Below are 54,114 nucleotides of genomic sequence, written 5' to 3'. Positions count from 1 at the left end.
AGGGCTAATATTACTCTCTTCAAACTTAACTCTAACTTCCTCAAGACGTTACTAAAACACACCTTACACACTCTTGACATGTTAGCGAGTTATAACATTTAAATTACTATTTTTATCATCAATAAAGTACCTGAAAACAGGGGAGAAATAATCACGACAGTGATACGGTGTTGTATTCTCAATTCAACGTATAGTTCAATGAGAAAAGACCCCAGGAATATGGGTGGAGACCAGAGCAATCGATCTCCGGCTCATAGATTAAGAACATTTCGTAGATCACAGATTAACACTTTTAGGCACTACAAAATAAAGTAATCAATATAACGTTTACACATTACTCTCACAATTCGTACCCTTTGACATATTTTAACTTTGACACAATTATATGAATGTTATCAATAACACTGCAATAACAGCCTCAAAAAGTACATTATTATAACCAGGAGTTAGGGTTAGGGTAAGGGTTAAGCTAGAGTTGAACGTAAAGCTAGGGTTAGGGTTATGCCAAGATTAGGATTAGTACTTTTATTCAACTTTCTATCCTACAGATGTCAGATCTTAATTTGACTGGTATTGTTGTGGCAAAATAATCCTGCAGCAACAGTATTTTAATGTTTAGTCCATAGTGTAGCTCGATCGGTGGTTAGGCTATTAGCTGTACAGAAGCAGACTACATGAAAAGTACAGTTCTGTTAATATAACTGTGTAACGGTTTTCCTCCTCTTCTGAGGAGGAGTAGGAAGGATCGGACCAATATGCAGCGTGATACGTGTCCATGTTAATATTTATTTAAACTGAACACAAAACAAAATAACAAGAGGACGAACGAAAATGAAACAGTTCTGTCTGGTGCAGACACAGAGACAGAAAACAACTACCCACCAATCATAGTGGGAACACAGGCTGCCTAAGTATGGTTCTCAAACGATTGACAGCTGCCTCTGATTGGGAACCATACCAGGCCAAAAGAAGAAATACAAAACATAGAACAAAAACATAGAATGCCCACCCCAACTCACGCCCTGACCAAACTGAATAAGAGACATAAAAAGGTCAGGACGTGACAGTACCCCCCCCAGCCGCTAAACCTAAACCCATAGGGAAGGGTCTGGGTGGGCATGTCTGGGTGGGCATCTGTCCGCGGTGGCGGCTCTGCAACAAAAGAGAGATCAAATTAACTCCTCTCTATCTCTGGCTCAATTTAACCACTGTTTCTAACCCTCAGTAATGTCACATATACATCCCTGGGCTCATTTAAAACACTAAGCTTAACAAGCAACCTCAGCACTTCTCCCAAAATTGTTAACATACAGTATCAGCATATTTTCACCACACATCTTTCTTTCCTTCCCATTCTTTCCTCTGCTCTGAGAGGGGGTTGTGCCAGAGTTTACAGCGAGTGACGCTGCTTGTGGTCTTGACAGGCCCGCCAGGCCTTCCTGATGCCCAGGGGTGTCTGACAGGATGCTCAACAGAGGAGGTCAAATGATCACAGAGCGGCTGAGGATGAGGAACGAGATGAACCAGTGTCCTCAGTCTGGAGAGGTCTTTCATCAGGGTGGTGATATGTCACTGTCACCACCAGAGAGCCAAGGAAGTATAGGTTGCATCCAAAATGCCACCATGTTCCCTATATAGTGCAATAATTTTGACCAGGGCCCATAGGACATTGGTCGAAAGTAGTGCACTATGTAGGGAATAGGGTGGCATTTGCAATGCAGACATAGTGATCAGGTAAGGGTGTGAGGAGGTGCGGAGAGGCAAGCCAAGCAGGGTCTGAAGAAAGAGCTGAGTATTCTGTTTGCGTGTTTTCCTTTATAGTCTGTCCTTGTGGGCTCTGTTGTTGTTGGGCAATATGGAGATTAATTAGTGCACTACAGTGCTATAACAACACATTTACATTGGAAAGCAACAGAGTATTTGAAGGTGCAGCTAGGTCTAGCTCTCTCCACGTGTCTAGTATCTGGTATGTACAGTATATGACCCATCCAACCGCATCGGAGTATCAGCAGATAAAAGGTATAGAGACCTTATTATGTGACATCCCTGGTCCATTGAAAAAAGGGATACTGCACGTGGTGGCTCTACACTGTAGGGTGGCGCTGGTCGCTGGGCAGGCTGCCTCAGGAAGCATTTGGAGGATAATTATATCTGCATCCCAAATGGTACCCTATTCCCTATATAGTGTACTACTTTTGACCAGGGCCAAAATGACTTTGGTTAAAAGTAGTGCACTGTATAGGGAATAAGGTGCCATTTTGGAAACAGCCTACTGGAGGTGTCTGGAGAAGGCGTCTCTTGCTGCCATACAACAGCATGGCCAATGAGCTCATATTAAACTCAGCCTGCGCCTATGCCAGCAGCCTTGGCAGGAGGCTTTAATAAGAGTTTACAGTGTGTCCAGTGTCAGCCCTGCTACTGCTCCCCAAACAGACTGCTCAATTAAAACACAACAACACTCAAACAGTAGAACTACATTCCGTATGCATTCTGTTTAGGGGTCAAGAGGTCCAGTGGTTAGTGTTCAAACCCTTGGCTCCTTGCCAGCTCGCTGAGATGGTGTTGGGCTGTTAGACATAACACATACTGCATGCTCACTCACTACAGTCTGTAGAACCCTATTAGTGTGTGTGTGTGTGTGTGTGTGTGTGTGTGTGTGTGTGTGTGTGTGTGTGTGTGTGTGTGTGTGTGTGTGTGTGTGTGTGTGTGTGTGTGTGTGTGTGTGTGTGTGTGTGTGTGTGTGTGTGTGTGTGTGTGTGTGTGTGTGTGTGTGTGTGTGTGTGTGTGTGTGTGTGTGTGAGCGAGAGAGAGAGAGAAACAGAATTCAATAGTCCCCTGGATGTGCGTATGCCTCGCTGTGTGTCCCACTGTGTGTTGAGCGAGATGAGTGTGTTGTTCAGAGCCTTGCCCCAACCAGGGGCCCCTGCAGGCAGGAAATCCTAGGCCACATGCAGGAAGTGTGTAAACCGATCTGGGACAGCAGGAGCAGGAAGTGAGTGATGGATTACAGGTTGTCTGCGATGGAAAGGGGGTGTTTGCATCCAAAATGGCACTCTATTCCATATATAGTCCACTACTTTTGACCAGAGCCCTCATCAAAAGTAGCGTACTATATGTGAAATAGGGTGTCATGTTGAATACAGTGCAGACAAGGTGTATACTGCATCCCTCACTCAATCCCAGCAGTTATGCACTGTGGATGGGGTGAGACAGGAAGAAGAGTTGCTGTGGCCACACTGGGTCAGTCAGTTCATCTAGCTTTTTTAACTAGTTTGGAGAGTCACCAAGCATTGTGTGGCTTGGAATGAATCTCTGAGGCATTTGTAATTTCAAAAATGTTTCCAAATTAAATGTGCAAGATTTCCTTTTGTTGTTTGCCAGTAGTAATTTGGCATATTGATATTCTGAATTGTCAAGGAAATAATTGTCTCAGTGTACAATCGAAAGTTTTTTGTTCAATAGCTTTAAGCCCTTTTAATTTGAATTAGTCAAATACTAACTTTAATTTTCATCTAGCGGATTATTCCAGAATGTTCTGTTCTCATTAAATTGACGTATATTTATTCTTTATTCTTAGTCTATTGAATTCTTTACTCAATGTGACACCCCACATTGCTTGCGGAAAAAAACATTGATCTGTCTGTACTGCATGTCTGTAGGCATTTTTCTAGTCAACAAGATCAACCCCTCTATAGCCCATTACATGTTAGATGTGTGCACTAGTAAGCGCCTAAATTGGAACGCACTGGCTTTACAGTAACATGCTGTGCGTGAAGTCAGAGTTCTGTTTCTGCTCTTCACAGCGCTGTATGGGTTTTGACTAACAGTCATTCTGAATTTGAGCACCGCTCGCAACAAGAAGTTGCCCGGTAAGTGGGCAACTTGTGCACGTTTTTTTGGTCTTAGTGAGTGAAATTCTTTAAATTAAGATGACTCAGTCTAGTTTGAAAGATTAGATGTTGATGATTCTAATAAATACTGCTTTGATATCATACAAGCAAGCCAAACACCTGTGAGTCCAAATGTGCACTTCACATTTCCACATCATAAAACTCACGTCATTATACAATGTCAACATTTCTGTTTCTCTGAATTGCCTTGTGAAAGCCTAACACTGTAAAATTGGATTGTATAACTTAGCTAGTCATTTTAGCAATAGAACAGGCTTTCAAATCATGCCCACCTGACCCAGCTTGCGATTTCTAAAGGAACATTTTGGGATTGTGTAAACAATAGTAGTAATTGTGTGATTATGGGGAAGCAGAGTTGTGTTCCAATCGGGAAAAAATGACCGGTGTCCTTGCTCTCGTTCCTCAACAGCATAACCAGGAGAGCTCAAAAAAGTACCTTATAGTTGAAGACTCTTCTTTGAGTCATACAAGTGAATTAAAATGGCTTAGGAACTGTGTACACTGGAGAAGTGTGTGGCCACTTGGAGACACCAGTTAGTCCTCTCACTCAAACCCTTATAATTTGTTTGTCTTATGTTGCACCTACTCCACATTTTACAGGAATAGTCTTATGTTGCACCTACCCCACATTTTACAGGAATAGTCTTATGTTGCACCTACCCCACATTTTACAGGAATAGTCTTATGTTGCACCTACCCCACATTTTACAGAAATAGTCTTATGTTGCACCTACTCCACATTTTACAGGAATAGTCTTATGTTGCACCTACTCCACATTTTACAGGAATAGTCTTATGTTGCACCTACCCATTTTACAGGAATAGTCATTTTACAGGAATAGTCTTATGTTGCACCTACCCCACATTTTACAGAAATAGTCTTATGTTGCACCTACTCCACATTTTACAGGAATAGTCTTATGTTGCACCTACTCCACATTTTACAGGAATAGTCTTATGTTGCACCTACCCCACATTTTACAGGAATAGTCTTATGTTGCACCTACCCCACATTTTACAGGAATAGTCTTATGTTGCACCTACCCCACATTTTACAGGAATAGTCTTATGTTGCACCTACTCCACATTTTACAGGAATAGTCTTATGTTGCACCTACCCCACATTTTACAGGAATAGTCTTATGTTGCACCTACCCCACATTTTACAGGAATAGTCTTATGTTGCACCTACTCCACATTTTACAGGAATAGTCTTATGTTGCACCTACTCCACATTTTACAGGAATAGTCTTATGTTGCACCTACTCCACATTTTACAGGAATAGTCTTATGTTGCACCTACTCCACATTTTACAGGAATAGTCTTATGTTGCACCTACTCCACATTTTACAGGAATAGTCTTATGTTACTGAATGTATCCAGAGTATTTTAAGATTTAGTTATCAACAAACAAGGCAAAAAGTACAGTACAAATGTAAAATACACATAAAATCATGTTTGGATTCAGTCTTGTGTCAAATTAACTGTTGTGCATTCACCTTTGGTCTAATCATTTTCCAATTATCTCCAAACTGTTCCCTTTCAAATGTTACCATGCGTATGCATATGATTTTCATATTTCTTCTGTAAAAAACATTAGGCCAATTCCCAGGAGTGTAAAAGGTTAATGGAGTTGTTGTTTTGAGTGGCAGCTTCAGAGAGTTTGACTGGCCTTGGTGTGATGTGGTTCATTGGTCAAGACAGGTAATCCTAACTCAATGAAACCTGCCTGAGGTCAGGGCAATAAAAGTTTCCCAGACCATGGTGGTCTGATGCCTAGGTCCTTGCTACTGGTGCTGCTGCTGTCCGCTATATTTATTTAAAGACACTGCACCTGCTGCTGACAGGACAGGAGACTTAGCAGGCCGTTTCAGTCATTTGCCTCATAAAGACCCAGTCTTGTCCCAAAATGCACCTTATTCCCTATATAGTGTACTAAATAGTACACTATGTAGGGAATAGGGTGCAATTTAATTAACACTGACTAGAGAGATTCCACACAGGAAGTGAGTGATGGATTACAGGTTATTCCACACTCACAGGGGTCTGTCTCCATGGCAAGAAGATCCTGGCCTAACATACCCTCATGGACAATCAATTCCTCAATGTCAAAAAGTGCCTATTACAGTAATGAACACGTGTGATGCAGTGCTTCTTCAACGGGATGCTCTGAAACACAGACTGTACGCTTCAGGCTGTAGTCATAAAAGCGGTGTTGTAAAATACTGTTTACTCCATTTTGAAGTGTTATGTGTTTCTTGCTGGTATAACATTACTGTGTTTGGTCCTACCAGTAAAACATAAACTCTATGATAGTTTAACAATTGTTTCTAAGACCTACTGTAGGGACATAGAACACAGGAACAATGCTTAGAATCTGAAATATCATGAATCCTCACATTGAATACTGATAAACAAGAAAAGGTTTAAATAGCCCCCAGGTAATTTGCATTAACAATTTAGCCATAATCCTCTCTGTACACATGGAGTAACACCACTGAAACACGCTCATTAAATGTGTCATAAACAGGCAGTATTCTAATTTGACCCATGACATCAACCACTCAGTTGGCAAATGAGCCACCTTACCACCCAGCTGGGTTTTGGTTAAAAAGGAAAATAAAATGTGCATGTTCAGAAGATGTACACCAATTTCGTGCCAAGTTGCCCCCCTCCGACTGCAGAGAATGAATTGTTCATTATTAATTTGGGAGTTAATTAAATATGATTAGGGCGGGTCTGGGAGGGAGGAAGGGAGAGGTACAGTGGGTGTAAGCGGCATGGTGCCGGTCGCTAGCTGTGCTATGCTGTGCTTTCTGGCAGCAAGTGGAGGTCTTAATGAGCTCTCTGCTTTAGGGGAGATAAGCCTGTTACAATTACCTCAATTAACCAGTCAGTCCATATCTGCTGATGGGACTAATACACCAGAGACTGAGCTGGCAGACTGACTGGCTGAGCTGATTGGCTGGCTTGCTGTATCAGGTATGAAGGTAAGACCCAGATGCAGACAACGTCGAATTAACAATGGTTTAATAATCCAACAGGGGAAAGCAATAGACAGGTCAAGGCAGGCAGGGGTCAGTAAACCAGAGGTGGGGCAACAGTACAGGACGGCAGGCGGGCTCAGAGTCAGGCAGAGTGGTCAGGCAGGCGGGCTCAGAGTCAGGACAGGGTCAAAACCAGGAGAGCAAGAAAAAGAGAGACTGGGAAAAGCAGGAGCTGACACACAAAAACACGGGTTGACTTGACAAACAAGATGAACTGGCAACAGACAAACCGAAAACACAGGTATAAATACACAGGGGATAATGGGGAAGTCAGGCGACTGCTGGAGGGGGGTGGAGACAATCACAAAGTCAGGTGAAACCAATCAGGGTGTGACATGCTGACTGGTAGGCTGGCGGATTGGCCAATAGTTTATCTATGAGTACTGTACCTCCTTCATGCAAAAATATCTCGCAATAAGTTACACACACATTTCCAACACTGCAGATCATGCAGATCTCTGTTTTCTTCAGTCTTATAACTGCATTAACACACATGTAAGAGGTCACATATTAACAGTATTACCACACCAGTAGGACTTCAGTTGATTCACCATCTGATGTTGAAAATACACAATCAGTTTCACAAAGCCATCTGATGGAGTACCGTGCACAACAACTATCCTTTAAACCATTGCAATTGTTAAAGACACACTGCCAAAAGAAACCATGGTAAAATGGTTGATTAAGTGTACTGATATACTCCTCAGGCTGTCTTCTAACATGCCTTTGTGTGTATGTGGCTGGGGCTCCTAACCATCACGGATTACAAAAACAAAGCCAGCCACATAGCGGTCACCAATGCCACGCTACCGGACAAGCTAAACATATTTTTCTCACGATTCGAGCACAATGACCCTGAGCTCCCGAGGAGAACCCCCGATGACAGCGTGGCTACACACTCACAGTCTTTACTGAGGATGTAAGTCATGCAAATGTGTTAACCCTCGCTAGGCTGCCGGCCCAGACAGCATCCCTAGCCACGTCCTCAGAGCATGTGCAGACCAGCTGGCTGTTAAATTCTCTGACATTTTCAATCTCTCTCTAGCTCAGGACGCTATACCCACCTACTTCAAGATATCCACTAACATCCCTGTGCCCCAGAAAGGGAAAGTAACTGAACTAAATGACTACCGACCAGTAGCACTCACTTCCTTCATAATGAAGCGCTTTGAGAGGCTAGTCAAAGGCCATATCACCTCCTCCCTTCCCAACACACTCAATCCTCTCCAATTCGCCTAACGCCCTGACAGATCCATGGACGACGCAATCGCCATTGCACTGCACACTGCCCTTACCCACCTGGATAAAAGGAATGCATCGTGAATACATCGACTACAGCTCGGCCTTCAATACCATAGTGCCCTATAAGCTCATTACAAAGCTTATGGCCCTGGGTCTGAACTCCTCCCTATACAACTGGGTCATGGACTACCTGACGGGCTGCCCCCAGGTAGTGAAGCTAGGCAACATTACCTCCTCCACACTGATTCTCAACACGGGGGCCCCACAAGGGTGCATCCTCAGTCCCCTCATGTATTCTCTGTATACCCACGAGTGTGTGGCCTCACACAGTTCCAACTCCATCATCAAGTTCGCTGACGACACGACAGTAGTGGGCTTGATTACCAACAATGATGAGACAGCCCACAGAGAGAAAGTAGATACTCTGACTGTTTGGTGCCAGGTAAACAACCTCTCCCTCAATGTTAACAAAACAAAAGAGCTGATTCTGGACATCAGGAGGAACCAGGCTGGACAAGCCCTAATCTTCATCAATGGGGCCACCGTGGAGACAGTTAATAACTACAGATTCCTCAGAGTACACATCTCAGAGAAGTTCAACCTCAGGATGCTCCCCCTATGGACATTCCCCTCCACCCCCTCAACATTCTTTACTCAGCCTCCACCCCTTCAACATTCTTTACTCAGCCTCCACCCCCTCAACATTCTTTACTCTGCCTCCACCCCCTCAAAAGTCTTTATTCTGTCCCCACCCCCTCAACAGTCTTTTCTCTGCCTCCACCCCCTCAACATTCTTTACTCTGCCTCCACCCCCTCAAAAGTCTTTATTCTGTCCCCACCCCCTCAACATTCTTTTCTCTGCCTCCACCCCTCAACAGTCTTTTCTCTGCCTCCACCCCCTCAACATTCTTTACTCTGCCTCCACCCCCTCAAAAGTCTTTATTCTGTCCCCACCCCCTCAACAGTCTTTTCTCTGCCTCCACCCCCTCAACAGTCTTTTCTTTGTCTTTACTACTCAACAGTCTTTTCTCTGCCTCCACCCCCTCAACAGTCTTTTCTTTGTCTTTACCCCTCAACAGTCTTTACTCTGTCTCCACCCCCTCAACAGTCTTTACTCTGTCTCCACCCCCTCAACAATCTTTACTCTGTCTCCACCCCTTCAACAGTCTTTATTCTGTCTTCACCCCCTCAACAGTCTTTATTCTGCCTCTACCCCCTCAACAGTCTTTATTCTGTCTTCACCCCCTCAACCGTCTTTATTCTGTCTTCACCCCCTCAACAGTCTTTATTCCACGCCAATGGACATGTATTTATTCATTACTGCTACAGTTGTTATGATGTATATAGTGCTATTTCTATTGTTGTTGTTTTTATGACCATTTTCATTATTTTATTTTTAACTTAGTCTCTCTCTCTCTCTCTCTCTCTCTCTCTCTCTCTCTCTCTCTCTCTCTCTCTCTCTCTCTCTCTCTCTCTCTCTCTCTCTCTCTCTCTCTCTCTCTCTCTCTCTCTCTCTCTCTCTCTCTCTCTCTCTCTCTGCAGACGCAGCTGTGGTGGCTCTAAAACAGTGGTCCCACTCACTGCCGACACATTAACGCCACTGGGAGAATTCTGTCCCTGTGACCCTTCACACCTTCCAGATTCCATTTCTCTGGCACAGGAAAAACACAAGTAGTGCACTCTATAGGGAATTCTCTGACACAGGAAAAACACAAGTAGTGCACTCTATAGGGAATTCTCTGGCACAGGAAAAACACAAGTAGTGCACTCTATAGGGAATTCTCTGGCACAGGAAAAACACAAGTAGTGCACTCTATAGGGAATTCTCTGGCACAGGAAAAACACGAGTAGTGCACTCTATAGGGAATTCTCTGACACAGGAAAAACACGAGTAGTGCACTCTATAGGGAATTCTCTGACACAGGAAAAACACAAGTAGTGCACTCTATAGGGAATTCTCTGACACAGGAAAAACACAAGTAGTGCACTCTATAGGGAATTCTCTGGCACAGGAAAAACACAAGTAGTGCACTCTATAGGGAATTCTCTGACACAGGAAAAACACAAGTAGTGCACTCTATAGGGAATTCTCTGGCACAGGAAAAACACAAGTAGTGCACTCTATAGGGAATTCTCTGACACAGGAAAAACACAAGTAGTGCACTCTATAGGGAATAGGCTCCATTCAATGATGTGGCTGAGTAATTCGTTTCAGACATTTATGTCACCCTATATTATTCCAGTTCATTATAAAATAATGAAACATTCTAGAATCAAGGAAGCAGCAGGAAAATACTGACCTGAGTTTCTAAGGCTATACCAGCTTATTACCAATAGGGTCCACAGAATGAGAAAAACTTCACACTAAGCCTGAGAGTCTAAGCCTGGAAATCCCATTACACTAGGTGACATAACAGTTTCTTTGGCATGTCACTGTCCTATGGGCAAACACACCAACAGTCACACACCTACAGGGCAGGCAAACACACAAGGCTGTAACACATAACAGGGTACATACATCTGCATGCCTCTCCTGTCTCCCTGTAATCAGTGTCCTGACTACTAGAGAAACGGCCTGGCTGGTACTCCAGTCTGGGAGGCAGTGAGTGGCAGGCTCCTGTGTCTGTCACCTCTTGGCTGCTCCCTGCTATTTGTAAAATATATTTTACCCTTATTTTACCAGGTAAGTTGACTGAGAACACATTCTAATTTACAGCTATTGTACTGAAGTAGAGACAAGCCTGGTGGAGAGGAAAGAACTAACCCTTACACAATTTGTAATACAATATTGTTACTAAACTAATTACAATGTTACTACACAGGTATAAGAGCACCAATATAAAGTGAAGGAGTTAAAGTCATATTTCAGTGCACAGCCTAAGAGTCAATTCATTTCTAACTGTGTTTGGAATGTTTACCCAAAGTCAGCTCTATTTTAGTTAGGAAGCCCCTCTCCTCTCATTCCTATACTAGACAATACATTTGAACTGAGTCAGTTCAGTCAGGAGAATCAAACCCATGTGTTAGTGATGTATTGCATAAGCCAAGTGAAAAAGCCCAGGCCATTGAAACGTGCAGTGATGACCCTGTGTGGCTCTGTGACTGAGGGTTCTCCGTCCCAAATGGCCACATATCCCCTACATGGTGCACTACTTTTGAACCAGATCTGGTCCAAAGTAGTGCACTTTATAGAGCATATGATGCCATTAGGGCAGGGGCTGGATGTTCTGCAGCCAGGCAGTGTTCCGTCTTTATGGGCCGTCAGACACAATCACACTGGAACATGTGTTTCTGATCTGCTCATGTTCGAGGCTGCAGCCAGTTAAAGCCCCAATACACAATGATTATTCTCTCCACTGTGTGCCACGGCAACCACAACCACATGCCTCTCTCTGTCTGTCTCAACCCAAACGCCCCAACCAACCCCCAGCAGTTCCTGCCTGCTCTGTTTACGATCCTGTCCCAAATTAATCCTGATCCTACACTCAATGCCTTCTTATTCATTACATTCTAAAGCAGTTATGGGCCTGCCTGGTTCATTGTCATATTTGATGTTATGTCCCTTGAGAGGGTTTTACAGGTTACTAGCCCTCACTGCAGTTCGTATAGAGAGAATGCTTTTACATTGTTCATCTGTTAGAGAGGATACTGTCATATTTCAGGGTGTGTGTGTTTTCCCACCCTCTCCCTAGGCAGATATTGTTGGTCTGCAGAAGGAGAATAAAAGGGGATTATTTGTTGCGCTTGGCTGTGTCGATATTTTACGCTGTCAGATATGGAGTGCGAGACTGGGCATGTTGAATCCAAATCTGTTCAGGCTTCGCAACCTCCTCCTCACGCAGCAAACATGGCTCTCTTTTTCCCCCGCTCATCTGTTTATCCCCATATTCTTTCCTCTCTCATAGATGCTCTGATTTCATCAGCACTAGTTCAGTACACACCCTTTTCTCTCTTATCATTCTGTTCAAATCTCCACACAAATTATTATTATTTTCAATTATCTTCAATGATGTTGATCATAAATCGCTGATAGCGCAGGCTTATCCAACCTTATTGTCAGTTCCCCTATGATCTGCTTGAATCTGTGAAGTCACCCCTCTCCCCTCTCTCTCCCTGTCTGGACTGAGACATCTGAGTCAGGGACGACAGCATGTCAGCCGTAATGGTCTGCCAGCGCATTGATCAGCATTGGGATTGAGGTGCTCTAATTTAGTGCTGGGCTCATTGACCACCACTAACAGTCTGTTAATAGTACTCTGTGTACTCTAGTAAACAGTCAGATAGGGAATGTCCCCCCCACCTCCACCCTCGGAGCTTCCTAATCTCCTCCACTTTCCCAGGATGCCCTCCACACACCTACACTGAGCCCACTGTTGACACACACTACATGGAGAGTAGTGCTGAGCGATTAGCGCTTTTTCAGGTCGGTTCGGTTTCTGTCTGATTATTTAAAAAATAATTGAGGTTTTCAATTTCGGTTTTGATCATTTTTTGTGTTTTGCTCTAACAACACAGAATAAAGCAATTATCAAAAGCAATTATCAAAAGTCCCATGAGGGTAGTGACTGCCCAATACTGCTGATCACTTATTAAGTAATATTTATTCACATTACCTTAATTTAATTAAATATTTGTTTATTTTATGACTTTATTATTTCATTCCAAGTCATCATCTCATCTCTTTAGAGCTGCTGCCTGTGCTGTCTGCCAAAATCACTATTTTAGTAGTTCTTCAAAGTAATTAAAGCATACATTTATGACTGCTGAATATCAACTATCAATCATTTAGATTATGTATTTTCAGGCTTGCGAAGCAACTGCTTTCTATCCCTCTCGATTGTATGTTCTCTCTTCTTTGTCTCCCTCCTCTGTTTCCATGTCTGCTCCGCACAGACAGGACCAGTTTAAACTGACGCACAATGGATTATGGTCATTGTTGTTAATTACCACGTTTTCTGCACTAAACTATGTAGAATATTGTCTGTTGGAAACTACAACACCCTACTACATCGCACAGTTCAGGCTTGATCTTACTTTTCTCTACAGAAACTGCACATTGAGCTAAAAATGTATTTATTTGTTAAATGGAATTCTAATAATTGAACCGACCTTGGTCAATTAATTGATTAAAAAACCAAAAATAACTGACGTTTCGGTTAATCGCTCAGCACTAATGGAGAGTGCTGTGCCTGTGTTCCCTTGCTAGTGTTGCACATTTCTGCTGAGTGGTAGAAAGTGATAGGGTGGACAGGTCATGACCCTTAACTAGTGGTCAGTGGGAAGATGGGAGAGAGATGAGGCCTGTTCCTGTCAGCCTCACACTTTGTGTGAGAGTCTGTATGTGTACCAAATGGCACCCTATTCCATTCATAGTGCAATACTTTGGACAAGAGCCCATAGAGCCATAGTGCACTATATAGGGAATAGGGTACCTTTGGCAGACAGACTATGTGAACTGTGCCAACTCTAATCTGCGGTTACATTCCAGCTCTGACCCTGAGCTTTCATTGCTCACTTCTACTCCTCAACACTCTATATACTCACTTCAGAAGAGCATATGGCCACTAAGAATACGTTCTCTCTAGTGACAGGTCGCATTCCACCAGAGGGAAAACCTGGGTGATGACATGACTGACATTTATCTCTGCTTGTTGTCACAAGTCATCATTGTTGTTTTTTGCAAGGCTAGACACATTTTCAAATGAGGACATTTAGCACCAATCTTTTATATCGTAAATAAATAAAAGGGCATGACATTAAGGGGGCTTCAAACATCCTCCCAGGCTTTGTTCAGGGGGTAATTTGTGCTATCAAGTGACATACACAACTGTTCAAAAGTTTGGGGTCACTTAGAAAGGTCCTTGTTTTTGAAAGAAAAGCAAATGTTTTGTTAAAATAACATCAAATTGGGCATCCCAGGTGGCGCAGTGGTTAAGGGCGCTGTACTGCAGCGCCAGCTGTGCCACCAGAGACTCTGGGTTTGAGCCCAGGCTCTGTCGTAACCAGCCGCGACCGTGAAGTCCGTGGGGCGACACACAATTGGCCTAGCGTCGTCCGGGTAAGGGAGGGTTTGGCCACTAGGGATATCCTTGTCTCATTGCACACCAGCGACTCCTGTGGCGGGCCGGGCGCAGTGCGTGCTAACCAAGGTTGCCAGGTGCACAGTGTTTCCTCTGACACATTGGTGCGGCTGGCTTCTGGGTTGGATGCGTGCTGTGTTAAGAAGCAGTGTGGCTTGGTTGGGTTGTGTATCGGAGGATGCATGACTTTCAACCTTCGTCTCGATGACTTTCAACCTTAGTCTCGATGTATCGTTGAGACAAGATAGTAGCTACTAACAATTGGATACCACGAAATTGGGGGGGAATAAAAATAAATAAAAAATAACATAAAATTGATAAGAAATACAGTGTAGACATGGTTAATGTTGTAAATGACTGGAAACGGCAGATTTTTTATGGAATGTGCACCTATCTAAATAGGTGCCCATTATTAGCAACCATCACTCCTGTGTTCCAATGGCACGTTGTGTTAGCAAATCTAAGTTAATCCTTTTAAAAGGCTAATTGATCATTCAAAAACCCTTTTGCAATTATGTTAGCACAGCTGAAAACTGTTGTACTGATTAAAACTTGTACTGATTCTTATGGCTGAAATCCCGTTAATGGGATCGATTTGACAACAGCCAGTGAAAGTGCAGGGCGCTAAATTCAAACAACAGAAATCTCATAATTAAAATTACTCAAACATACAAGTATTATACACCATTTTAAAGATACACTTGTTGCTACAGTAATCCCACCACAGTGTCCGATTTCAAAAAGGCTTTACGATGAAAGCATACCATGCGATTATGTTAGGTCAGCGCCTAGTCACAAAAACACAGCCATTTTTCCAGCCAAAGAGAGGAGTCACAAAAAGCAGAAATAGAGTTAACATTAATCACTAACCTTTGATGATCTTCATCAGATGGCACTCATAGGACTTCATGTTACACAATACATGTATGTTTTGTTCGATAAAGTTCATATTTATATCCAAAATCTCAGTTTACATTGGCGAGTTATGTTCAGTAATATTTTGCTTCCAAAACATCCGGTGATTTTGCAGAGAGCCACATCAATTTACAGACATACTCATCATAAATGTTGATGAAAATACAAGTGTTATGCATGGAATTAAAGATATACTTCTCCTTAATGCAACCGCTGTGTCAGATTTCAAAAAAGCTTTACAGCGAAAGCACACCATGGAATAATCTGAGTACAGCGCTCAGAGACCAAAACAAGCCATACAGATAACCACCATGTTGTGGAGTCAACAGAAGTCAGAAATAGCATTATAAATATTCACTTACCTTTGATGATCTTCATTGGAATGCACTCACAGGAATCCCAGTTCCACAATGTTTGTTTTGTTCGATAAAGTCCATCATTTATGTCCAAATATCTCCTTTTAGTTTGCGTGTTTAGTTCACAAATCAAAATTCACAATGCGCGAGCATTAGGTCCAGACGAAAAGTCAAAAAAGTTATATTACAGTTCGTAGAAAAATGTCAAACCATGTATATAATCAATCTTTAGGATGTTTTAATGCTTTGATGTTGGAACATTATTATCTTCAATAATGTTCCAACCGGACAATTCCTTTGTCTTTAGAAATGAAAGGGAACGCAGCTCGCTCTCACGGCCGTGCGAGACTTAGCTCATGGCATTCTGCCAGACACCTGGTTCAAACAGCTCTTATTTGCTCCCCCTTCACAGTAGAAGCCTAAAACAAGGTTCTAAAGACTGTTGACATCTACTGGGCGCCTTAGGAAGTGCAATCGGACCACATTTTACACTGTATATTGGATAGGCAAAGACTTGAATACCTACACACCTCAGATTTCGCACTTCCTGGTTGGATTTGTTCTTCAGTTTTTGCCTGCCATATGAGTTCTGTTATACTCACAGACATCATTCAAACAGTTTTAGAAACTTCAGAGTGTTATCTATCCAAATCTGAAAATAAAGGCATATCTTAGCTTCTGGGCCTGAGTAGTAGGCAGTTTACTCTGGGCACCTTATTCATCCAAGCTACTCAATACTGCCCCCCAGCCATAAGAAGTTAAAGAAGCAATAAAACTGGACTTCTTTAGATGAGTTGAGTATCTGGAGCATCAAATCAAATTGTATTAGTCACATGCGCCGAATACCTTACAGTTTAAATGCTTACTTATGAGCCCCTAACCAACAGTGCAGTTTCAAGAAATACGGATAAGAATAAGAGATAAGTAACAAGTAATTAAAGTGCAGCAGTAAAAAGTTAAATAACAATATATACAGGGGGCTGCCAGTACAGAGTCAATGTGCCTTGGGAAACTGATTAGTTGATGTAGTATGTACATGTAGGTAGAGTTAATTAAAGTGACTATGCATAGATGACAACAGAGAGTGGCAGTGGTGGGGGGGTGACTAGTCTGGGTAGCCATTTGACTAGATGGCTTGGGGGTAGAAGCTGTTAAGAAGCCTCTTGGACCTAGACTTGGCGCTCCGGTACCACTTGCCATGTGGTAACAGAGAGAACAGTCTATGACTAGGGTGGCTGGAGTCTTTGACCATTTTTAGGCCTTCCTCTGACACCACCTGGTATAGAGGTCCAGGATGGCAGGAAGCTTGGCCCCAGTGATGTACTGAGTTGTTCGCAATACCCTCTGTAGTGCCTTGCGTCGAGGCTGAGCAGTTGCCATACCAGGCAGTGAATCAACAAGTCAGGATGCTCTCAAAGGTGCAGCTGTAGAAACCTTTGAGGATCTGAGGACCCATGCCAAATCTTTGTCTTGATCACATTGAGGGAGAGGTTGTTGTTCTGGCACCACACAGCCAGGTCTCTGACCTCCTCCCTATAGGCTGTCTCATTGTTCTCTGTGATCAGGCCTACCACTGATGTGTCATCGGCAAATTTAATGATGGTGTTGGAGTCTGGCCGTGCAGTCATGAGTGAACAGGAAGTACAGGAGGGGGCTGAGCACGCACCCCTGAGGGAGCCCTGTGTTGAGGATCAGCGTGGATGATGGTGTTGATGTGAGCCATGACCAGCCTTTCGAAGCACTTCACTTCACTTCATGGCTACAGCTATCAGCATTTGTGGGTTCGATTACAGGCTCAAAATGGCCAGAAACAAATAACTTTCTTCTGAAACTCGTCAGTCTAAATGAAGGCCATGTGATACATTTCCAAGAAACTGAAGATCTCGTACAACGCTGTATACTACGCCCTTCACAGAATAGTGCAAACTGGCTCTAACCAGAATAGAAAGAGGAATGGGAGGCCGCGGTGCACAACTGAGCAAGAGGACAAATGTCGAGACTGTCTAGTTCGAGAAACAGACACCTCACAAGTCCTCAAATGGCAGCTTCATTAAATAGTTCCCGCAAAACACCAGTCTCAATGTCAACAGTGAAGAGCTGACTCTGGGATGCTGGCCTTCTAGGCAGAGTTGCAAAGAAAAAGCTATATCAGACTGGCCAATAAAAAGAAAAAATGGGCAAAAGAACACAGACACTGGACAGAGGAAGATTGGAAAAAAGTGTTATGGACAGACAAATCTAAGTTTAAGGCGTTCGGATCACAAAGAAGAACATTCGTGAGACGCAGAACAAATGAAAAGATGCTGAAGGAGTGCTTGACACCATCTGTCAAACACGGTGGATGCAATGTGATGGTCTGGGGGTGCTTTGGTGGTGGGAGATTTGTACAGCGTAAAAGGGATCATGGAAGAAGAAGGAAGGCTAGCACTCAATTTTGCAATGCCATGCCATACCCTGTGGATGCCACTTAATTGGAGCCAATTTCCTCCTGGAACAGGACAATGACACAAAGCACATCTCCAAACTACGCAAGAACTATTTAGGGAAGAAGCAGTCAGCTGGTATTCTGTCTATAATGGAGTGGCCAGCACAGTCACCGTATCTCAACCCTATTGAGCTGTTGTGGGAGCAGCTTGAACTGTAGGGTATGTAAGAAGTGCCCATCAAGCCAATCCAATTTGTGGGAGGTGCTTCAGGAAGCATGAGGTGAAATATTGGGGTGAAATTGACAACTAGAATGCCAAAAGTCTGCATGGCTGTAATTGCTGCGAATGGAGGATTCTTTGACAAAAGCTAAGTTTGAAGGACACAATTATTATTTCAATTAAAAATCATTATTTATAACTTGATCAACATTTTGACTATATTTCCTATTCATTTTGCAACTCATCTCATGTATATTTTCATGGAAAACAAGGACAATTCTATGTGACCCCAAATGTTTTAACGGTAGTGTATGTCAAGTAAGTAAAGTGCCTTGTCACATTCCACTACAGCCATAACCTCAGGCAGGGCATAAAGTTCTCTACTCAGTGCAACAGTTTATCCCTATTCATAACTTTTACATTGCCCCAAATGTGTTAGAGAGCGTGCTGAGACCCGGGATGCGTAACAAATGGTACCCTATTCCCTTTATAGTGCACTACTTTTGACCAGGGCTGTGGTCAAGACTAGTGCACTATAAGAGAATAGGGTGTCATTTGGGACATACCCCCAGAGAGGCTCAATGGGCTGGTGTGACCAGGCTGTATGTGGTGTCTCGTTCTCCCCAGGGCGGCAGTGGAGTGGGGTGGAGAGCAGGATTGTGGGAGCGATCAGGTTCTCCTCTACTGATGTGCTCTGACAGTGTTGTGGCGGAGCCGCTCTGCTGTGAGAGGTACAGATAAAACAGCAGGGCCATTCACACCGGGTGCTCTCTGTCTCTGCGGCAGTTGTAGCTTAACCTCCGTGGGGTGGACGGTGTGTGTTTGTGCACAAGCGAAAGGGATTTCCTCATTCCAGAAATGCACATTATCCACCAGTCCCCTATAGACTCTCTTCACATTTGTCTCTTTCTCTCCCTCTCTCTCTATCTCCCTCACTGTTGTGTTTGAGTTAACACTGTGGCTCATTGGATGCAGCCCCGTGGCATTCCCGTCTCCTGGGCAGAGGCCCGATACGTGTTTTCTCAGAGCTTGTGTGTGTGGAGGTGCTCACCTCGTGGGAAATGCGTACATTCCACACCCACTTGTTGACCTTCCTGAACTCTCACTGCACTCGTGATTCAACATATGCTAGAGAGACCCCCCCCCCCCACCCACACACAAAATAAAGCCTACAACACATCGGTTTTGGAGCCCATAGGTTAAGTTGGCTCGCTGTGGATATAACTTCCTGATATAACAATGCCTGCAGTAATGTTACACTGTCTGTGGGCGTAGGAGGTTGACGGAGGACAGATCCCTAATGATATTAACATTGCACTGTGGTAGTTATGCCTCAAGGAACCTCAGCAGCAATCTTTTATATCGTAAATGAATAAAAGGGCATGGCATTAAGGGGGCTTCAAACATCCTCCCAGGCTTTGTTCAGGGGGTAATTTGTGCTATCAAGTGACATATGTCAGTAACTCAAGTGCTCATTAGACTATTAAGCACATCCCACACCCTCAGCAGCAGGAAATACTCAATGTCAGAATACCAGGATATTGACAGGAAGTTGAGATGAAAGCAAAAAAATAAAACAGGAAGGTAGACCCCAGTAGAGACTCACTATTTTTGGACCTAAACATCAGGGTTGTACTAACAAAGAATCGCAGAGGAGTGCTGATCTAGGATCAGTTTAGCCTCTATATCAGCACTCCTAATCTCACATACGCTGCAGGCAGTTTATTTTCCTCTGGTTACAGATGAATCATGTAAAAAAAACATTACTAGCGTCACTTTGAGACCCTGTGTATTGCGTGACTGAGAGTTGCTCCTGAGAGGTGCTCCTGAGAGGTGCTCCTGAGAGGTGCTCCTGAGAGTTGCTCCTGAGAGGTGCTCCTGAGAGGTGCTCCTGAGAGTTGCTCCTGAGAGGTGCTCCTGAGAGGTGCTCCTGAGAGTTGCTCCTGAGAGGTGCTCCTGAGAGGTGCTCCTGAGAGTTGCTCCTGAGAGGTGCTCCTGAGAGTTGCTCCTGAGAGGTGCTCCTGAGAGGTGCTCCTGAGAGGTGCTCCTGAGAGTTGCTCCTGAGAGGTGCTCCTGAGAGTTGCTCCTGAGAGGTGCTCCTGAGAGGTGCTCCTGAGAGGTGCTCCTGAGAGTTGCTCCTGAGAGGTGCTCCTGAGAGGTGCTCCTGAGAGGTGCTCCTGAGAGGTGCTCCTGAGAGGTGCTCCTGAGAGTTGCTCCTGAGAAGTGCTCCTGAGAGTTGCTCCTGAGAGGTGCTCCTGAGAGGTGCTCCTGAGAGGTGCTCCTGAGAGGTGCTCCTGAGAGTTGCTCCTGAGAGGTGCTCCTGAGAGGTGCTCCTGAGAGGTGCTCCTGAGAGTTGCTCCTGAGAGGTGCTCCTGATAGTTGCTCCTGAGAGGTGCTCCTGAGAGGTGCTCCTGAGAGGTGCTCCTGAGAGTTGCTCCTGAGAGTTGCTCCTGCGAGTTGCTCCTGAGAGGTGCTCCTGAGAGTTGCTCCTGAGAGTTTCTCCTGAGAGTTGCTCCTGAGAGGTGCTCCTGAGAGTTGCTCCTGAGAGTTGCTCCTGAGAGTTGCTCCTGAGAGTTGCTCCTGAGAGGTGCTCCTGAGAGGTGCTCCTGAGAGGTGCTCCTGAGAGTTGCTCCTGAGAGTTGCTCCTGAGAGTTGCTCCTGAGAGGTGCTCCTGAGAGGTGCTCCTGAGAGGTGCTCCTGAGAGTTGCTCCTCTCTGCCATGTCCTGGGTCACTGTTGGAATGTCAGCCTCTTTCCATGCCGTTTTAACGAGGTTTGTTTTGGAACAGCTAAGATTTAGACGTGATTAATATGGAAAGCGTCCAAAATGGCACCCTATTCTATTATAGTGCACTACTTTTAACCAGGGCCCATGGTCAAAAGTAGTGCACTGTCTAGGGGATAGGGTGCAATTTGGGAGGCATCCATGGCCATTAGGAAATACTCTCCTCTTGTTTTAATAAACCACATGGTAGGTCAATGCATCGGTTCAAAGGTCAGCTGATGTTCAACCTTTGCGGGGGGGTCTTTATGTGTATCCTTAATTTAACTAGGCAAGCCAGTTAAGAACAAATTCTTATTTACAATGACAGCCTACCCTGGCCAACCCCAGACAACGCTGGACCAATTGTGCGCCGCCCTATGGGAATGTCCTTGAGTGGCCCAATGCAGGGCTAAATGTAGGGCTTTCATTAAGACAACTAGTTAGCGGAGAACAGTGAGACACATTTTCTTTGTAACAGGTACTGATTTACATTGGGAGTTTCACATACAGTCATTAAAGACTACTATTAAATTCCCCCCCAAAATCTTTGTGGCTCTGGAGCCCAGCCATCAGATCAGCTTGGGGTCATACCATGCATACTTCCGTCTCTTCCTCCACCCAGTCCCTCCCCCAGCCCCGAGAAATCACCACCAGAGAGTAATGCAGAATCCCTATTCGTGTTCATTTTCCCCAAGCCATGTCTGACATAATACTATTACCCCTGTTAATTTATCTTTATTTATGGTGCATTGGAAAAGTATTCAGACCCCTTCACTTTTTCCACATTTTGTTACATTACAGCCTTATTCTAAAATGTCCTCATCAATCTACCCACAATACCCCATAATGACAAAGCGACAACAGGGTTTTACAAATTTTTGAAAAATATATTTACATAATTATTCAGAGCCTTTACCACAACAAATGCCTTTACTCAGTACTTTGTTGAAGCATCTTTGGCAGCGATTACAGCCTCTTGGGTATGACGCTACAAGCTTGGCGCACTTTTATTTGGGGAGTTTCTCCCATTCTTTGCAGATCCTCTCAATCTCTGTCGCTGCACAGCTATTTTCAGGTCTCTCCAGAGAAGTTTCATCGGGTTAACATCTGGGCTCTGGCTGGGCCACTCAATGACATTCAGAGACTTGCCACTCCTGCGTTGTCTTGGCTGTGTGCTTAGAGTCGTTGTCCTGTTGAAAGGTGAACCTTGTCCCCAGTCTGAGGTCCTGAGCACTCTGGAGCAGGTTTTCATCAAAGATCTGTACTTTGCTCCGTTCATCTTACCCTCGGATCCTGACTAGTCTCCCAGTCCCTGCCACTGAAAAACATCCCCATGATGCTGCCACCACAACGCTTCACCGTAGAGATGGTGCCACGTTTCCTACAGATGTGACGCTTGGCATTCAGGCCAAAGAGTTCAATGTTGGTTTCATCAGACCAGAGAATCTTGTTTCTCATGGTCTGAGAGTCCTTTAGGTGCCTTTTGGCAAACTCCAAGTGGGCTGTCATGTGCCTTTTACCGAGGAGTGGCTTCTGTCTGGCCACTTTACCATAAAGGCCTGGTTGGTGGAGTGCTGCAGAGATGGTTGTCCTTCTGAAAGGTTCTTCTATCTCCACAGAGGAACTCTGGAGCTCTGTCAGAGTGACCTTCTGGTTCTTGGTCACCTCCCTGACTAAGGCCCTTCTCCTCCAGTAACTAATTTTGGCCGGTTGGCATGCTCTAGAAACAGTCTTGGTGGTTCCAAACTTCTTACATTTAAGAATGATGGAGGCCACTATGTTCTTGGGTACCTTCAATGCTGCAGAAATGTTTTGGTATCCTTCCCCAGATCTGTGCCTTGACACAATCCTGTCTCAGAGCTCTACGGACAATTCCTTCAACCTCATGGCTTGGTTTTTGCTCTGACTTTCACTGTCAACTGTGGGACCTTATAAAGAGTGTGTGACTTTACAAATCAAGTCCAATCAATTGATTTTACCACGAGTGGATTCCAGTCAAGTTGTAGAAACATCTCAAGGATGATCAATGCAAACGGGATGAACCTGAGCTCAATTTCAAGTCTCATAGCAAAGGGTCTGAATCCTAATATAAATAAGGTATTTATATATTTTTTCTTCACTTTGTCATTATGGGGTATTGTGTGTAGATTGATGAGCAAAATTGTATATTGAATCAATTTTAGAATAAGGCTGTAACGTAACAAAATGTGGAAAAAGTCAAGTGGTCTGAATACTTTCAGAATGCACTGTAACTCTTTAATCATTATCAACATATGAATGATGTATTAGGAGTCAGATAGATGTAGGGGTTTTCACAACGAGCTATATGTCTCAGGTGAAACTGATAAAAATGCATGGAAACAAATGTGGAAACAAACACCCTCTGACACTGTTGCTTAGAGGTAGAGAGAGAGCGAGAGAGAGAGAGATACCCCTCTCCTCCCTGCATGCAGTTCATTAAGCAGCAGCTGTGTGTTAATTAGAGTGAATGGGCAGGTATATTAATTAATCAGAGGTGAAAGCAGCCTTTACAGGGTGATTACGCATTTACTGACAACATATAATTTGCTTAATCCTAAATTAAAGAAATGAGGACAAAAATGGTTTTGGGGATAGCCTTACTGTTTCACCCATTAAACACAGGATACAGCATTTTGTGTTTGTAAACAGAGATGAGGGATCCATCTTTTTGGCCACAGGGGTCATTTTGATCCTATCAACCCCTCCTCTTAGGATTGGTAACAGGCTCTAATGTCTGTTAAACTGGTCTGATTGGCAGATGCCGTACTGATCAGAGCCCCAGAATTAGCTCTAGCTTCAGTCCCTCTCTGCCTGACTGGTAGCATTAATGCAGTAGTGAGGTCATAACGCCGTGCCATGCTCATCATCATTAAGGGTCTGCTCTGCTGTGAGGAACCGCTAAAGCAGAAAAGGCTAATGGACCAGACATGAGATAATGAGATCATTGTTATTTCTATCCATAATCCTTGGGATGTCCCTACCCTAAACCCTAAAACCTGCTCTAACCTTAACCATAACCGTAACTCTAACCATAAGCCTTCACTTAACCGTAACCCTTACCGTAACCATTTGAAATGTCAACTTCAATGGGATAGTGACGTCCCAAGGATACCAGATAGCAAGGACCATGAGATCATGGCAATGGGAAAGACTGTTAATGATTGAACACATCATCCCTCTCTCTCCTCTGAATCGATATAAAACATTATCATACATACAGAACTTGTTTCAGGTCCTTAGCAGATTTCAGTGTTGTGCTGTACACACTTCAAATATGTTTTCAGGACACTTGGTTTTGATCTTCTATTTGTAGTTTTTTTCAGAAAATGTCCCTAATGAAGCTCCATATCCAATCTCTCATTTGGAGGGTAATGACAATGACATCACCCAGGTGTCTTTTGCTTCCATCCCTGTCCTAAAGCTTCAACTCCAATTCAAAGTGTATGCACCTATCCATTCCGTTTTAGCCCACTTTACTTTTTTAAAGGACTTAATCTTGTTACAGGACATCTCCATGAGAGTGACGCTTTAAATATGTATTTTGCTCTGAGGAGAGGCTCTGGGGCGTGTGGCAGATGCCCTCCTTTCTTCACGGGGCCCTCATTTAAATCACAGCAGCTGGAGACTGCAGGGTTGAGGGGGGGTGGAGATGGTAGGGAGGGATGGTGAGTGGGGGAGTGATGGAGGAGGAGAATGGGGAGTAGGGGGCATCTGTTTGGCTAGTGCATAATCTGGCACACTTCTATACACAGGAACCCCAAGGCTTTGCGTCCTTTGATCCACAAAGGCCGGGGCAGGGGCAGGGGTGGGCATAGTCTGTCGTGCCTTTCCCTAGGGCTCAGATGCAGGGGTTGGGAGCCACAGGGTAAAACAGGGTAAAGGCGGAGGCCATGGATGGAGAGATGGCAGGTTGTCTGCCAACAGACAGTGATGCTGCAGTGGGGGCCGTATAGAAGCACACGTCTGTGTGATGCTTACTTTATTCCCTTTGTTAGCCTCCCACGTGGATAATGGATGCAGCCCATGCTCTAGATGTGATTTTATTTATTTTCATGCTCTCCTGAGGCAGATAGTGGGCTGGACTACATGTAAGGTTCCTGCAGTTTAAATTTGATGTTTGTCCATTGTAGCAGCATTTGAACAGGCCTTGAATAATGCAGGCATCTCACAGGCAGTTGCATGAGTTCCAGTGTGCAAGAGTAACACTTCAGGATTACAGAGACATTGTAAACAATTTGCCCCTTTTTAATTTAAGTATGCTCTCTAAAAGTTATTTAGTCTGTCACTGAATGATAAATTGTCCCCACAAGAGGAGAGTAAAAAAAATGTTGTATGTAGTTCAGTGCTCTCTGAGATAACTGGTGCACCATCAAAAAATGACTGGTGCAGGATCATCACCTCGTGGTAAGAGAGAGTATGGCCTGAAAAAAGAGCAGGATCTAGCAGGCTCTGTGGTCTCACACTCCTAGTATTTACATTCTTTGTTTTTGAATTATAAAGCCACTGTCACGATCGCCATATGAATTGGACCAAGGCGCAGCGTGGTATCGTCGCTGGAGACCCCGGACTGGGGAACGTCGCTGGAGGCCCCCGAACTGGGGATCGTCGCTGGAGGCTCCCGGACTGGGGATCGTCGCTTGGAGGCTCCCGGACTGGGGATCGTCGCTTGGAGGCTCCGGACTGGGGATCATCGCTGGAGGCTACGGACTGGGGATCGCCGCTGGTGGCTCCGGACTGGGGACCATCGTTGGAGGCTCTGGACTGGGGATCGTCGCTGGAGGCTCTGGACTGGGGATCGTCGTTGGAGGCTCTGGACTGGGGATCGTCGCTGGAGGCTCCGGACTGTGGACCATCGTTGGAGGTTCAGGACTGGGAACCATCGCCGGAAGCTCTGGACTGGGAACTGTCGCCGGAAGTTCCGGACTGGGAACTGTCGCCGGAAGCTCTGGACTGTGGAGGCGCACTGGAGACCTGATGCGTGGGACTGGTACAGGTGACACCAGGCAGATGACACGCACCTCAGCACGCACGCTCTGCAGCACTCTCAATGCTAGCACCTCTCTCTGGAATCTTGTGTCGAACTCCTCATCCGACTCCCTGACTGGCTCTGGTTCGCTCCTCGGCTCCGCCGACTGCTCCATGTGCCCCCCCGGCCTACCACGTTGGTATAATTCCTCGTACCGTCGCCGTTCCGCTTTCGCTGCCTTTATTTCCTCCTTCAGAAGGCAATACTCCCCAGCCAGGGTCCTGCTCTATCCAGGATCTCCTCCCAGGTCCATTCCTCCTGAACACGCTGCTTGGTCCATCTTTGGTGGGTTCTTCGGTCACGATCGTCGTATAAATCGGACCAAGGCGCAGCGTTGTATGCGTACATTCTTTATTATATTAAGAATGAACACTGAACTAACTAACCAAAATAACAAAACGACACGTGAAGCTATACAATTGAGTGCTGACAGGCAACTACACATAGACAAGAACCCACAAACACCAAAGGGAAATGGCTACCTAAATATGATCCCCAATTAGAGACAACGATAAACAGCTGCCTCTGATTGGGAACCATGTCAGGCCACCATAAACATATAAATACCTAGACCTACAAATATCTAGACATACAAAACCCCTAGATAATACAAAAACTAGCGTATTCACCGTAGTCACACCCTGACTACGGTTTCACCTATTACTACCTGTCAGGGCAAGGAGATTGAGGTTGTAACATATAAATATCTTGGAATTTTAATTGATGACGGCCTCTCTTTTAAATTGCATATTCAACCATTTACAAAAAATTGAGGCTGAAATTGGGATTTTATTTTAGGAATAAGGCCTGTTTTTCTTTTGAAGCCAGAAGGAGGCTAGTATCAGCTACATTTATGCCTTTACTAGACTATGGGGATATTTTATATGTGAATGCTTACACTCAGTGTTTGAGATCAATTGACACCCTTTACCATGGCACTTTGAGATTTATTTTAAACTGAAAAACCCTTACGCACCACTGCACTTTGTATACCAGGGTTGGCTGGCCTTCTCTAGTCACTCGTAGGCTCAGTCACTTGTATACTTGTATTTACAAAGCCATTTTGGGTTTACTACATATTTATTGTTTTCCGAAATGTGGTGGATACTCTCTTCGTTCGCTGAACTTTATCCTGCTAACTGTTCCAAATGTCTGAACTGAATTTGGTAAAAGGGCTTTTATGTACTCTGCGCGATCGTCTTGGAACGCCTTGCAAAATACTTTTAAACTGGAAGAACTTGTCCCGATTAGTATTTTAAATCACTGATTAATGATTTTGAGACTGATTCCCTGACCTGTCAATATTTTTAATTAGCTGTTTTTGATTTTGTTATACTCTTGTTAATTCTATGGTTTTTACTAGATTACTTGTAGTTTTTCATGTTGTTCGTCTGTAATTTTTGTAATGACTTGGTGCTGCCTATCTTGGCCAGGACGCTCTTGAAAAAGAGATTTTAAATCTTAATGAGCCCTTCCTGGTTAAATAAAGGTTAAATAAAAAATCTATAAAATTCATATGACCAACCAATACTGGTTCATGCACGTGACAGACCAATAGCTCACGAGGCTTCTTCTCTCTAAGCTGAGACCTTAAAACTGAGATATCTATCACACAAAACAAGTCTAGGCATACTGCCAAATTGTAGATACTGACGGTGAGGATTTGTTCAATCAGTCACTTGCATGAACACAGAAATTCGTTATTAGAAAAGCACAAACATAACATTTTCCATCACACATGTAACAAACAGTTACATGACCTACTTCATGGTCAAGAAAGTTAATATTACCGCGAGTCACAAAGAAAACAGTAGCTGCCTCCACTATTCCAGCACCATTTCAACTTGGACATATTATCAGCATTAAATCACCTATGCTTAGTCTACTACAGTGACAACTAAAAGATACCAAAATAATTTTGTCCAGTCAATGTAAGCAAAATATGATGTTGCTGTCCATGTTTCTAATGTCTGGCTGTGTGTTTGTGCAAGTGTGCAAGTAAAAAAAACATGGTGACTCAACCGACTTGTATAGACACGCCAATGCCATCCGCCTCTCTTTCATGTTGACAAAGTGTAGCGCTTAAAAATAGTCTGTCCTCAGTTGCAACACTCACTACCAAGTTCCAAACTGCCTCTGGAAGCAACGTCAGCACAATAACTGTTTGTTGGAAGCATCATGAAATCGGTTTCCATGGCAGAGCAGCTGCACACAAGTCTAAGAACACCATGTACAATGCCAACCTCGGCCGGAGTGGTGTAAAGCTGGCCGCCATTGGACTCTGGAGCACTGGAAACGTGTTCTCTGGAGTGATGAATCCCACTTCAACATCTGGCAGTCCAACGGACAAATCTGGGTTTGGTGGATGCCAGGAGAATGCTACCTGCCCGAATGCATAGTGTCGACTGGCAAGTTTGGTGGAGGAAGAATAATGGTCTGGGGGCTGTTTTCATGGTTCAGGCTAGGCCCCTTAGTTCCAGTTAAGGGAAATCTTAACGCTACAGCATACAATGACATTCTAGATGATCTTTGCTTCCAATTTTGCAGCAACAGTTTGGGGAAGGCCCTTCCCTGTTTCAGCATGACAATTCCCCCATGCACAAAATGAGGTCCATACAGAAATGCGTTAGGGTTAGATCTGTGTGGAGGAACTTGACTGGCCTGCACAGAGCACTGACCTCAACTCCATCAAAAACCTTTGCGATGAATTGGAACTCCGACTGCGAGCCAGGTCTTATCGCCGAACATCAGTGACTGATCTCACTAATGATCTTGTGGCTGAATGGAAGCAAGTCCCCGCAGCAATGTTCCAGTGGATCTAGTGGAAAGCCTCCCAGAAGAGTGGAAGCTGTTATATCAGCAAAGAGGGGTTAGGGTTAGGGTTAATGCCCATGTTTTTGGAAAGAGGTGTTCGACGAGCAGGTACATACATGTAGTGTACATACATTTGCCAAGGACATGTAACATAGACACAGGGAGTCGGGAAACAAGCGCAGTGTGAGTTTAATGATAACGAATATGGAACGAATACAAAAGAAGAGAAGCGTTTAACTAGGAAACATAAACAATACTACCTGACGACTGATAGAACAGAGTGCTAGATGAATAGTAAGGAATCAAGCTAGTAATGAAGTCCGGGTGTGACTGATGATGGGGCACAGGTGTGTGTAATGATGGGTTGCCAGGTGTGCGTAATGATGGGTTGTCAGGACCGGTGGTTAGTAAACCGGTGAAGTCTAGCACTGGAGCTGGCAGTGGGAGTAGACGTGACAGGAGGAAGGCCGGTCAGGGCTGAATGATGCACCCTATGATGGCTTACCGTGTATTGATTGGAGGACCAAGATCAAAAAAATGTGTGGTCCTGCCTTGTGGCATTTCGGAAGGCTCTATGTTATACTGTCACTATAAGTTGTTGTGGATGTAGATATGGTTGTCCTTGTTCGATAGAGCCATTAGACATCTTCCAGCAATGTTTCTATTGGCGGATTCATTGCTAAATATACAAGCAGACATTTTTGTTCAGTCTCTGAAAGACTGAAAGACAGCTCAGCGCTCAACACCATAGTGCCCTCAAAGCTCATCACTAAACTAAGGAACCTGAGACTAAACACCTCCCTCTGCAGCTGGATCCTGGAATTCCTTACGGGCCGCCCCCAGGTGGTAAGGGTAGGTAACAACACCTCGGCCACGCTGATCCTCAACATGGGGGTGCCTCAGGGGTGCGTGTTCAGTCCCCTCCTGTACTCCCTTTTCACTCATGACTGCACGGCCAGCCACGACTCCAATACCTTGGTATCCACATCACCAACAAACTAACATGCTCCAAGCACACCAAGACAGTCGTGAAGAGTGCAACACTGCAGAGTGCATATTTAGTCTTATAAACATCTTTCAACAAGCCCATATTTGGAAAGAGCTTTTGCAGTGAGTAATCTAATTACATAACCATGTGTGCATGATAAGTATCTGTTCCTGTTCTTATGTACAGTTGAAGTTGGAAAATTACTTACACTTAGGTTGGAGTCATTAAAACTAGTTTTTTAACCACTCCACAAATGTACTGTTAACAAACTATAGTTTTGGCAAGTTGGTTAGGACATCTACTTTGTGACACAAGTCATTTTTCCAACAATTGTTTACAGACAGATTATTTCACTTATAATTCACTGTATCACAATTCCAGTGGGTCAGAAGTTTACATATACTAAGTTGACTGTGCCTTTAAACAGCTTGGAAAATTACAGAAAATTATGTCATGGCTTTAGAAGCACCTGATAGGCTAATTGACATAATTTGAGTCAATTGGAGGTGTACCTGTGAATGTATTTCAAGGCCTACCTTCAAACTCAGTGCCTCTTTGCTTGACATCATGGGAAAATTTAAAGAAATCAGCCAAGACCTCTGGTAAGTGTGCAGCATTTAGGATTAGTCAAGTAATATACTGTATGTAGCTTAGCAATGCATTGTCATTAGCTTTGAAGCTGGCCAGAGTACAAATAACTAAAGCAAACCTGCTACGTCTGGTTGCATGTCTTGGTAGATGTGGAGCCCTCATGACTGATCAAGCATTAGTATGAAGAACCAAACATTGTGGATGAGGACAAACAGGATCGGGAGGAGGAAAGCGTTAAAGTGGCGTGATATTGCCTGAGCATCAGCATAACTGAACACAGACAGCAAGATGTTCATCAGCAAAGAAAGAGGGTCAGGAATGGGTGATTGTCACAACAGCGTGCTAAGTATTGATGTCTCACAAGACATCACGTTAAACGTTTGACCATAACATACACATACTGTAACCGTACTATTTTATTTGCTTCCTGTTCCTGTGTTGTTTAAATGTATTGTACAGTTTGTAACGTTCCTGCATATAATTATAAAACAACTATTTGAAGTTAAGTTAATGTCAGTGTGGGCCTAGAGTACCACTTCAGGGGGAAAGGAGGGGAGCCTCTCACTCTAGATTTGGGCCTTTATTTTGTGTGTGATGGTGTTGGGCTGTTAGACATCACATACTGCATACTCACTCACTACAGTCTGTAGAACCCTATTCGTGTGTGTGTGACCACCACTGTGCTGTGCCATTTTCTCATTTGACTTCAGGAGTGGTATGAGATCCTCACCTTGTGGCGAGAAGAAGAATGGTCACAGAAGGACAGACAAGTAGTTTACCATCAAGGTTGGAGTTGGAGTTATGTATGTTAACTTGTTTGTTTCTCATGCCTTCAACAAATACTACTCTGATAAACCGCATCAATTCAAATGAAATAATGAATGATGATCAGCAAAATGTCAATGGTTCCACAGTGCTCTCCTGGTCTCACAATCCTAGTGTCAATACAAGCTAGCTTTATTAAATAAAAATTCTGTTTGTTTCTCAATAATGATGATTATGGTGGTTCACTTCTGAACAATGTTCCATTTCCTCTTGCAACATAACTAGCTGCAGCTTTGACTCAGCCATGAGACAAATGGAAACTAGGCACCACCGCACAGAGCTGTCAATTTTATGAAACCAGAACATATGTTTGGCATGAGTTAAATAGTGCAATGAGTAATAATGCAGTCATTTACATATCCCATAAGTGTCTTCCTCTTATCTATCATTGGAGGACACTCCTTCAAGCGAAACAGGTTTTAGTTGGAAGAAGACTTTTTCAAAAGCTCCCAGACATAGCATATACAGCCTTATTTGACTCTGGAATAGGACAATGAACAACATTTGGCACAGTAAGTAACTTACTCAAGGATTCATGTCAACAAGACTTTAAGTTTGGATTAGAGAACCACCCCAAGGTAAGGAAGCTGATGAATTGTATGGTTTCAATCAGTTAAAGTTAAATATTCAAAAGACAGAACTGTCTTAAAAATATATACGGTTTGTTACATAGTTACTAAATACTAAGAGTTAAGGTTAAGGAAACTATGCACAGTGACGCCAAACGTACAGTCAACGTACTGACGTAGGTTTGTGGGAAATCCCTTTCCACATTCACACTGAATACAAAACATGGGGAATACATGCATGCTGATTTTTGTCTAGGAGGTCAACAGTATGTTGTTTGTGTTATGCTACTCAACAAGTGCAAGCTAATAACGAAACCGTATAGCATGTTTGCTATAAATCCACAATATTTGGTCATTTTGCACAATAGTGTAGACGGGAGGTTTAACAAAACTGCAGGCTATAGCGAACATTCATCCCTCAGGGCATAGCACAGGGAAGAGCCTATGTGTAACGCTTGTCTTCGTCCTCCTCTAACGAGGAGTAAGAAATGTCAAACCAATGCACAGCGTGGTAAGTGTCCATATTGTATTCAATACGATTACTGAACACTTGAACAAAAACAATAAAACGACAAACGAACAGTCCTGAACGGTGAAGCAAAACACAGAACAGAAAATAATCACCCACAACTCAAAGGTGAAACCAGGCTACCTAAGTATGGTTCTCAATCAGGGACAACGATTGATAGCTGCCTCTGAGAACCATACCAGGCCAAACACAGAATTTCCAAATTATAGAAAAAAGACAATAGACTGCCCACCCCAACTCACGCCCTGACCATACCAAAACAAAGGAACTAAGGTCAGAACGTGACACTGAGACGACAGCTGAAATCAGTTTTGGCCAAGGTAGCCAACACACCCAAAACTGCTACAAAGTTCATTGAGTTGAGTAAATTGACCCAAGCTTGTTTGAGACTTAGTTTTCACTTCCATTATGTTTTATTCTGTACAGAGGATATTAAAGTTATGAATGCATTTTGTGATGTTGCAGACCCAGAGTGAGGAACAGCATGAGAAGAATCAAGATGCTGGCCCCTCTGAGAGTCAGAATCATAACAATTGCCATCCTCACCAACCTCTAACGGTATTGGTTTCAACTACTAAACTACTGAACAGTCCAACTACTCATCACTGAATTTCAAATGTTACAATAACATATTAAATTAATGTGTAACTCAATTAGCTTATATTTGCTGTAACATCAAAACAATTCTAGATGCCACAACAATGTAAAGAAGACCAATCTGGCACCAAGACAGAGGTGTATTATGAAAAACATTTTCTTCCTTGGAAATGGAACATTACAGCCTTGTGAGTTGTCTGTGTATTTGTTTTAGTGATTGGAATTGTGATGGTAAGGAACCTTAAGATGTCTTGAAAAATGAACCAATCTTTTATACCTAGGTCTACTTTTTTTATTTTTGGAATTCAGAACAACCACGTGGAATCAACTGTGCCTGTAAATAGCAGTAAGTAAAGCTCGTGGAATTAAAAGGGCCTACTAGAAAGTATTCAGTCTACTAGTTTGTCTTAAAGTTTTGAGATTTCAAAATCATACTAATTGCCTCCTGTGAACATTGTATGATATCATGTCATATTGTTATCACTTTACCTTCAATATATTCTAATCTCCTCACAACAGCGGTGGTCCCGTTTCAGGCTGGGGTGGCGGGTGTGGATATACATCCTCGTCTAGGCTTCATCTCAATAGGATCATCTCCAGACTGTGTTCAGGCAGCTCTACCTCATACCGATGGCTCTTCCTCACAGCATTCACCTCAACACCAGCTTCTTCAATGATGGTAGGGTTTCACGATAGTGAGGGAACAAAAGCACAACCATACCTTCAATCAAGCAAGGTATCTAGTTATAGCTCAAACAGAATGGAGGCACACAGAGCAGCAACATTAGTAAACATATTTATATTACATAACGTACACAAGAATCCCCAAGTGTGAATTCACAGCCACCGATAAATGAAATGATACCATGCAGAAAGCACACCATCATTTTACGACTGATCTATCATAGATCTAAAACTGAGATTAAACTGTGGTGGTGTTTACCAAATGAGTCACTCTCAGTCAGATATAATCATCTGTCATTTCATGAGTGCTTCTAACCTGTTCTGTCCTGTTGTTGCAGCAGTCATAACATCAGGTATGAAAAGCTCCAGTAGCCTTGGAAGAAGAGAGAAAGTGAAGGAAGAGGCTGCTTTTGAAAACTTTTCTGCTGCTTTTAAGATGTGTGTGTGTGTGTGTGTGTGTGTGGTAGCTAGGAAATGTATGTTTTTGTATTTAAGTAAATATTTGCTATTACTTATGCAGTGAGATGGCCTTTTCATGTTCCAGTCAAAATCATAACACCAAGAGTGCTTTGGTGATTCCACTCTGATTGCAGATCATATTTTTTTCTGATAGATTAGTTAGCCTTCAAAATTCTTTACATATGAGCATGAACTAGCCATAATATTATCGCCTTGATCACACTGACAGCATCATTGTGCATTGTCTAGATATGTGTGCAACAAAAGTTCACCTTCTGCTACCATTTTTGTCAAGCCGTCTACACATACAGTTTGACTCATACGTACGTATGCACCACACAGAACGCACTGCAACTGCCTCTGCAACGCAATGCTGTAAGTCAAATACAACATTCCATTGGAAATGAATGTACTTCTGGTGTACTAAAACGCAATGAAGCTGTTGGTGTGACTGAGGCATTTTAAGTTGGATTTATCGAAGATATGCGTCAAACTGTATGCATAGAGGGCTTGACAGAAAGGGTAGCAGAAGGTGAATGTTGAAGTTTTGTAGCACACATTTCAAGATGATGCTGCGTACCATTTTGCTCAATAACACTGCAGGTGTGATCAAGGCATTATCCATCGAACTAGCTTACTGCTCAGCTCGTCTCACTACTTTAGCTAATTAACATAGATACATAGCTAGCTAATGTTAGCTAACTGGGTCAATCTTACAATTTTCTGTCCCCAGGAAATATCAGTTCTTATTTACTGTAAAATGTGGATTCCAAAAAGGCATTAAATATAAGGTCATGTGTCCTTTACCTTAAAAACACCAAAATGTGGATCCTGAAAGGGATTTTTTTTTAAAACACTTTTTAAACACTTTTTGTCAGTGGATGTAGGTGTTGTTTGGAATGTCCTCAGGTGTTATTTATCAACCACGACAAGAAATATAAGCCATAAAATAATAGAATCTTTAAAATCTTTCTTCACTATTTCATAGTCCTAGTTAAAGTATTTTGTTTTACTTTAGAAGGTGCCTAATTCTGCTTAATGGACCCTGTATCATCTGATGTGTCTCCAGTATGATTATGTATACACATGGTTTTATCAAGGCTTCATGCCCAAAATGCAGTAAGCTCCACTGAAAAATGGAGGGTGGTACATCTAGGCATAGTAGTAACGAATTCTATGAGACTCTGCATTACTATAAATTATAAAGGTACCTGTATCCGGCTGTTAAGGGAGCTCCAAATTACGTAAGGCCTGGCCGTTTGTTTGTTCTTGCACATTGTTTTACCAAACACACATCTGCATACACACACACCACCCGTCTATACAAAAATATTTGTTTGTAGTGTTAAAACCGTGTCTGGTTTATTGTGTGAGTGTTTCTACTTTGTTTTAGTAGGTTCTTCACAGGTTAAAAAGGATGTACCTTAAAATATCTATTGTCTGAATTTTGAATGAACACATGTAAGTTCTCCTGATGAGAAATGCACTGAAGAACCCAATGTAAACCTGCTAAAGAGAATCTTTGAAATGTTTTACAATAATGAGTCTGAAGTAAAGGGAAAGAAAAGTTAAAGAACAGACTCAAAGAACAGGTTTTGAATGACCTCTGTTCTGACTTTCTGATCTGTTCACCCTCGCTAGAAAGATCAGGGACATTGGTTGAAATTTACATTTACATTTACATTTAAGTCATTTAGCAGACGCTCTTATCCAGAGCGACTTACAAATTTCTCCTGCACAAATAATCTTTCAGGAAAAACTGAACATTTGCTATCTAACTGAGAGTCTCCTCATTGAAAACATTCGAAGTTCTTCAAAGGTAAATTATTTTATTTTAATGCTTTTCTGGTTTTTGTGAAAATGTTGCCTGCTGAATGCTAACTCTAAATGCTAATGCTAGCTATCAATATCTATCAATACGATTACACAAATGCTAGTTTTGCAATGGTTGAGAAGCATATTTTTGAAAATCTGAGATGACAGTGTTGTTAACAAAAGGCTAAGCTTGAGAGCTAGCATATTGATTTCATTTCGAATAGTTAACGCTGCGTTATGGTAATGAGCTTGAGGCTGTAGTCACGATCCCGGATCCGGGATCCAAGAAGTTAAGTGTCAGTTGTGTCCCTCCTGTCTGGTCTCAGTGTTATTAATGTCTGCTTCCTGTTCCTGCCCTGTCTGATAGCACAGGAGAGAGCGAGGGACCGCTGTCTCTAGTCTATTTGACTATTCCTTGAATTCCTGAATTATATCAAAGTATTCCCTTATGAGTTATCAAGGGTTGTAATTCAAATGTTATTTGTTGTTCAGATTTGTTTATTTTTATTTAACCGGCACTGTTGTGTTACCTTGGATGCATGAATCACAGTGTGGCTTGAAGCCTTCCCCACATTAAATAAGGAAGCAAAGACTGTGGCTTAATGCCTGCTACATGATATTGTTCCACGATTCAGTATACCACAAAGTCTAGATGGCAATAAGGGGACACATTTCAACTCAAAGATAATAAATGAACTGTGTGACATTGTCACGTCTGCTCCTGCTCCTCCCCCCCGGGTTACGACGGCGCCAGAGTTCTAACCACCGGTCCTGAGATTCATCATTACGCACACCTGGACTCCATTACCTTCATCATATTCCTCCCCTTTGCATGTCACTCTCCCATGTTTACTCACCAGTTGGTATTGTTCTTGTGTATCGGCGTAGTGCCTTATGTTAGTGTCGTGTTCTTGGTTTTGTTGTTTTATTAAAACGTTTCACCTGCACCTGCTTCTGACTCACCACCCCATTATTACAGACATGATTCAAGTTAAGAGAAATTTGCATGTACCTTTTCAACCGGAAAATTCTGGACTTGTAGAACACTACAATGGCGTTCGGAAAAATAAACTGGCAAAAATATGTGCTCAACCAGGACTACCTGGGTGGATACACTACCCATAGCCTTGTTTTCAATGCGTTCCACCCCAGTCAGTAAAACTGAACTTAGTCAACATGAGGTACTCATGGCCTGTCCCATGAGGACCCCAGCATCGCCACCAGCTGCAGTCCCAGATCTGCATCTGTTGGATGACACTATGATGATGTACAGTATAACTCTGACTAACTGTATTCAAGCTGTTCACTCACAGGTCTCTGCTACCCTAACCTCCCCAGACGACTGTCCCCATCACGATCTCCTGCCCTGAGATTGGGTAATGGTGAGGAGGCACGACAGAGGTAAAGAACCTTCAAAACCCAGGTGGAAGGGACCACAACAAATCTCCCTGACAAGCCCAACGGTGGTAAAGTGCTTAGGGAAAGACACCTGGATCCACGCCTCCCACTCTAAGCAGGTAGCAGAGCCAGAAGATGTTACTCCTGTTACTCCTACACTCCAGTAGAGGCACTCTGCTTACCCTGGGACCTCCTACAACCCAGTAGAGGCACTCTGCTTACCCTGGGACCTCCTACAACCCAGTAGAGGCACTCTGCTTACCCTGGGACCTCCTACAACCCAGTAGAGGCACTCTGCTTACCCTGGGACCTCCTACAACCCAGTAGAGGCACTCTGCTTACCCTGGGACCTCCTACAACCCAGTAGAGGCACTCTGCTTACCCTGGGACCTCCTACAACCCAGTAGAGGCACTCTGCTTACCCTGGGACCTCCTACAACCCAGTAGAGGCACTCTGCTTACCCTGGGACCTCCTACAACCCAGTAGGGGCACTCTGCTTACCCTGGGACCTCCTACAACCCAGTAGGGGCACTCTGCTTACCCTGGGACCTCCTACAACCCAGTAGGGGCACTCTGCTTACCCTGGGACCTCCTACAACCCAGTAGGGGCACTCTGCTTACCCTGGGACCTCCTACAATCCAGTAGAGGCACTCTGCTTACCCTGGGACCTGCAGCCATTGTGGCTGTGGGCATCCTCTGGGTGGTAGTAGACTTCGAGCAAGAGGCGGATGAACGTGCTATAGTAACCTCTCTCAGACCACTCTGCTCCAACGAGGCCCAGCTTAAACAAGGGGAAGCCCAGGAGTAGATGACCCCGCTGACCTGAACCTGGACTCTGATGATCCCGCTGACCTGAACCTGGACTCTGATGACCCCACTGACCTGAAAAGAAGAAAAAGAGGACATGGACATTCCACAGGTCAAACACTTTCTTATAGTTAAGCTAGTAATGTCTCTGTACTCCAGAATGAATCAGATTGTTGGGTTTGTTACCAGACAGTGCTAAGACTATGCCATTACTAGCTATACAGTGGGGCAAAAAAGTATTTAGTCAGCCACCAATTGTGCAAGTTCTCCCACTTAAAAAGATGAGAGAGGCCTGTATTTTTCATCATTTGTACACTTCAAATATGACAGAAAAAAAATTAGAAGAAAAAAAATCCAGAAAATCACATTGTAGGATTTTTAATGAATTTATTTGCAAATGATGGTGGAAAATAAGTATTTGGTCACCGACAAACAAGCAAGATTTCTGGCTCTCACAGAACTGTAACTTCTTCTTTAAGAGGCTCCTCTGTCCTCCAGTCGTTACATGTATTAATGGCACCTGTTTGAACTTGTTATCAGTATAAAAGACACCTGTCCACAACCTCAAACAGTCACACTCCAAACTCCACTATGGCCAAGACCAAAGAGCTGTCAAAGGACACCAGAAAAAAAATTGTAGACCTGCACCAGGCTGGGAAGACTGAATCTGCAATAGGTAAGCAGCTTGGTTTGAAGAAATCAACTGTGGGAGCAATTATTAGGAAATGGAAGACATACAAGACCACTGATAATCTCCCTCGATCTGGGGCTCCACACAAGATCTCACCCCGTGGCGTCAAAATGATCACAAGAACGGTGAGCAAAAATCCCAGAACCACACGGGGGGACCTAGTGAATGACCTGCAGAGAGCTGGGACCAAAGTAACAAAGCCTACCATCAGTAACACACTACGCTGCCAGGGACTCAAATCCTTTGGAGTGTGTATCAATACACCCAATCACTACAAAGGTATAGGCGTCCTTCCTAACTCAGTTGCTGGAGAGGAGGGAAAATGTTCAGGGATTTTTCTATGAGGCCAATGGTGACTTTAAAACAGTTAGAGTTTAATGGCTGTGATAGGAGAACTGACATTTTAGTTACTCCACAATACTAACCTAAATGACAGAGTGAAAAGGAAGCCTGTACAGTATAAAATATTCCAAAAACATGTATCCTGTTTACAACAAGACACTAAAGTAATACTGAAAAAAGTGTTCATTAGTTTACTCCAATTAGGGGAGGGGTGGTAGAGTTAGAAGAAAAATTATGTATATACATATATAGTACCAGTCAAAAGTTTCACTATTTTCTACATTGTAGAATAATATTGAAGACATCAAAACTATGAAACAACATATATGGAATCATGTAGTAACTAAAAAAAGTGTTAAACAAATCAAAAGATTTGTTATATTCCAGATTCTTCAAAGTAGCCACCCATTGCTTTGATGAGAGCTTTGCACACTCTTGGCATTCTCTCAATGGGATGGTATTTTCATGTTCCACTCAAAATCATAAAAAACACCAATATTGCTGTCCAACTCTGGTTGCAGATAATCGGTGTTTTCCAATAGATTAGTTAACCTTAAATGCTTTACTTTTGAGCATGAACGGTGCAGCGTTTGCGCGAATGCATTGCATCCATCCAGCCTGAGGAAATCAACAAAGTTGCGCAAATGCTGCCTTTTCAGACACGCTGAATCGAACGCGAAGCAATACATTGGCAACAAACAACATATTCTGGCTTCAGCTGATTGGCTGACCTTATGGACCGCTTGGCATGTTTTGGAAGTAAGTGTTGACTAAATTGCACAGATAGAAACAGCGCACAAACACGGCTGGAAACGAGTTTGCACGAGATATGGTTTTCCATCTAACTATCTGCTCAGCTCGTCGCACTAACGCAACATTAGCTACATATAGCTAGATAGAAGGCTAGCCCAGCTAGCGAACAATTATCCATTTTAGCTAACTATGTATTTGCCTTCGGGTAGCTAATCGATTCAACCAGCTATTGTAGCTAGCTAACCAATGCATCTCTGTTAGCTACATAATTGACTTTTCCCATATTTTGTTACGTTACAGCCTTATTCTAAAATTAAATTGTTTTCCTTCATCAATCAACACAACAAAAAAAATGAAATTGAGGTCTGGTGCATCCTGTCGAAATTGATCATCCTTGAGATTGCTACAGCTTGATTGGAGTCCACCTGCGGTAAATTGATTTGGAAAGGAACACCTGTCTATATAATGTCCCACCGTTGACAGTGCATGTCAGGGCAAAAACCAAGCCGTGAGGTCGAAAATTGCTGTGTAGCGACGCGCCACCTTAACTTGACGGAGCTTGAGAGGATCTGCAGAGGAGAATGGGAGAAACTCCCCAAATTCAGGTGTGCCAAGCTTGTAGCGTCATAACCAAGAAGACTTGAGGCTGTAATCGCTGCTAAAGGTGCTTCATTCAACTGAGTAAAGGGTCTGAATACTTGTAAATGTGATATTTCAGTTTATTGTTGATACATTTGCTAAAAATTCTAGACCTGTTTTTGCTTTGTCAATATGGTATATTGTGAGTAGATGGATGAAGGGGGGAAAAACAATTTAATCAATTTTAGAATGGTGCTGTAACGTAATAAAATGTGGAAAAAGTCAGACTACTTTCTGATTGCACCTTCTGTTAGCCAACGTTAGCTACTGCTAAACCTGTGATGCTTGCTTTAAATCTGACCAATAATACAGATTTTACCAGAAGATTTCTAGTTGCTAACGTCTGCATATGGTTACCAGTAGAATTGGCCAGTTTTGGACATTAATCTTGACTTATTTTCAGATGACCCTTCTGACAAGTCCCCATGTCGAGGTTGCTCATCTAACCTGGTGGAACCCTAAATAAAATGTGCTGAGTGTGGACCCTCACCTTACCTTCTATGTCTCCAGGTGAGGGGTGCACATCTTCTGGCATGCGCATAAAACTGTTAATACATTAACTAGAACTCCACTGACACTACCCCCCAAACATGAGAGTGATCACAAGTATGAAATAATGGTAAGATATTGGTGTTAATTGTGCTGTCATCCATTCTGAGTAATGCATATTATTATAATATTGACTCTTAAGTTATCCATTATTTACCAAAATTATGTTTCTGGCTAAACAATAGTGACCATGCTCAATACCATGCCTCCCCCTCACACAGACGTCAGACTTCCCTGTACTGGAACCTGGCTGGACAGCGCAGGAAGAGATGGCTGTACTGGAAGCAGTTATGGACTGTGGCTTTGGGAACTGGTTAGTACACACACAATCGCTCTCTCGTCATATATTACAAACTCGCAGACGAGGGCCCATTTGCAGTCTAACTTGTTTCGTAGCAGCACTCTCGTGTACTGTCTGCCAATATCAATATAAACATGTTCAAATTGATTACAAAAACATAACTATCACTTTTCTATTTAACTCTGCACAGGCAGGATGTAGCGTATCAGATGCGCACCAAAAGCAAGGAGGAGTGTGAGGCTCACTACATGAAGAACTTCATCAACAACCCCTTGTTCTCCTCCACCCTGCTCAATCTCAGACAGATAGAGGAGGCTCGTACTGCAGACACAGCCATTCCCTTCAAACGTCAGTATACACACAACACACCTACTCCTCTGGATTTCTCCCTCCATAGTAATAAGGAGAGTTTTTGTCATACAAGTTATTATAGAATTCTGAAGCCATACAACAAATACAATTTAGGCTATGCTTCAAAAGAAATTGTAAACTGGGTGGTTCGAGCCCTGTATGCTGATTGGTTAACAGCTGTTTTATATCAGACCGTATGACAAAACATGTATATTTACTACTGTAATTACGTTGATAACCAGTTTATAATAGCAATAAGGTACCACGGGGGTTTGTGATATATGGACAATATACCACGGCTAAGGGCTGTGTCCAGGCACTCCACGTTGTGTTGTGCATAAGAACAGTCCTTAGCCGTGGTATATTGGCCATATACCACACCTCCTCGGGCCTTATTGCTTAATTAGACTTGTGTATGATTTCCAGCTGATAAAGGCAGGGAGGAATACATGGCTTTTGTGATTTATCTGATATGCAACTACATCGTTCCTCATTTATGCTTGCTTTCTTACACAGCAGTAACATGTTTATCATGAGGGCCATTTCAGAGCACTAGGTATAAGTACTATGTTGGTTTTCCTCCCAGCCACTGATGATCCCCCAGGCCCACCTTTGACTCTCTGTTGTCTCGAGACATGGCTGGATACATGCCTGCTAGAGCAGACTTCATGGAGGTGAGGGGAACTAGGGTCTTAAAGCATCCATGCCTTTATTTGTTCTATTCTCACAAGCCATAGCCAGACATTCATTTTTTTCTCTTCTGCTAAAAACATTTCCCCATGTCATCATGAGCATGTCCTCATACTCCTGGCACATTATAATTAGAATCATTGTAACTACTTAACGATAACCAAGACAACCCTTGCCACCCTGCTTATGTATGCATGAATGAAGATATTAGTTCTCCCAGGGGCCATCTCTCTGCAGTCCTATTGAATTCTTACTCATCTCCTTGTCCTTCTGTGGTCCCCTCCTGTTATTTGTCATCCTTTCTAGGAGTTTGACAACTATGCTGAGTGGGATCTGAAAGACATTGATTTTGTGGATGATGACTCAGACCTACAACATGGTGTGTTGTTAGTGCTATATTTGAATTGAAAGTAAATTCCAACCCTGCTTTCAATAGAGATTGGAAGTGTATGTTTATTGTACAAAATATTCTCATTGCTTTGTCTGACATGTTTCTGGTTCAATCTAGCGTTGAAGATGGCTGTTGTTGACATATACCATTCAAGGTTAAAGGAGAGAGGTAGAAGAAAGTAAGTTGAAATGTTTTAACTCTGTTGTAAGGGGCTTATTCAGCCACTAGATGGCCTCAAATATCTTAGAATCTTTGCCCTTCATCATATACCTATAACACTCTGCAAATGTTTCCACAAGAACATTTAATTGCTTTCCAAAATTGGAAATGTGATAGTAACACAATAGTCTACTGACACTAGCCTATTACCATAAGCACTGGTTCAGAATCATCGGTTGCTATGAATTCTGAAATGCTTAAACATCACACAACTGTCAAATTTTAGTATTATTTGACCTGGTCACTTTTTATATTTTAGATTTGAGACGTTCATGAATTGTCAAACGCCGTCCTCAGCCCCCTTCAGTGTGTGTCGGTACTGGTCTTGGCCACGGTGGTCAGTCCATTCATGTGGTAATACATCCATCACTAAATCAAACATAATGAGTTGCTACTCCCCTAACTCTGTGGTATGGCATGTGGGGTGTGTATTGTATGTTAGCTGGCCAGAGCGCCCAGGACCGTGCATGTTTGTCTCCTCTCAAATGGCCCCCTATTCTCTACATGGTGCGCTAATTTTGCTGGACCCTGGTCAAAAGTAGTGCACTATGTAGGGACTTGGGGGCCATTTGGGATGTAACACTGCTAGTCTGCCCAATGACCCCCACCCTGAGCTGGTGACATGGCAGAGGCCCAAAGCAGTGACTCTTGACTTGCAGGCCACATAGTTCAAACTCTGTAAGCCCCACTGTCAGGTCCTGTTTCACAGCATAGGAAGCCTACTTGTTGCAAAGCTGTTCTCACAACCATACCTTCAAGCTATACTATATATACAAAAGTATGTGGACACCCCTTTTAAATGAGTAGTTTTGGCTATTTCAGCCACCTGTTGCTGACAGATGTATAAAATTGAGCACACAGCCATGCGGGGCAGCAGGGTAGCCTAGTGGTTAGAGCGTTGGACTGTTAACCCACTGTTCCTAGGCCGTCATTGAAAATAAGAATTTGTTCTTAACTGACTTGCCTAGTTAAATAAAGGTGTAAACAAAAACAACAACAAAAAAAAAATCTCAATAGACAAACATTGGCAGTAGAATGGCCTTACTGAAGACAGTGACTTTCAATGTGTCACTGTCATAGGATGCCACCTTTCAACAAGTCAGTCCGTCAAATTTCTGCCCTGCTAGAGCTGCCTCGGTCAACTGTTATTGTGAAGTGGAAACGTCTAGGAGCAACAAAGGCTCAGCTGCGAAGTGGTAGGGCACACAAGCTCACAGAACACGACTGTTGAGTGCTGAATCGCGTAGTGCTTAAAAATAGTCTGTTCTTGGTTGCCACACTCACTAACGAGTTCCAGCTGCACACAAGCCTAAGATCACCATGCACAATGCCAAGCATCTGCTGAGTGGTGTAAAGCTCACCACCATTGGACTCTGGAGCAGTGGTAATGCGTTCTCTGGAGTCCCACTTCACCATCTGGCAGTCCGACAGACGAATCTGTGTTTGGCGGATGCCAGGAGAATGCTACCTGTCTACATGCATAAAGCCAACTAAAGTTTTTGGTGGAGGAGGAATAATGGTTTGGGGCTGTTTTCATGGTTTGGGCTAGGCCCCTTAGTTCCAGTGAAGGGAAATCTTAACACTACAGCATACAATGACATTCTAGACTATTCTGTGCTTCCAACTTGGTAGCAACAGTTTGGGGAAGGCCCTTTCCTGTGTCGGCATGACAATGCCCCCGTGCACAAATGCTCTTCTGCTGCGGGGATTTGCTACCTTTTGGCCAATGTTTCAACATCTAGTGGAAAACCTTCCCAGAAGAGTAGAGTCTGTTTTTAGCAGCAAAGGGGCGTGGACCAAATCCATATCAATGCCCATGATTTTGGAATGAGATGGTTATCGAGCAGGTGGCCACATACTTTTGGTCATGTAGTGTATGTGGTTCAGGTTTAGCAGATATAAGGTACCATCACTCATTCAATAAATGTCAGTCTAAACCCTCTGCTGCTTTCACTCTCTCTACCGGCCTGAGAATTGGCTGGTATTCACCGATGAACGTATCCATATATTTGACTTTGGTGTCTTAATGTTGTCTTACAGGATCATCAGGGACCATGGACTGATAAATCTGCGGAAGTTCCAGAGTAAGTCCTAACAGATTAGAACTGGGCTGCAGAACAACCAGGAGTCCAGGCGTTACTATAACACCCAGACTGAGTATACAACCATGGATACATAATGTATGTAAACAACTGTTGCAATAATGATCAACAGTAACCGGAGGGACCCTGGAGGCACTGCCTGTGCTTTTATTTATGCTGGAAGCTGAGAATAGCCCAGTGCGACGTGTGCCAGAGCATGTCGCAGCATAATTATTGCTCCACTATGAATAGATGCCTATGAAATGAACACTGCAGGTCTAATGACCAACTGTATTGGAAATTTGTGAGCTCTTATTGATCCCCTCTCCATGGGCAGTTTTTCATCTAGCTTGGTAATATAATACATTTTTGTGTCCCGCTTTTTATTCATGGGAGATGGGACTGCAAGAGACTCCCTGAATAGATTTATACAATCGGTTCCTCTTTTTCCATTACTGCCCAGTGCAGTGTTATCTCCAGGTGATGCTCTGGGAAATTGGCTGTAGTTTTAGGGGTGGAAAAGGACACCCTTATGTTTTATTTACCAGTCTCCAGTCACTACGGCCCTCCTCCCCATCTCTCCTCCGATCTCGTTAGTCTTTCAAGACAAAAGAGAACCCAGAGTTGCGGTAGAGCTGCAGCGTGGTTGTCATGGAGACTGTCAAAGTGTGTGTGTGTGTGTGTGTTAGTCATAAGGTAATGGAAGCCGTGTCCAAGCCTGGGAGGCTCACAGTGTCGTGCCTAGGCTGATCATGCTGTTGCTCCAGGCAGTTTGAACAAACCGTCTCACTCTTCTTATAGGCATCAGTACCTCAGGACCACCAATCCAGCCCATTCCTGTTATGGAGTGTTTCAAATATTTGACTCCGCAGGACATTGACTCTACCTGTGTGTGCATGTCAGACACATTTTCATCACTGTACAGCCACTAAATCAATGAGGAACTCTTGCTGCCAGCTTGCAGATAGACAATGCTGTGCCAGCCTTGAGCTGCTGTCATACTACCCCCACATTCACTTTGTACAGAATATATAATGTAGAAATCACCATGTCTGCAAAGCCACGAGAGTCCACTCAATAAATATATATATATATCTCAGCAAAAAAAAAAGTCCCTTTTTTCAGGACCATGTCTTTCAAATTATCCAAATAACTTCAGATCTTCATTATAAACGGTTTAAACATCGTTTGCCATGCTTGTTCAATGAACCATAAACAATTAATGAACATGCACCTGTGGAGCGGTCATTAAGACACTAACAGCTTACAGATGGCAATTAAGGTCACAGTTATGAAAACTTAGGACACCAAAAGAGGCCTTTCTACTGACTGGAAAAACGCCAAAAGAAAGATGCCCAGGGTCCCTGCTCATCTGCGTGAACGTGCCTTAGGCATGCTGCAAGGAGGCATGAGGACTGCAGATGTGGTAAGGGCAATAAATTGCAATGTCTGTACAGTGAGATGCCTAAGACAGTGCTACAGGGAGACCGGATGGACAGCTGATCGTCCTCGCAGTGGCAGACCACGTGTTCCTCCTGCACAGGAACGATACATCCAAACATCACACCTGCGGGACAGGTCTAGGATGGCAACAACTGCCCGAGTTACACCAGGAACGCACAATCCCTCCATCAGTGCTCAGACTGTTCGCAATAGGCTGAGAGGCTGGACTGAGGGCTTGTAGACCTGTTGTAAGGCAGGTCCTCACCAGACATCACCGGCAACAACGTCGCCTATGTGCACAAACCCACCGTCGCTGGACCAGACAGGACTGGCAAAAAGTGCTCTTCACTGACGAGTCGCGGTTTTGTCTCACCTGGGGTGATGGTCGGATTCACGTTTATCGTCGAAGGAATGAGCGTGTACTCTGGAGCGGGATCGATTTGGAGGTGGAAGGTCCGTCATGGTCTGGGGCGGTGTGTAATAGCATCATTGGACTGAGCTTGTTGTCATTGCAGGCAATCTCAATGCTGTGTGTTACAGGGAAGACATCCTCATGTGGTACCCTTCCTGCAGGCTCATCCTGACATGACCCTCCAGCATGACAATGCCACCAGTAACACTGCTTGTTCTGTGCGTGATTTCCTGCAAGACAGGAATGTCAGTTTTCTGCTATGGCCAGCGACGAGCCTGGATCCCAATCCCATTGAGCACGTCTGGGACCTGTTGGATCCGAGGGTGAGGGCTAGGGCTATTCCCCCTCAGAAATGTCCGGGAACTTGCAGGTGCCTTTGTGGAGGAGTGGGGTAACATCTCACAGCAAGATCTGGCAAATCTGGTGCAGTCCATTAGGAGATGCACTGCAGTACTTAATGCAGCTGGTGGCCACACCAGATACTGACTGTTACTTTTGATTTTGACCCCCTCCCCCTTGTTCAAGGACACATTCCATTTATGTTGGTCATATGTCTGTGGAACTTGTTGAGTTTGTCTCCAGTTGTTGAATCTTGTTATGTTCAAATGCCCATCGGGGGAGCTTTTAAACCGTTCATGGCCACAGCAGGTTATCTCAGTGATGCAAGAGGGTCACTCAATGTGCAATGTCTGGACATGTTCTCCTCTGGTGTTCCTCAAAAGCCTCGAATCTATCAAGATTGAATGTGATACAGATCACTGCTGTCATATCCTCTACAACAGGGCTTCCAGACCCTCTTCCTGGATATCTACCAGGTTTACAGTCCAACTGTAATTTACCACCTCATTCTACTTATTAGCTGCTCACCAAGACCTTAACTGGCTGAGTTGGGTATGTAGTGTTAGACTGAACCTACAGGACGGTAGATCTCCAGGAAGAGGTTTGGGCAGTCCTGCTCTACAATTACAGCTACGTCTCGCGACCATTGTGTTTTTATCTTCCAGTCCTGGAGCATCGCTACCCTAAGGAGGTACAGGATCTGTATGATGCTATGAGACGTTTCGCCAGGGTTGTGGGCCCTATCGAACACGACAAGTTCATAGAGTCATGCATGTGAGTATGACATTATAATGCGCACACACAGTAGTCATTTGATGTTCACACCTACAGAATTCAGTTTCTTCCAACCCTTCTCCCTCCACAGTCACACATACTATAATCCCTTGTCTTTAATAAACTTGGTAACACTAAGTTCATCGCTGTGGTAATGAGCCTATCAGATTACCTCCTGTCCTTAAGCAGCAGATCTCAGTGGCTGGCCTGCTGGAGGTCACATGACTGTCTGGGGCTGAGACATCCAGTTCTGATTAAAGGGCTTGGGCTTCAGGATAGCATGGCACTACTCCTTTGTGTCAGAGAGCAGCAGTAGAGGTAGAGCCTGCCTGGGTTACAACTCTGATCTGATGTTCACCTCTGTTGGTAGGCACATGTCTGAGGGATAAAGAGTTTCTCTCTCCACCTGTCTGTCTGTCTCCGCCTGTCTGTCCCTGTCTGCAGTATAGACCGGTGAGGTGAGTGGACAGGTCTTTCTGACCTCATGTCATCCTTGTCTTTTAGTGGAGTTTGAGCTGAGGAGAGAGATTGGCAGGCTGCAGGAGTACAGGAGAGCAGGCATCCAGTCTTTCTGCAGTGACTCCAGTCTACCCATATAACCCTGTCCCCCCTACTGCCAGACAGTCCCCCTCAGAATCTGTGTCCCAAATGGCACCCTATTCCCTATTTAGTGCATTACTTTTGACCAGAGCCCATACAGCGCTGGTCAAAAATAATGCACTTTGTAGGAAACGGGTACAATTTTGGACAGAGGCAGAGCCTCATTATTGACTTCCTTATGTCAGCCAGGACCCAGGGCTGACTGCACCAGTAACCCCCTCCCTCCTCTGTGTCCCCCTGCAGGTGCCAAGGTGTATGAGCGTGTGAAGCACGTGCGGGAGGATGAGCGGAGGAAGAGGACCATGCTAGTTGATGTGCTGCAGTACATTCAGGATGGACGGGCCTGCCAGCAGTGGCTCAGCAAACAGGCTGCCATGTGAGCCCTGTCCTCTTACCCTTTTGTCCAGTGTTTCACAATCCATTCCTCTGGACCATGTGGTTGTACGTTCATGTTCAAGTCCAACACTAGCCCACCTGATTCTACTAATCAATGGCTTGATGATTAGTTGACTATTTGAATCAGGGGTACTAGTGCCTGGCTGTAACTGAGAAACCACCCACTTCTGCAGTGTATTACTGTGCTTGGCTCTAACTGCAACAAGCAGTGCTTGATTGTTGATTTTTTTTTTTTTTATGTAGAGCTGTTCTTGTAATTTTGTTGTTTATCCTAAGCACAGCTCTTGGGTGTTCTGATAATTATTCTTCATGAAAAGAAACAGAACTGCTCGTGATTAATTATCTCTGTGGACAACGATCCCGGAGAGTGAAGTGTGTGCATTGCCTGTAGTGACACTTCTCTTTCCACAGTGATGCTGGTATCACTCCTGTTGTCATCACCACATCAGGTAAGGACTCTCTTCCTTTCCCTCTCCTTCCCCCGCTACCTCTCTTCTTGTCAATGTCCCAGGTGCAGTCACATTAATGTATTCTCAGAGATGCTCATCCAGAAATCCAGTCAACTTACAGGACTGTTATGCTTATTTGTCTGTTAGCTTTATCTTCCCTGTTTCCGTTGTGCACTGGAGGTCACTGAATGACAAGTAGGACACATCTATGTACTCAGTCATTTCCACAGCTATATTTATACTAATTTGCCTGTCATAAATATTTGTCTTTATTTTCCTCACAAAACTAATTTTGTCAACCCATCAGTTTGTCATGTAAACAATAAGAGAATAGTCTTTTATTTTTATTTTTAGATCTGTTAAACAGTGTTATTGTTCCACAGCAACAGGCAGGAGAAGCGCCCCTCCTCTCAACCTGACCGGCCTGCCAGGGACAGAGAAGCTCAACGACAGGGAGAAAGAGGTACACACAGAATCCATTCCATTACATATGAATTCTAGGATCTCTATGGATGTAAGGCTCTCAGCCCCACCAGAGCAGGAAATGAAGGGCTAAACAGAGAGTGTGTCCTAAATCGTATCCTATTCCTCGTAGGCCCTGGTAAAAAAAAGTAGTATACTCTATAGCAGTGCTCCAACTCTGTTCCTGGAGAGCTGTCCTCCTGTAGGTTTTTGCTCCAAAACCAGTTTGTAACTAACCTGATTCAGCTTATCAACAAGCTAATTATCAGAATCTGGTGTTGTAGCGAAAACCTACAGGACAGCACCTCTGCAGAAAACGGCTTGGAGAGTGCTGCTCTATGGGGAATACAGTGGTATTTGGGATGCAGTCACGACTGGCATTTTGTTGATGTAACATGGCGTGTCTCTCGCTCTCTCCTGTGGCACAGCTGCAGCCAGCCAGGTGGTGCGTCTGGTGCCAGGTGCCTACCTGGAGTACAAGCAGGCCCTGCTGAATGAGTGCAGGCGGCAGGGTGGTCTACGGCTGGCACAGGCCCGGGCACTCCTCAAGATTGACGTCAACAAGACCCGCAAGATCTACGACTTCCTGATCAAGGAGGGCTACATCAACAAGGCCTAGGCCAGCCTGAGACCAAGGTTGTGTCATAAATGGAACCCAATTCCCTAAATAGTGCACTACTTTTGACCAGAGCCGGGTGCTATTTGGGACGCATCCAGAGTCAGAACTGTTCCAGCAGAGGTCATGGCTGGACTGGACACTAACTGATATGTTTTATTCTCATGTTGTCTTGGTGAAATGATGCTGTCATGTGCTGTGAGAACTACATTTCAATGCCCTTCCTTTGAAAGAAAAACAATGAATTGTACACTATATTTACAAAAGTATTTGGACACCCCTTAAAATGAGTTAATTCTGCTATTTCAGCCACACCTGTTACTGACAGGTGTTTTAAAATCGAGCACACAGCCATGCAATCTCCATAGACAAACATTGGCAGTAGAATGGCTTTACTGAAGAGCTCAGTGACTTAAGTCAGTTTGTCAAATTTCTGCCCTGCTAGAGCTGTCCCAGTTAACTGTAAGTGCTGTTATTGTGAAGTGGAAACGTCTAGGAGCAACAACGGCTCAGTCGCGAAGTGGTAGGCCACACAAGCTCACAAGTCCGGGGAGTGCTGAAGCGAATAGCGCTTAAGCATTGTCTGTTCTCGGTTGCAACCCTCACTACCAAGTTCCAAACTGCCTCTGGAAGCAACGTCAGGACAATAATTGTTCATCGGGGGGTTAATGAAATGGGTTTCCATCGCTGAGCAGCAGCACTCAAGTCTAAGATCACCATGCGCAATGTCAAGCGTTGGCCGGAGTGGTGTAAAGCTCAACGCCATTGGACTCTGGAGTGATGAATCACACTTTACAATCTGGCAGACCGACGGATGAATCTCCTGGCCGATGCCAGGAGAACACTACCTGCCCGAATGCATAGTACTAACTGTAAAGTTTGGAGGGGGAATAATGGGGTTGTTTTCAGTGAAGGGAAATCTTAATGCTACAGCATACATTCTATATGATCCTGTGCTTCCAACTTGGTGGTAACATTTTGGGGAAGACCCTTTCCTGTTTCAGCATGACACTGCCCCCGTGCTCAAAAAGAGGTCCATACAGAAATGGTTTGTCGGGCCTCCCGGGTGGTGCAGTGGTCTAGGGCACTGCATCGCAGCGCTAGCTGTGCCACCAGAGACTCTGGGTTCGCGCCCAGGCTCTGTTGCAGCCTGCCGCAACTGGGAGGTCCGTGGGGGCGACTCACAATTGGCCTGATGTCGTCCGGGTTAGAGAGGTTTTGGCCAGTATGGATATCCTTGTCTCATCTCGCACTAGTGACTCCTGTGGCGGGCCGGGCGCAGTGCACGCTAACCAAGGTCGCCAGGTGCACAGTGTTTCCTCCGACACATTGGTGTGGCTGGCTTCCGGGTTGGATGCGCGCTGTGTTAAGAAGCAGTGCGCCTTGGTTGGGTTGTGTTTCGGAGGACGCATGGCTTTCGACCTTCATCTCTCCCGAGCCCGTATGGGAGTTGTAGCGATGAGACAAGATAGTAATTACTGACAATTGGATACCACGAAAAGGGGTAAAAAAAAAATGTAATGGTTTGTTGAGATTGGTGTGGAAGAACTTGACTGGCCTGCATAGAGCCCTGACTTAAACCCCATCGAAAACCTTTGGGATAAAATGAAAAGCTGACTGTGAGCCAGGCCTAATGCTGACTGATACATCAGTGCCCGAAATCACTAATGCTCTTGTGGCTGAATGGAAGCATGTCCCCGCAGCAATGTTCCAACCACTCCCAGAAGAGTGGAGGCTGTTATAGCAGCGAAGGGAGGACGTTGAGACGTGAGATCTCAACGATCTCAATGAGATGTTTGACGAGCACATACTTTTGGTCATGTAGTGTATCTCTGAATTTGTTATCAACTTCAGGTCCTACATTTTGCATCAGTCTTGCCTTGTATATGTTCTAACCAAACTGACACAGTACCAGTCAAAAGTTTGGACACACCTACTCATTCAAGGGTTTTTCTTCATTTTACTATTTTCTACATTGTAGAATAATAGAGAAGACATCAAAACTATGAAATAAAACATGGAATCATGTAGGCTTGAAAACAAGTGTTTTAAAAAATCTAAAATATATTTTAGGTTCTTCAAAGTAGCCACCCTTTGCCTTGATGACAGCTTTGCACACTCTTGGCATTCTCTTAACCAGCTTCACCCAGAATGCTTTTCCAATGGTCTTGAAGGAGTTCCTACATATGCTGAGCACTTGTTGGCTACTTTTCCTTCACTCTGTGATCCAACTCATCCCAAACCATCTCAATTGGGTTGTGGTCGGATGATTGTGGAGGCCAGGTCATCTGATGCAGCACTCCATTACTCTCCTTCTTGGTCAAATAGCCCTTACACAGCATGGAGGTGTGTTGGGTCATTGTCCTGTTGTAAAACAAATGATAGTCCCACTAAGTGCAAACCAGATGGGATGGAGTATCGCCGCAGAATTCTGTGGTAGCCATGCTGGTTAAGTGGGCCTTAAATTCTAAATAAATCACTGACAGTGTCACCTGCATGTACCATCACACCACCTCCATGCTTCACAGTAGGAGCTACACATGCGGAAATCAAGCGTTCACCTACTCTGCGTCTCACAAAGCACAATCATCTCCAATTTGGACTCATCAGTCCAAAGGACAGATTTCCACCGATCTAATGTCCATTGCTCATGTTTCTTGGCCCAAGCAAGTCTCTTCTTATTATTGGTGTCCTTTTAGTAGTGATTTCTTTGCAGCAATTTGACCACAAAGGCCTGATGACAAACATGTATTTTGATGAATAGTACTAACAGCTCTGTTGTGTACGCATACACAGTAAGGACAAGACACTGTATAATAAGATAAATTACCCTTCAGGGATCATGAACAGGAAATAATGTTAATTTGCTGCTTATTTGAGAAGGCATTGTTAAGTGCCTGCCAAGTCCCCCCTCACATGATCTCGTTCTGTGCCGTTCTCAGTGTTGAAGTGAGGATACATTTTACAGAGCCCTAAGTACAGTATTGTGTAAACTCTGAAGAGACCTTGGTTAGAAACACAGCTCTCCTAAAGAAATGGACATCTTGATTTTAAAGCATCCCTCGTCTTCCTCAGTATCGATTTTGAACTGCAGTATTATTTTGTGAAAATGGAAGAGAGATGTTTCCTTCCAGTTGGTTAAATAAACAAGCAGTCTTGGCTTTTTTTCCTGGTCAGTGGAGTCTTGGGCTGTGTGCTAAATGACACACTATTCCCTATATAGTGCACTACTTTTTGCCATGACCAATAGAGTCCTAAACCCTGTATAGTATCCCACTATTTGTGAAAAAAGGGTGCCATTTGGGACATAACCCTGCTCCTGCTGAAAGGACAAGCTCTAGCCGTTGCCCCCCCGCCCTTCTGCCTGGCCCCTTTCAGCCATTATTGCTAGGCAGTGATTAACACAGAGTGGAACCTGTCTGCCATTGTCAACACGCTTGGTTCCCTTGGCAACCAGTTCTCAGGCACTCTAGAGCTGAAGTCTGAAAAGAGGATTGGCTGGTGGAAGGAGGAGCAATGGGGGGAGATGTG

General features: G+C 43.9%; 2 long non-coding RNA genes and 1 pseudogene across 10 annotated transcripts; 2 read left to right on the top strand and 1 right to left on the bottom strand.

Annotated features, from left to right (window-relative positions):
• Positions 1-1,069: 1,069 nt before the first annotated feature.
• On the bottom strand, positions 1,070-40,533 carry LOC118365123 (uncharacterized). The gene is made up of 4 exons (XR_004821735.2): positions 40,346-40,533; positions 37,939-38,160; positions 33,410-33,588; positions 1,070-1,152 (listed from the first exon to the last, which is right to left on the bottom strand). It is a non-coding gene; the product is annotated as an uncharacterized LOC118365123 (long non-coding RNA).
• LOC118364937 (uncharacterized) lies at positions 30,296-36,830 on the top strand. Of its 9 annotated transcripts, none has more exons than XR_008138682.1 (8): positions 30,296-30,411; positions 30,548-30,711; positions 31,111-31,737; positions 32,789-32,881; positions 33,014-33,108; positions 33,202-33,266; positions 33,440-33,599; positions 33,943-36,830. It is a non-coding gene; the product is annotated as an uncharacterized LOC118364937 (long non-coding RNA). The 9 variants fall into 9 exon arrangements; XR_004821695.2 differs by having other exon boundaries at positions 31,111-31,803; XR_008138683.1 differs by having other exon boundaries at positions 30,548-30,722; positions 31,111-31,803.
• A 439-nt stretch (positions 40,534-40,972) lies between the features above and the next one.
• On the top strand, positions 40,973-53,316 carry LOC118394703 (transcriptional adapter 2-alpha-like; annotated as a pseudogene).
• The last annotated feature ends 798 nt before the right edge of the window (positions 53,317-54,114 follow it).

The sequence above is a fragment of the Oncorhynchus keta genome, chromosome 1 (genome assembly GCF_023373465.1).
Source record: "Oncorhynchus keta strain PuntledgeMale-10-30-2019 chromosome 1, Oket_V2, whole genome shotgun sequence".
Lineage (NCBI taxonomy): Eukaryota > Metazoa > Chordata > Actinopteri > Salmoniformes > Salmonidae > Oncorhynchus > Oncorhynchus keta.
The sequence above is the reverse complement of the archived record's forward strand: the minus strand, read 5'-3'. Positions and strand labels throughout refer to the sequence as shown.